At 34.5% G+C, this 72,089-nt stretch overlaps 3 protein-coding genes across 3 annotated transcripts in view; 1 reads left to right on the plus strand and 2 right to left on the minus strand.

Annotated features, from left to right (window-relative positions):
* Positions 1-461, plus strand: part of K441DRAFT_629443 (alpha/beta-hydrolase) — a 1,664-nt gene extending 1,203 nt beyond the window's left edge. The window contains exon 2 of the mRNA XM_067646232.1: positions 1-461. This exon is cut by the window's left edge and continues 875 nt beyond it. The gene's annotated coding sequence lies outside the window, so the exon portion shown is untranslated.
* A 10,974-nt stretch (positions 462-11,435) lies between these two features.
* K441DRAFT_654541 (uncharacterized protein) lies at positions 11,436-12,861 on the minus strand (the record flags this gene model as incomplete). Its single annotated transcript, XM_067647697.1, has 3 exons — positions 11,436-12,016; positions 12,242-12,405; positions 12,616-12,861. Coding segments are annotated over 2 exons (258 nt in total), but the record flags the coding sequence as incomplete, so codon positions are not given.
* Positions 12,862-45,949: 33,088 nt separating this feature from the next.
* Positions 45,950-47,314, minus strand: K441DRAFT_604335 (uncharacterized protein). Its single transcript, XM_067645337.1, has 3 exons — positions 46,674-47,314; positions 46,274-46,608; positions 45,950-46,191 (listed from the first exon to the last, which is right to left on the minus strand). The coding sequence occupies exons 1-3, from the start codon at positions 47,240-47,242 to the stop codon at positions 45,959-45,961; spliced, it is 1,137 nt and encodes a 378-aa protein (XP_067507897.1). The 5' UTR covers positions 47,243-47,314; the 3' UTR covers positions 45,950-45,958.
* Positions 47,315-72,089: the final 24,775 nt, after the last annotated feature.

Here is a 72,089-nt window from a genome sequence, read left to right on the forward strand (position 1 = left end):
TAGCGAAGCAGTTCGAGAGAATGAAAATGGCATGCTGGGAATGCTAGCCTCGAGAGGTTGGCACTCCTAGTTTGACCAGGAGAACCATTCACTCCGATCTCGGATCTCTATAGTGATTCCTTCCTACTCTGGAATGGCTTTCTCTAAGTCCACACCTCATAGAACTAGGTTGCAGAGGTGCAGAGTTTTTTGCTCCACAGTTCACCTGCGATTTCATTCGGTTCTCTTAGACTGAGGCCGCTTGTCGATGGATTACGAAGCATGTGCAAGTTTCCGCGGCAACATTTCTAAAAAGAAAAGCTGGAGATGATTCCCCGTGTATGGAGGCTGAATACAAGACGGTTCCCGCAGGTTGTCTGATGCACTCTCCTGCACTTAATCCAGACATGGCAATAATCAGTTAGTTAGTTACGGTTATGTTCGATTACATAGTAACATTACCAATCAAATCATAATCGCACCTAGTAATTTTGTTACGTAGATACAACAATATAATCACCCGTGGTAAGAACAGGTGGTAGTGGTAAGAGAGCCATGGTGTTAAGTACTAGGTTAGCGCATGCATCGCCAGTAATAATCTACATATCCGTGCATAGCTCCAAATCAATTAAAATACATACAATATACGTCTGTGCGGGCCTGCAGAAGAATAGGTGTACATAACGCGTCGTGGATACCGCGTATAGCTCCCTTACCTTTTTATCCACCACCAATCTACCTTACCTTTACTACCCACGCTTTAAGCTATGCCTCCCTTAGCTAACTCCTCTATACCACCCACCACCCAAAAGAGAGCCCACAAAGAGGAATAAGCCACTACTGGCTCAACACTCAGCGATCACGATTCGCGTAAGTTTGATGATGTTACAGCTGCTCGCAAGGATCCTAATCACTAGATTAGTCAGGGTGGTTTTGGATTATGCGAATAAGCGAGCATAAAATATCCTTTATCCAATAGAAAATGCATAAAATATCACAATTAATAAGGATAAAAGTGCCCTATGTGGGGCTTTTCTACCCTAACCAAGTAGAATTTAGTAGAATTTGGCGGATATTGTAAATATTGCAGATATTGCGAATATTGCGAATATTACGGATATTGCGGATATTATAGTAGGAACAGGTCCTATATACCTCTCCCCCTAACTATATAATAGCTGAATACTTAAAGAAAAATCCCTTATCCCTTTTATAGTTCTTCTCTAATGCTAATTCTTTAAACACTTTGTTTTCTTAAGGGTTTTAGGATCTATTTATATTCTCTCCTACAATACCATATAACGTCCTCCTAAAAAAACTCTTTCTAGCTTATCGCTTATTGCTAGAATTAAGAGAATTTTAATTGCTATAAGTAAGAGCCATAGCTAGCGCTTTCGCTGCTATTTTTAAGACCACTATTAAAGCGCGGTTATTAAAATCTTATATAGCGTCTTAAAGATAAAGTCTTTATACTTATTCTAACTTTTTAGTCAAAATATTATACTATTAAAATCCTCGGCAATCTTATTAAACTTATTAAGGTCTTAAGCTAGAGCTAGCTTTTTATATAATAATATACTTTTAGGCGTAGAACTCCTATTCCAATATCTTTCCTAAAGCTTTTTAATGCTATTAAGTGTAGGCTTATACTACTCCTTCTTTTAAATCTACTTAATATATCTTATATAACGGGCTAGATAAAGAATAAGCGCAGTGGCATAAAGGGGCAAGTTATCTGTTTTATAGTAATACCTATTAAAGATATTCTAAGCATTTCTAATACGTTTAGAGAACTCCTTATTAGATATTGTATAATTACAGCACCTGTTGTACCAAACGCGTGCTTACGCGTTCGGTACACCAGGTACGCGTTTACGCGTTCAGTGCACCAACCACTCGCTTACGCGTTTAGTGCACTTATAAAGCACTGACTAATTAGGGGGGAGGTACATCAGTATATAGACCACGTAGTCTGCTTTATACAATTAACAGTTACCATCTAAATAAGCATACGATACTACATGTATTTCGTACCCGTGGATACAACTCACTCGTGCTATTAAGTTAGTATAAACACTAATCAGTGAGCGCGCATAGATCAGCAATCACTTAATACCTCCCCCTAAGCAATACACACGACAGCAACCACCCGTTTAGACTCCTAGTACGACCTACTAGAAGGTCGGAAGTCGGGGATTACGGACTTATCTCTAACTCTATATACTTATTTAAGTCTTAGTATAGTTTACTAGAAGTTATAGATGTAAATATAGACCTATACGGAACCCCTATCCTTAACCCCCTTAAACCTTAAACCTCTTTAGACCTTTTATGGAAACCCTTTACCCTCCTATAAACTATTATGGACCCATTAATCGATTTTACGGACCGTTATAAGACCTCCCCCACCCGTTATAAGCTACTACCACCCGCTACGCACCATACTACACTATAGTATGGCAGATATTAGCAAGCAAGTTAGTAAAGGTTAAAAGAAGTAGAGATAAGGCGTTGATGTTACGTCTATAAACAATATTAACAACTATATTAGCTTTAAAATCCTTAAATATAAACACTTTAAGCTTATAAATAACGACCTATAGGAGCAATATAAGGAAGACTTTGCGGACTTTATGGAAGCTATTTTTAAGGCTTATAACCCTACTGCCATCTATAACCTATAAACCCTTTTACGTCACTAAGGCGTATAGGTTAAAAGGGACAAACAAGTCACTATTATACGGTCTCTATATAACATACTATATAAAGAGAACCAAACAGAATAGACTAAAGAGCAGATCTTAGATTACATTAAAACCAGCGACCTCTTTGCCTCCTTTAAACTTAATAGAATCTCTGGCCTTATAGCTGACCTATTTAACTAAATTCGTTCCATAAACCTAAGTAACATTAGAATTAATCTTACTAGCTAAAGTACACCTAATACTTAAGTTACGGACCATAATACCCCCGTAACCTAAATTACGGACTATAATACCCCTATAAACCAAAATACGGACTAAATTACCCCTATTATTTAAGTTATAGATCCGCAAGCCATATATCCGCAAGCCATAGATTTATAAATCATAGATCCGCAACCTACTTAAGTAAAGACCTATAGTAAGGAGCTAGCTAACCTAGCCAAGCTCTATACCGACGAATCTAAGTATAGCAGTAAAAACAATAACTTTAACTTTAAACTTACTATCTTTATGGACCTCTATTAAAAGGCTAATATTCCTAAACAGGAATTCAGCTAAGCCTACTCCACTATACTACGCGGCCTAGCACTTAACTACTACTACACTAACCTTAAGAGCAACCCCCTTAGTGTACCCTTTAATAAGCTATATAAAGCTACGCGTAACTACTTTAAAGGACCGGAATATAAGCGTGATATTCTTACCCAATGGAATGCAACCAAGCTATAGACCGTAATTAATAAGAATACTAAAAAATCGACTATAGAGTGCCTATAAATTCTCATTAAAGACCTTCGGCACCTATAGTATGGCCTTAACACCAAGCTTCGAACAGACGACTTCCTATATAATAAACTTATTACAGCCTGCTAGGAAGTAGAGCCCTATAAGTACGCCTACTACAAGCCTGTAGATACCTTAGCTGGCCTTATTAATAACCTACACTCCTCTATTATAATGTATAAAGTCTTAAACCCACTAAGCAGCACTTAAGCCTTTATTGCGGATATTTAATATCCGTAAATAGACTTAGACGTCTACTTTACGGACCGCCGCTACTACTAGCAGCACCTATACCGACCAAGTCCTACCTATAACCCCTATAGCAACCCCTGTATAAAAACATACCCCTGTAGATAAACCAGCCAGAAGTGCTTCGTGTGCGGTAAGGAAGGATGTTGGTCTATAAGGTATACCCGGGAAGAACATAATAAGTTTAGAAAGAGACTTAATAGCCGTATTAACTAGTTTATTTTGGAATATAAAGGAGAGAAAGTAGAAGAGACCCCTAATAAGTTAATAGAAGCCCTTATAATTAACTTTAACTTAGACGCTTAGAAATAAGAGACCTTAGAGATATTCCTAACTACTTTTGGACCTTTTACAGACAGCTAAGCCTTTAATATTATAACCGTATTAGCTAACCGTTCCTTTATACACTTAGTTACGCCCAAAAACCATTCCGTAAGTACCCCCGTTATAGATATTATAAATTATAAGCAGGACCTATTTGCATATATTACTATAGAACGCTATACCCCTAAGGAATTCTACGGTATTATAATCGACATAAGTGCCTCTAAGAAGTCTACCGTAGGCTATGGACAATACCTCGTATATAGGACTACTACAAATAATAATACGGACATTGATATTACGTAAACTGGGGCCGTAAATATCTAATTTAGCATCGGCTTAACCGCATTAATTGGATTAGTTAAAGTTAAGACTCTAATTAGCCTAGTTAACTTCCACGTAGTAAAAGCGGATACTTTCTTCCTACTCTATCTTGTAGATATGGATAGGTTATAGGTGTACTATAATAATGTTATGGACACCCTAATTGGCCCTATAACTACCCTAGGAAGTAAGTATATTACCCTACCAATTACACGACGATTTAGACACCCGTTCCTTATATAGGGAGAGACTTTATAGACCTATATTTAGGAATCTTTTAACTATAACCCGTGCTACCTTACTAGTACGGAGATCTACCGCCTATACCGCCGTTTCGGCCACCTATTAGCCGAAAAGCTATATAGAGTCCTTGAATGCTCTGGATATGACGACGTTAATAGGAAGGCAATTAACCACCTAACTAAATACTGCTCCTTCTACTAGAAATACGGACGTTCCCTAGGCTGATTTAAGTTTACCCTTTATAAGGACCTTAACTTTAACCACTTAGTATATATAGACATTATATATATTAACGGCAGTCTAGTATTATATATAATTAATAAGGCAACCCGCTATTAAGCCGCCCGTTAGTTGCAAAATATATCTATAAAATACACTTAGGATATTTTACGGACCTGCTAGATCGATATATACGTTGGACCTCCGCAGTATATTACCTACGACGCTAGTAGGAACTTTATTAGCAAGGAATTCTAGCAGTATGCTACGGCTATAGCTATATTAATAAAAGCTATTCTAGTTAAGGCGTACTGGTCCGTTAGGCTTGTTAAGTAAGCTCACCCAGCCTTATAAAGAGCTTACTAGATTATTATAGACGAGTGTAAGGACATCTAAAAGGAACTGGCTTTACAGATAGCTGTAAAAGCTGTTAATAATACCGCTGGCCCCAACAGACTAGTACCCACCCTCTTAGTTTATGGAGCCTACCCAAGGATAAGTAACCTAGGCCCTCCTGCCCCGTCTATTACGGAATGAGCAGCTATAATACGGAAGGTAATAACTAAAATAGTTAAGCTACGGGCCAAGCAAGCTATTAATAACGCCCTGTACTACCGCAACGGACCTAACACAACCCTAGTACACGACCTCCCGCTTAACTCTGAAGTCCTTGTATGGCGTGAAAGCGGCAGTTAGAATGGACCTTATTGTCTACTAGCCGTAGAAAATGAGACGTGCTGCGTATAGCTTTCTAGTGGGCCAACCAGCTTTAGAAGCACGTCTGTAAAACCCTACTTTCGGCCCGAAAATACCTATAACGTTAAACCAGACGAACTAGAAGCACCTATCAAACTAGACGAACCGGAAGCACCCGCCGAATTAGATGAACTGGAAGCACCCTTGCCTACCCTAGAAGTCCCCTAGAAACCCACTGAACCTACTAAACCTACTATAAAGCGTGGTTAAGGACGCCCCTAAAAGCACCCTATAACTAAGAACACTATAACAGAAAATCACCTAACCTCCGCAGGAATATCCGTAAGGTAATCTCCGCCTATAGATATATTAGTTTTAGTATAGGAAACCCCGTTTACGGACTTATGATATAAAGAGATTAACGGACTACTTAAAAAGGGTATCTTTGTGGTTATAATAGAGAAAGATATCCCGCAAGGCGTCCGTATATTTAACTTACGCTTTATTAATAAGATTAAGCACCCTAGTATTAATAAAGCCTTTAAGAAATTAAGGCTTATTATATAAGCTTATAATAATAAGGGAAAGGACTTAGTCCTTATATAATTGCCTATAATTTAATAAGTTAGCTAATAAATTATACTTGTACTTACGCTAGGACTACAGTAAACTAAATCCGTAGCCCTATACTTACGGGACATCTTATAAGCCTATATGTAGTCCAATACCTACCTAAGTAAGGACATCTTTATACAACCACCCTATGAGCTTAACCTATAACTAGGAACAATTTTATAGGTCGTAAAACCTCTTTACGGAGTACTAGAAGCTAGGAACTACTAATTTAAGACGTACTACTAGTATTACGTTAGTAAGCTTAAAATAGAACAGTTAACCTACGACCCCTACCTCCTATATAGCCTATTAAACGGCCTTAGTATTATTAGACTTTAAATAGATAATACCCTATTCCTAGTAGACTAGACCTTTACGGACGCTAAAGAAACTAAACTATAAAAGGCTAAGTTCTTAGCAAAGCTATAAAAGTAGTTAACTAAGCAGAATCCGATTAAGTTTAATAGAGGCCTAATTATATAAAAGGGCAACCTAATTAAGCTAACTTAGGAACGCTAAGCTTAAAACCTAAAGCTTATTATAGTAAAGCCTATAGACCTTACTAGTTCCCGCGAAGAAACCTATAAGACTGTAAATATAAAGGACTAATACGCTGTATAGCGTGTAAGAGGCGCCTATATTACCATAGTCTGCTAACCTAAATCTACCTACGACTTATCCTTTACGGCCTAAGTAGTAGATCCGTAAGAAGAAAATATTAAGTAGCTTAATAAGCGCATTTAGTGGCAAATTAATAATGTAGTAAGGGGACTTACTTTTATACCACTAGACCTAAATTCCCTTAGCCTACTAGTATTTACGGACGCCTTCTTTACCAATAATAAAGACCTATTATCACAAATTGGCTTTATAATTATACTTATAGACCGCAATTAGGACGCAAATATACTACACTAGTCTTTAATTAAGTGTAAATAAGTAACCCATAGTGTACTAGCTTTTAAACTATATATACTAGCTTATAGATTTAATATAGCAGCTACAATTAAATTAACGGTCTAGAAGATTTTATAACTAGAGTAGTTACCCCTAGTTTTATGCACTAATTTAAAGTCCCTTTACAACTGCCTAGTTAAACTAGGTACAATATAAGAGAAGAGGCTTATAGTTGACCTAATGTGCTTACATTAGGCCTATAAACGACGTGAGATTACGGAGGTTAAATGGATTAGCAGCGGAGATAACCTAGCGGACGCCATAACTAAGGCAAAGCTGTGTTAAGCCCTTAAAACCCTAATTAATATAAATAAGCTCAACCTAAAAGTTATAAAATAGGTAGAACGGGACTAACGGAGTACCTATAGTATGTCTACGGCCCGTTAGAAGGCCGTACGGCTCATTATACGGTATAGGTGGAAAATGGTAAAAAGCTACGGTGGAACTTAGTAGACTTACGTAACCTACCGAATTTTATAGGGTAGTTAAATTGACCAATTACAATTTTCCATCCCCGGGATGGAAAATCGCCATTGGTTCGCTTAGCACTAGCGCCTTAGCGGCCCTTAAAATCTAACTTATGGCTCGTCTACTGCCTATCGAAAGGCTGTACGGTTCATTTTACGGACCGTAAGTAGAACTTACGGCTAGCTTAGGGCACCGTTTGGAAGGCAGCCTAGACGGCACCTTAGGGAGATTTCCTATGTATTTTCCTTTATATTCTATGGTTTTATTAAAGCAATTACGGAGGCTATATATAGGTGGTTTCATTTTTCAAGTACTGCCAGTGTATAATTACAGCACCTGTTGTACCAAACGCGTGCTTACGCGTTCGGTACACTAGGTACGCGTTTACGCGTTCAGTGCACCAACCACTCGCTTACGCGTCTGGTGCACTTATAAAGCACTAACTAATTAGGGGGGAGGTGCATCAGTATATAGACCACGTAGTCTGCTTTATATAATCGACAGTCACCATCCAAACAAGCATACGATACTACATGTATTTCGTGCCCGTGGATACGACTCACTCGTGTTATTAAGTTAGTACGAACAGATATATACTCCTTTTATTATATAATATTAGCTAGATTAGAAAATAGAGTAGGGAGATAAACTAACCTAAGATTTATTAAGGTGCTTAATTATAATATCCATTATAAAGAGTATATTCTTAAGCGTTGCACTATATCCTTAGCATTTTAGGGTTACTTAGTGGAATATTTAAAGAAAACTTTTTATTATATAAAGCGCCTCCTAGTCCTTTGGACTAAGATAGTCCTTTTTAAGTATATTAAGGTTACGCTTAGTATACGTATTAAAGGCAGACTTTTTCTAAATTACTACGCTGAGTATAAGATACTAGCTATTCTATCTTATATAATTATTAAGTAGAATTCTTCTCTCTATAAGACTTTTAAACCCCCTTATACGACTAGCTAAGCTATAGGTATATACGGTAACGTCATAAAGCTTTTTAAATGCGCTAAGTTTTTAAAATGTATTACTCTTCTCTTTCTCCTCTTTTAGATCTAACTACTTTCCTTTTACCTTATCTTTTTTATATAACTTAATATTATTAAGACTAATTAAGTTTTTAAAAAGGAAAGCCTATATAGTAAGGTTTAGAATATAACCTTAGTAGTAGATTTATTAGTAGACGGGATTCTATTTAATTCCCTCTTCTTAAAAAAGCTAGCCGCTTATTATATAACAGAGCTTATTATTTATAGTATAGTTATCGGATATAACGGTACCTAGTTTTTATATAATCCCGTAGTCCTTAAGCACTAAAAGGAGAGTATTTTATTACTTGTTTTTACTATAAGAGGCTACTATATAAAGGCCGAGGAGAGCGTTTATAAGCTTTTCCTAGCTATTAATAAAATGGCCGTAAATTATAAGGAGAAGGTAATTATTTAAAGAGGTCTAGATATTGACAGAGAGATAAATACTTATTAGCGCAGACTATAGCCTTTTTTGTATAATACCCTTTTATAATAGCTATAAGTTATAGATCTTTTTACTAACTACTAAATAGGCTATAGTTATATAGCCGTCTACTTTAGGATTAATTAACTATAAAAGGATATAGAACTCCGGCTACTTAACTATCCAAAATAGTAAGTTTTGTACGATAATTAATATAATAAGGGCCTTATTAATAACTTTCTTATTTAGGACTACTCGGAGTACTTTTAAATCTAGCTCTTCTGTCTTATTTTAAGATAACGCTTTAAGGTAAAGATCTTTTAATTAATTCTATATTGCTTCTTTTATATAACTAGTTTTAGGCTTAACTATAATGCTATGCTTTAACGCTAAGTAGTTTTAGAAGTTAGAAGTTGACTATATAGCGTATAACTCTATATAGTGTTTATAATAGAATAAAAGATAAGCATTTTTGTTTTATACGGGCTTATTACTACCTAGTAAATAGGTATGCTCTTATGTTAAAAGAGTTAAGCGACCTCTTATATTTTTTTATTTAGAAGTATTGATAGAGTTAAGAGCTTCTAATTCTACTTTTAAAGCTATATTTATACAATAATAAAGAAGAAGAAGAAGACTGAAAATTTATTTAGGATATTCCAAGACTTATTGCAATAAGATGGAATGGCTATCCTTATCGCGATAAGGATATCTATTCCGTCTTATCGCGATAAGGTTTATCCAAAACCACCCTAAGATTAGTAAGCCACAACTAAAGCGATAGCGCGCCCGTAAGAATAAGGCTCTTTAGTTGTTTGCCCTTAATAAGGCTCTAGTAGGCTTACTAGTAAGAGGTAAAATTAAATAAGAGCTCTTTTACTATAAACGGTATTCTAATTATAGTGTCGCGAAATCTTCCTTAAGTATAGACTTGCTAATAAACAAACCCCGTTTGCTAGTTTGTTTGTTTATTTACTTTATAATTAAATAACCAATTAAGCCTAGAGGCCTAATTTTAGCAGTCAATCAAGCCCTATATCGTCTCGTTTAATTAAGTTGGTTTACTCGTTTAATATATAAGATATAGGTATTATTATTAGTTAAGGGGCGGTTCTTAGTAGTTGAGTTTTAGGTAGTTCTATAATATACCACAATTGTGATATAATATACGCGCCGAAAATAAACACCTAAACGCGTCTTTCTGACTTAACCCTCTAAAGTCTCCTCTTTTACCCACCAATTCCTGTTGCTATACTGCCTATATTATGTCTTCCCACCTTACTAAAGCTGGCCCTGTTGATTTAGTAGAGAATACGCCTGTAATTGTGCCTAGCAAAGCCTATAAAGGTTTCGATACCTCATTAGAATTAACCCCCCTTAAGGACGAATACGAAGGCCTTAATTGGGACTGTGTAGAGAGATATTAACGGCCTTATTAAGACCTTCTTAGAACTCCAAGCTTTATATAGGACTATAGCTGGCGGCTCTAGTAAAGATTTAGTGAGAAAATAACCGTTTTCTTATATAAATATTGCTATATATATAAAATTAAGGTGACCCTATATAAAACTAGTAGAGCTACTACTTCTGCGGTAGGATACCTTGCTAAGGATATAGATAGCTATTAGGTTAATTCTTGTGGTCCTATTAATTATATAATATTTTAAAAGCGGAAGGCTTTAACTATTTTAGAGTAGATTTAAGAAACTCACTATATATTATAAGCAGTTACTAATAAGCTTATTAAGTCCTATAACTCCAATATCTTTAAATAAGCAATTATACTATAGATCGCTACCGGAAACTACCCTCTATAAGAAGTCGAGCGACCTAAATTTTAAGCCCTAATTACGGCCGCAAATAAAGACGCTGAGCTTAATCTATACCAAAACCACAAGTTAATTTATAGTTAAGTTCTCGCTAAATATAACAGTAATAAAAGTGTGGTAATAGAAGAACTGGCCTAATTAATAACAAGATTTTATATATTATTTAATAGCTAGATAACGCGCGATAAGAAGAAGGCTCTTACTAGTATCTATATTTACTATTTAGACCATTAAGGCCAGATTTAAGACTTTATACTTACTCTACTAGAGTAGCTTAGCCTATATAGCGGCTATAACTACCATAATGTTATTAGCAATACCATTACTAAGTATAATCTTAGTAGTTAAATTAGCTAGTTTATTATAGATAATGCCTATAATAACGATACCTATATTAACTTCCTCGCGGTAGAGCTTAAATTTAATAAAGAGTAACATTAAGTACGGTGCGCTACTTATATATTTAATCTAGTGGCTTAATTAAGTCTATTTAAAACTAATAAAGATGCGTTTAAGAACAGTAATAAGAACTTAACGGTAGGTAGGCGTTCCCCTACTATTAATATTGTTCGGATCATGGGGGGGGTTTTGGTTTCAATCGATTTCTTCTCTTTTTCCTTTCTACTTCTACAGGTGGAATTTGATGGATCTCCTGAGCTCGCTTAGCTCACGTGGTTAACCCAATTGGTTATAAGCAACTGTGTCTACTATATTACAGAACCTTATTCAAATACTAGCAACAACTAGGAAATAAGAGAAAGGGGTACTAGTAAATAAGTCCGTAGTCTCTATCCCTCTCCCTTTTTAAATTCGGTCCAAAACACCTCCGCCTTAGGGTTGCCGTAATAACTAGGATAGGGTTCTATATTAAGGTAGAAGTTAGAAGCTCTAAACCTTGCTGTAAAGGTATCCCCTTAGTTATCGTCGTCGTCGTCGGTATCGCCGTTACTGCCCTCAAAATCGGAGATATATTGACGTATTTTTCGGTCCCTTTTGTCCTTTATATGGTTCGTAGACTAATATCTAGATTTACTGCATACAAAGCACTTTTTGCCCTTATTGCGATATTAACGGTTAGGGGGGTAATATCGTCGGTTAGTATAGAATAATTCAATCTCTGGTTCTTGTTTACCGTACGTCGCGATTAAGGATTTAATATCGCTAATAAGGCCAGCAAGGGTAGTAGCGGGTCGGAAATAGGCTGGTTTGCAAGCTAATACATCTTAGCACGTAGTAAGAAGCTTATTATAGAATGTCGTGTTATTCTAAAGGTCCTTTGCTAACCCGCGTTGTAGCTACCACATCTCGTTAATTAATACCTGAAATGCTTAGCCTATATTAAGTCCTTTTTAAGCAGTAACTTATTTAAGTATAATCGCATTCCACTTTAATAGGATGTCGCGTTTATATTCGTTGCCTTTAAAGTATAATTTTAGGCCTATGCATACGTTCTTAAGGTTAAGATCTTTAAGGTAGGTAAAGTAGTATTTAAGGGCAAGGCCGCGGAGTATAGTAGGAATAGCAATAATATACGCTTGCTTAGGGACGCCGGCTCGGAGGCAGTAGTTTTAGAAGATCTTAAACTTAAAATTAAAGTTGTCTTGTTTGCTAGAGTATTTAACTTTGTCCATATAGAGCTTAGCTAAGTTAGTAATCTCTCTTCCGAAGCTTCCTTATAGGGCGAGCTGGTTTATAGCTTGGGTTGTAGTTAGGGTTGGAGTTACTTAAACGGGAGTAGTTAATAGTAATGGTAGGGGTGGGGTAGGGTCGTCGGTAGGGTCGTCAGTAGGGTCGTCAGTAGGGTTGTCGGTAGGGTTGTCGGTAGGGCCGTTAGCAGGGTCGTCGGTAGGCCATTTTAAGGGAGTTAGTTCGTGAATAGCTACTAAGAGGCCGTCTACAATTAACTTCCTTGCCTCCTTCCGTACGTATACTCTATTCTTATAGAGGTAATCCCTGATCTTCTTTAATCGATCCTTGCCGAGGTTATTAAGTATGTCCTTTGTAAACAACTCAAAATCGTCAATAAAGCTCTCCTATAGGTCGAATCCCTTCTATCCATTCTCCTTGTATATTAATAATCGCCAATTAACGAATGCTTCGACTTCCTTGATATCGGTTGCGGTCACATTAATTCTGGTCTTCTATTTTTTAGTATCTATTGCGGAGGTAGATTTTTCAGTATTTATCGCGGAGGTAGCCATCTTTTAGTTCCGCAGTTGATTCGATTTAACAGTTGGACTAGAAGCGTGGAAACACCTACAAACTAATCGTTCTAAAGGCGTAATAGACGCAGGTTAGAAGCGCGAGTAACCTTATAAACTGGCCTTTAGGCTTAGTAAGCAATACCTTAATTCTTAGCCTTTAATAAGAGGTCTAGAGAACCAGACAGTGCCTCTCTTCGTTATTCCTTTGCTGATCTGCGCGGCACTGATCAGTGTTTAGATCACGGGGGGGGGTTTTAGTTTTAATCGATTTCTTCTCTTTTTCCTTTCTACTTCTACAGGTGGAATTTAATGGATCTCCTAAGCTCGCTTAGCTCACGTGGTTAACCCAATTGGTTATAAGCAACTGTGTCTACTATATTATAGAACCTTATTCAGACAAATATAATTAAAACTAAGACTTTTATAGAAAGAGCAGCAGTTCCTAAAGGAATGGCGAAAGGAAGGCCCGCTTAAAACTCTTATTAATTTTATTTATTTAATCTGTTCGCTATAAAAGTATAAATAGTTCTATACCTTCTAGCGAGAGGAAAACGCTATGCTACTGCGTACTAATTTTAAAGTCCTTAAGCTTGTTAAGCCTATTAAGACTAAGTGGAATAGTTATTTAATAATATTTAAACGGGCTGTTAAGCTTTAAGGCCCTATTTCCTTAATAATATAGTACGATATTAATAAATGGAATAGAAAGCTTATAATAATCAAGTCTAGTTAATAACGTAGAAAGAATCCGAATCCGTATTAGAAGCCTCTTAATTAACCTCTCTATATACGAGTTAGTGGCCTTCCTATAATTAGGACGTTATTAAACAATATATTTAGCTTCTTAAGCCGCTTTAGTAAGCTACACTTAAGCTTAAAGAAAGAGGTAAGGCTGGGCGCAATGGCGTAATATAGGAAGTTATCCCTTATATAGCGTTTTTAATAAGGCACTACGAAGAAGCTAAGGCTTAATTAACTAAGGTAATGACAGAGGATTATCCTAATTAAGAGGCAATTAAGGATTACTACGAAATTAATATTAATCGCAGGTGGGCGAAGCTTTAAAAATACTATATAGCGCTTAATTAGACGCCTATCTACTACGCAGCTTACCTACTATACTCTAACCTTAAGCGATTCTGCTAAAATAACTAGAAAGAGAGGCCTAATTGGATAACTAGCTGTGACGCTTCCTTCTAAAAGCTCTAGCTTAAGTATAAAGGAAAAAAGCTATAGTTGGTAGGGTAAGCCTCTAAAAAAAATTAGCCTTTATAACCTAATATTAATAACTTTATTAAAAGCTTTAGAGGTACTGCCTTTACTATAGCACCTTCCTTATTTAATAATTAAGAAGATAAGTATAAGTAGTAGAAGAAACTTAATCCACTAATAGAAGATTACCTACTAGCTTACAATCCGTTCTTATATTAGAGGATAATAGTAATAAAGTTTCCTAACCTTAGCTAAATGGCGCTTAATATACTAAGTATACTACCGTTAAGCTGCGACTGCAAACAATTGTTTAGTAAGCTCGGTAATATACTTAAGCCTTATCGCTTATAAATACGGCCTAATATTATCGTAGCCTTATAGTGTACGCGAAGCTAGAACCGTAACGGCTTTTGTTGGTGTCATAGGGTAACTCACCAATGCTACTCGAGTAGACACAGTGAATGTTGGTTGCAAAGCTTATTGTTTAGAATTAGGGGGTGGGTGAGGAACCTAAGGTTCCTCACCACGCTAGTGCCGCGGCGACACGTGACGACACGTGACGACCGCTTGCCTCATTCCCGACAGCTTTATTAAATATAGAAAATAACCTTTCCTAATAAGGAAATTGTATACTAGTTCGGACTTAACCGGAGATTGCGCTATTTAATTTAGTTTGCTAGCTTTTAAATAAAGCAATAAGTTCTACCTAAATTTTTAACCCTAGCCTCTAACTGTGGTGCTATTAAGAGGCGTATCTCTTACTTTAGGAGCTGTTTTGTATATATATAATGATATATAGGGAGGATTGGCTATATAGCCGGATTAATATTGCTGCCGTTATAGAGGCGATCGATTTTTTAAGCAATCTTTTATATAGGAAAACTCTGCATTAAAGTTGGAGTTATGTAACCTTATTTAACCCTTAAGCCTAGTATAACACCAAACGCCTATTACTAAATTGTAGTATAGAGCTTCTCCTCCTATCGCGTAAAAATGTATAATAATCTATCCAAATAGTTAAATCTATCTAAACCGTTTGCTAGTTTAATTAACCAAACGAAATAAATAAGCTTAAAGCTTTAAAATATCCAATTAACTAATCCAAAGATCTATGGTTTAAATTATTTATTTATTAGCAAGTCTGCTTAAGTATAACTACTTTTTATTAACACTTTAAAAACACGTATAAAATTCTTACTATACTAAAGCAATCTAAAGTTAATATAAATACTAAAGCTATACTATATTGTTTAATTAATAAGCTAAGAAATAAGTAACTAGGCAAGATCTAAGAACTATAAAAGTCCTATAAGAGTTAGTAAACGAGAAGACCTTTCTTAATTCCCTTATATACTTAATCGTCACTCGCAATCTTCCTTATATAATTATTAAGTAGCTAGAGTTTTAAGCCTTTTTATAAATCTATAACTATATATTAATAAAAGAGGGTAGGCCCTTATATAAATCTTACAGAAACGTGCCTATTTTAATTAGTAAGATATTTATAATCTAAAAGGATTATATAAAGTTAAGGCTCTAGAAAGCTAAGCTAAAGATCTATTTTATTACTAATTATTAGACGGCTTTAAATAAAATAGCTTATTAAGTAGTTACTACCTATTTTATAAACAAATTAAGCTAGCTATTAAAAGCTATAATCGTATTAAGAGAGCATAAAGAGGTATATAAAGGTAATTAAGGAATATAAGATTCCTAAAAGCTAGATTAGTTACCTTACTAATAGGCTTTATTTTCTGCCTTTGCTACTATTAAGTTTTATACTAAATATACCTAATTTAGGTAATAACTACGGTAGTAATAATAAGCTCTATTAAATTCTATAAAAGCGCTTCCCATTTTAGAATACTATATAGCACCAAATTCGCTATATTAGCTATATTATTAACCTTATAGTATAAGCCTTCCTTTTTTATAAAGATAAAGAAGTTATTAAAGTCGCGATTTACGTAATAAAGGAACTCTAGTAGGAGGAGTAATACTTAAATATTTATTTTAAAGGAGAGTATAACTAAGACAAAGCTACTTTTTAAAAAAAGTGGGAAGAGATTAAAGCCCTAGGTAGGATATATAATATCGCTATATAGTTAAAGCGTTTAATAAAGCAATATTAAGCCTTTCTAAAGCTAGCTAAAAAGATACTAAAACGTAATAATAATATAAGGTAGAACTTATAGCCTCTTATACTAAAGCTAGCAATAAAGCTTAAAACTATAATTTAAGTCTTTATAAATTTATACTATAAAGAGATAAGCACTAATGCTCTTAGTTACAATAAATAGAATATAATTTATAAAATAATTGCAATCCTATTACTATTTAAAGATGTAATAAAGGCCTTAAAAGGCAATTTAATAACTTTAAATAAGGTTCTTTAGAGTATAGATTTCCTTATTAAATATATAAAAGAGATATAATAGGAGTACGCTTCTAATACTTACCTCTTAACGTCTCTTTTAACGATATAGTTTGCTTTTAATAAATACTATACCTTAATTAATAAAACACTAATATACGCGGCAGCCTTATTACTTAATTAAATACTTTAATAAGCCTATTTTAATAAGAGCTAGAAGACAATTAATAAGTGTTACCCTAGTATAATTAAGTAAGCAATTAAGGTTGCGTAAAAGCTATAGTAGAAAGAATATAAGTTTAAGCTAATTAATAGTAAGCTAATTAGGTAAGTAGATCTAGATCTAATTAAAAATATATATAAGAGGTAGTAATATATAAGGGAGCTTAAAAGCCTATCTAATAACAATAAATTTAAATAATTTATTACTATATAATCTACCTCTAATATTTATAACACCACCTAACTTATCTTTTTATAGGCAAATCCTCTACAATTAATTGCCGGCTTTTCCCTTACTTAGTGGCTTAAGCCCTTTTAGTAAAAGCTCTACCTAAGGCTCTCTTAAATAGCTATTAATATCCTCTCTATACTAGTAATGTTAGCTAAAGCAAAATAAGTCTTTTTAGGTATATGGCAAGCGATCTTATAGTCGCAATATAGGCTTAGAGTTATGGTAGTTAAATAAATAGAGTGCTTAAAAAGCTAAATACGCAAAGTCGCCAAATCTAGCAGCTTTGTGTCAGCAGAGGTAGCAGCTAAGGTGTTAAATATTAAGGGAGGAGTTAGTAATACGGGCAGCAATAATATAGGCAATAGCCGGGTGTTAGATAAGGATAATTAGTACAATTAAGAGCCTTCCTAAACACTAAGAGGCTATTACCAATTTGGGGTAAATATAGGAAGATCTAGGTAAGTCCTATAGGCTATCTACTATACTAAAAATCGGATCTTAACCCCAAATATAGGTAATTAATATAACTACGCAATTAAATCGCAATCGCCTCTTATAATTATATAGTAATCGCAATCCAACGGCTGATTATAATTATATAGTTATTACCATATCTAACTTAATCTTTTTCTTCCATCTCTAGAAGCTTTCTCTCGTCTTTTATTAGTAGTATTCACCCTCACCCGCTTCTAGAAGACTTCTTAAAGGATAACTGTAAGCTTTGCAGTGCGAAGAATTAAATGAACGACTTGATTGTAAATGTAGATCTAGAGTATCTATATATACACGAACAAATGTGGGTCACTAGTACCCCTTAATCTTATCCTCAATATAGCCGTAATTGACATTTTAGGCTAATTAAGGCCGGCTGTAACCTTTACGTTCCACAGTAGGTAATACAGCAGTGTCTTTGACGTAGTACTGGTAGTCGGTTACAATAACTGACAGGGCGAGGGAGATTGATTGCGGGGACTCCATGTGATCTGATCAGAGCACTGCCATGCTTTTAGACATCTCTCCGAAGAATGACGAGGTCCAGCCTTACCCTTAAACCATTTAAGCAAGCTCCCAATCTAATGCCGCGGATGGTGTCAACCTGTTTGTCGTGGTGTTTAGACGAGAACCTGAATGCCACGACGGGGCAGCAAAAATACCGCGCTCTTTCGGCGGAGATTTTGCGAATCGGTAGGCAGGAATTTTTGCAAGTTGAATTGGATAAATGAGGAAGTGAAAAAAAAAAATTTTAAAAAAAAGGATTAATTTGTCTTTACCTTAGAATACTAGTTACAAACCACAATATAACTCGCGATGGCTCCAAAGACGCAGGCGATGACTGCAGAGAGGAAGGAAGGGAAAAGAAAGAAAAAGGAACGGACCTCTTTTACGGACGACCCGAATCCTTTCTCTCCACTATTACAGCCTCCTTTACAGCCTTCTTTCTCTTTTACGAATAACCCCAATCCACTCTCTCCGCTATTATAGCCTTCTTCTTTATACTCTCGCCCCCCTATATCACCGCTCCCGCCATACCCAGCTATATCTCCTCCACTAATACCTTCGCCTTCGCCTTCGCCCTCGCCTCCGCCATCAACACTAGCTTTATAACGATATCCTCCGTATAAGCCCGTATACCGACTAGCCCTACTAATACCTCTCTTCAATAAAACTCGCCGCCGCCTTCTACTATTAAGTCTATAGGGACTACGAAGACCTTATAAAGTGCGCTTTTTACAATAGGCGGGTATACAGCTAGAATGATAAAGAATACTCTATTAAGGAGTTAATGAAGGAGTATAAAGACAATTGCTCGTGGCCAAAACTTAAAGCCGACTTCTATAACTATCTCCTGCCCGTGCCCTAAAGTACTTCAACACTTCGCGTACTACCTACGCCTATGCCTACGCCTACTATACCTTAAATACCTTAGAAGCCGCTTCCAAGCCATATACCTCGGCCATTACTGAAACGTAAACCACCACCTTAATCGCCTTAATCACCTTACCGACTACCTACCTCCTCTCCCCCGCTATCCCCTCTATAACCACATATATACACCTTAGTACTAGCGTTGTCGCCCCTATAACCGGTTTAACCTCGACCTCGACCTTGCCGGAAGTCACTAGGTCTAGTACTTATAGTTTAAAACCTTATAGCACGATTTTATAGTAAACCGTCTCTATTCTAATAACTATAACTATAACTATAACTACTACTACTACTACTACTAGCAGCCCAGTTAGTTGTATAATTCCTATTATATATTCTACTAGCGTTTATAAATAGGATAGGAGTAGCTATTAAAGGGTAGCTAATAGTAAAAGATATATATTAATAAATAAAAGGATAGGAATAGGCGTTAAAATCTCGCTTTCCTACTACTACCTAATAGTTATAGTAATCTAGTATTTTATTAGGGAGCTATAAACCCCTAGTTTAGATATTTATAAACTATTAAAATATAGCTACTAGTATATATTAAGCTGCTTAGGAAGGATTTATATATATAAAACTATAGCGCTATAGCCTAGAGGTTATATATATAGTATTATACGTAGTATAATATAACGGATATAGGGGTAAAATTAAAATAAAAAAATACTAATTACCTTAGCAAGCTTTAACTGGAGAGTTAAATTAGCGGATATAGGTATATCCGTAAGTAGATATTACTAACCTTTTAGTTGAAAAGTTAATTTTATAATCTAAGGGACTTTAATAAGATCTATTAAATAAAGTAGTTACTATTAGGTAATAGGCCTATACGTTAGGGACCCAACTATTACCTCCCTTATAGTTAACTCTTGTTAAAACAAGACGTTCCGTATAACTTTTTTTAATCGCTATAATAAGGTTATTAATATACTGATTTATTATATGGATATTATATAAGCCATCTATCTAGGGTCCCCTAATAGTGGCTAGTAGTTAACTTTTATAGATTAAGCTTTTTAAGCTATTCTAGTTGCTGTATATTAGATATAATAATATCGCCTTAGTGTTCTTAATATTAGAGCAGTACTTATAGAGCCTTTATATCTTCTATATATGTTACGAAGTAAGTATAAGCGGCGATAATATATAGCAAGGTAGATATTATTAAGCTATATATATAAACTTTATAAGGAGGTCAAGACGTTACGTAAGGAGAGAAGGTAGGAAAACGGGAAGAAAGGGCATATATCGTTAACTTAGTTGCTTAGTTAATACGTATATAGGGCAGAATAGGGTTTAGGTTATAGTCCTAAAAGAACTTAGCAGAATTTAGTAGAACTTAGCAGAATATAGTAGAATGCCGTAGATTGCCGTTAGATTACTATTAGATTGCTATTAAATTGCCATTTTACGGTTAGTCTCTAATTGCTAAGTTAGTAGAAATAGGTAAATGTGTGTAAGGTGTTATAAGGGTATCCCGTAATAGTACCCCCCTTTAAACTTAAGCTTCTGCGAGATAGGGCTATAGTAGTTCTAAGTAGAGTTTATAAAAGTCTTCTATAGCTTATATAAGTCTTATATGTAACGGAACCTTATAGCAAGTACTACGGTAGGTCCTATTAATGGGCTAGGTATATAGGTATTGCAAGAAAGTCAACAACGTAATAACAACTAGTGGAGTGGTTGCCTAATAGATTAACTCTAATTGTATTCTAAGAATCACTACAAGGAAGGAACTATCTAGGTAGGGACCAAGGGTCCTTAAATACACAATCGTACTCCTATAAAATCCTTCTTATACGTAATGTACGTGTTATATATAAGGTACGTAAGTTCCTCTCGTTCCTCTTGTTTAATACGTAGCACATTATATAACTTACTTACCACTCTTCATTACATAGTTCCACGGGTCCCATTCTAGACCGTGCTTGTATTAACCAACTAGCTTCTTCCGACTCTTCTCCAAGTAGTTATAACATTGTACTTAAAGCGTCCGTAACATTATAGAGTTAACGGATTTCTATAAGGACTTAGTAAAGCCTCTCTATTTCGTAAGATATATATATTAGCGTTTCCGTTTATTATACTTAATATTATTAATTCTTTTAATAAAGTACTTATTCTTACTATCTACTTTAACTAGTAGGGGAGAGTCCTATATTTATTTAGGCAGGGCATCTAATACGGAGATAGTAGGGTAGAGGACTAACGTATGGAATATAGGGTGGATTTTAACCGTATTAGGGAGCTTTAGTTAATAGGCGTAAGAGGAAATAACCTTCTTAACCTTCTAAGGGCCAGCGTTCTTCTAATTAAGTTTTTTAATAGGTTGTTTTATATTTAGATTTCTTATATCTAGCTAAACAAAGTTATTAATTTAGTAGGCTAGTACTAGGGTTTATTTCTTATTTACTGCGGCTTTATAGATAGATTAGGCCTATATTATTTTATTAGTAAAGAACTATTATAGTTCCTCTATCTTCTTTATAAATTTATTTACTTTTATAACTTATAAGGCGTAATAAGCGGGGCGAGGAATATTACTAAAAGGTTTAAAACCTATTTATAGATATTAGCCGTAATTAGCTAGAAATGGGGAGACCTTTATAGTTTCTAAGACGGAATTATTTGTAGTAAACTCGGCGAATATAAGCTAGTTATTTTAGTTATTTTATAAAATATGACATATATATCCAGATATACTATTCTATTATAGCGTTTATACGTTCCGTTTAACCGTCTATTTCCGGGTAATATATAGTAGATAGTAGTACTTTAATATAGAGTTGGGTAGTTAGTTCTTTCTAAAATATAGAAATAAATTAGCTACCTTTATTAGAGGTAATTATTTCGGAAAGTCTGTAAAGTTTCTATATATAATCTAGGAACAGTTAGGCGATAATAGGTGTTAATATATTAGGGTAGGCCATTAAGTATCTTATCTTAGATAATTAGTCTATAACTACTATAATATTTATACAGCCTTTACTTACGGGGAGATTAATAATAAAGTTAATTAAGATATCCTTCTATCTTCGGTCTGGAATAGGTAGTAGCTTTAAAAAGCCGTTATACGTTTTATATAAAGCTTTAGCTTATTAGTAGATATAACAGCAAGATATTATAGTATTAGAAATCTATGGCCAACTTGAAAGATTTCTACTTTTTAACATCTATAATGAGAGACAACTAGACGAAAACTCTAGAACCCAAAGAAGTAGTATAACTACTATCTCTAGGGCCATTCTAGAACTGGAAATAGATCTCCCTTTTGTACTAATAGGAGACTATAACCTACACCATAAACGGTGGAACGCGCTAGCTAGGAACCCAACTAGGGAGGCTAAGGAACTAGTAGACTGGCTAGACAAATATAACTGCCAACTACTAAATTCAGACGAACAGGAAGGGACCTTCTATAGATCTAATATAAGGGAAAAGTCTATTATAGACCTAGCCTTCTACTCAGGAAACTTCCAAGAAAATACTTGGGATAATTGGACTATAATAGAAGAAACAGGATCTGATCACAAGACTATAGCATTCTCTTTATTTACTAGAGAGACGCAAAGATACCTAAACCCTCTTCAAGAAACTCCTTTCTCTATAAAAAAGGCAAACTGGGAGCTTTTCTCTACCTCTTTAAAAGAGCAAGTTCTAGAGCTAGAACTAGAAGCGAAACTTTTAGTACTAGAAGAACTAGTAGGAGAAAACCCCTATATAGAGATAGGAGAAAAAGGTCCCCTAGCCTCTCTAGAAGATTCCTATAGACCTAGGGATAGAAGCTTAAGTACACTAGTAGATAATCTAGTAATAGATCTTACTAGAGGTATAAAGCTAGTAGCAGAGAAAGCTATCCCTAGATCTAGAACCTGCTAATTCTCTAAACCATGGTGGAATAAAGAGCTTCTAAAGAAAAGACAAAAAATGGCAAAAACTAGGAAGACTTCAAGAGAACAACCTACTAGAAGTTCTAGACTAGAAGCCTATAAAGAAGCCAAAAATCAATACTTCCACGCAATAAGAGAAGCCAAGACTAGCTGCTGGAATATCGCTTCCTAGAAAAGCACAAGGAAAGGAAGTCTTTACTGCCCTCAAAATACACAAAGGAGAGAACATTGCGAATAATCCCTAGTCTACCAGTATTAGCAAAGACGGGAATACTAGACTAGTAGAAAGCTTCGAGGACCAGTGTAAAGCTTTTACAACTACTCTGATTCCCTAAACCCCCCCTTCTACTAGCCTATAGAGTGGAAGGACTATACATGACAATAAATGGGAATGCCAGAACTAGAGAAAATAGAAGTAAACAAGCAATTTTCTCTAGCTCTAATAAAAAGGCTCCAGGACAGATGGGATATCTTTTGCAATTCTATAAAAGGCCTACCCTACTATAGAGATCTTCTGTATAAATCTATAGGATTTTGTTTTATCCTAGGCTATCAGCCAAAGGTCTGGAGAGAAGCTCGAGGGAATTATTCTCCCTAAAGCAAAATAAGGAGGACTATTCCTTACAAAAGTCCTATAAGACTCTATCTCCTTACTAAACTGCCTTAGGAAGAGTACTTTAGAAAAGATCTTTGCTACTAGATTAGGATATCTAGCTAGTACTACTAGCTTACTTCAAGAGTTCTCAACTAGGAGGAAGAAGACAGCGGTCTGCAATAGACGCAGTTTATTACTTTCAATAAGATATCAATCTAAAAATAAGTAGAAAAAAGCTAGACATTAAGGATAGCCATCTCTACGTTATTCCTAGACGTAAGAGGGCTTTGACCATGTCTCTAAAACCAGCTTTTATCTATCTGTAAGCGAATAGACTGACCTATAGAGCGTTTCACAAAAGGGTACTAGCTATCCCTTAGCAAAATAGAAAGCTACAGCTCTTCCTTTAATGGCAAATCAAGAAAACAGTAGCAACTAGAAACAGGGATACCACAGGGATCGCCTCATATCCCCTATTTTATTTCTATACCTAAGTACGCAATATCTGCAGCATACAAACAGAAAGGAGCCTACACTCTCTTATGCATATGACGAATTCTTGCATATATACAGTTACTCAAATTCAGCCAAGTCTAATCGTAAAAACCTAGAGAGAATAGCGTGCTAGAGCTAATGTCTAGATCAAGGAAGCTGCTATTAGTTCGACGTTAGCAAACAGAGCTTTAACACTATTCCATAGTTAAAAGACGCACTCACTATGAAGAAGGGTTAAACGTCATAACGAGAAATAAAAATATCCCTAAACACCTAGCTTAGGTGGTTAGGGGTATTTTTAAACTCTAAGCTTACTTTTAAACACATATAGAAATACAAATCTCTAAAGCAAAAACAGCCTTCTATTTAATATAGAAGACTAGGTAAATACACCTAAAGCAAGGTCTATCTCAATACCCTAAGCCCTACGACATTCAGCTCCTATATAGGCGCTTGCGTTACCACTATAAGAAGACTACGGGTAACAATGCTGGTGGAAAAACCAAATCTAGAGACTACCCTACTAGATAGGTACCAATCTCTATAAAACGAGGCCTAAAACTAGTTCTAGGAGCGTTTAAAGGATCTCTTAGCCAAGGCTGGTAGAGATCCGAAGCCCTCTATTCCTCCTCCTAGAATTAGATTTAAAAAGCTTTGCAATAACTACGCATTAAGAATCCCTAAAATTCAAGGAAAACCACGTAAATTAAGAAGGTCTAATATAGAAAGATCAACAAAGATAGGGACAAATTAAGCAGCTAATTCTAGCTCTAGTTCTAGCCCTAAAAACTCTACTATTAAAGTACCTCTTACAGCTAAAATATACAGCTACTATCTTTAGCCTCGTAGAGTTCAGCAGCTAATTCAAAACTGGAAAATAGAGAGAATCTCTCTAGAATGGGGCAAAAACCCGTGGTCTCCTCCCTATCCTTCTGCATTCTTTTCTATCTTAAGGGGGTAGTAAAGAAGAAGCCGGCATAAGAACATCTAAGACTAGTAGAAAGTTTATAAGAATCCCGTAGAGTGGGACCTAGTAGATATATACCTATACAGATGGCTCTAAATGACAAAAATTAAATGCAGCAGGCTGCTATAGGTAAAATAGGGAGAGAGAATAGGATTAAATATGCAACGAACTGGAATCTAAGAGCCCTATATTGAGAAATTTATAGACGCACAGAGCTCTATGCAGTCTATAGGGCCTATGAACACCTAAAACAACAAAGACTAGAAGAGAAACAAGTCTATATCTTTATAGATAGCCAAGCGGACTATTAAGAGATTACAGCTTAATTCTCTACAGGGAGGGGCAAGAACTAGTCTTTAAAATTACGCAAGCTGTTCCTACTTTAGCTAGTAGGGGATCTCTATTAACTCTACTGGGTTCCCTAGGCTATTTATAGGAAGTATAGGAACGAAATAGCAGATAAGCTAGCAAAAAAGGGCCTTTCTAGAAGAAAACTACAATCTTCTTATACCCCTCCTTAGCCCTATATAGGGAGAGCGGCCAAGAGAAGAGATACTAGAACAGTGGAAAAATAACTGGCAGCAGAATAGGAATAAAGGAAAACACTATACTAGGATCTGTAAAAGGAAGCCATTCCTTTTCTCTTAAAGCCCCTAAGGATAAATATCCTAAAAGGCTACAATCGGCTTTCTTCCAGCTAAAGCTAGGAAAAAGGCTATTTTAAATCCTTTACTAAAGTAATAGGAGAGGATAAAGAAGGTAGATGCTTTAGGGAATGTAGAGCACTACAAACCCTAGACATCTACTACTAGACTGCAACCTATATAGGGAAGAAAGAAGAGAAATGCGAAAGAAACTAGGCTCTTCTCTCTCTCTAAAGAAGCTATTTTGTACACAAAAAGGAAGAGAGGCGCTTTTCCTATTTCTAAGTAGGACAGGGATAGCTACTAGAAAGTGGCTAATAACAGCAGGATCTATAGGAGGTAACTCCTACTAGGCTCCTAGAAAAGAGATATTAGTAAGCAAAAGGACAGAAATAAATTACAAAAGGACAGGGAAAGGCGTTAGGATTTCTTATTTCTTATAGTTTTCTACCGTTTTCTCATTCCCTAGTAGTTGCTTGTAACTTAGTATTTTACTAAGGAACTATAAACCCCTAGTTTNNGGGCTTATAAACTACTAGNANATAGTTACTAGTANATNTTAAGCTGCCCTAAGGGATTCATGTATATAGGACTATAGCGCCATAGCCTAGAGGCTGCATGCGCAGTATTGTACGTAGTATAATACAATGGATATAAAAATAAAAATAAAAAGATATAATAGCTAGAGATATACCTTTATATTATATTATATATATTCGGCTAGTAGTACTCTTATTAGAGTAGCTTTAGGGTTTTCCCTTAGCCTAGGTAGCCGGCTACTAGTAGATTATATACGTGTTTAAGGAGCTTAAGCTTAAGCTTATTATAGTTAGGTATAACTAAGCGGTTCTAGTAGTATAAGTAGTTTCTATAAGCTTTGCATTTACTTAAAGAAATCTTTTTAAAGCGTCTAATACTATTTTATATTAGCTTAAGCATCTCTTAGATAAACTCGTTATTTAAGTATTTATTAATTATAATCTATTTAATTAATTAATTAGTTATTTTTAAGGATGTATACAGTAAGGTTTTTAGTAGAAGGGTTAAATAGTTTAGGACAAAGTAGGGTCTAATTTTGGTAAAAGCGCGCTTCTTTTAATGCTGGCGCGTCTTATAAGCGTTAGGTTAGGGTATTAGGCTTCTAACCTTAGACGCCTAAGTGGTATATAATTAAGAATCTAAAGCGTAATAAATATTCTAACTAGCGGGCCTAATAATAACTTAGCTGTTTTGTAGTTATAAAGTACTATAGGTTCTTATAGTCGCCAAGGACCTTAATTAGAAATCCAGTGCCTTCTAGTTTAGGTTGCCATTACTTAAAGTATCTAATAATAGCTAGCAATTCTTTATTATAGATCTTATAATTATATTNAGCAGGGCTTAGTTGCTTTAAGAAGTATGCTATAGGGTATAATACTCCTTCTTTATTATATTAAGACAGAATGCCTCTAGTAACGTAATTAGATAAGTCGGCTTTTATAATACTTATTTATTTTAGGTTAAAATATTAGAGTATAGGTATAGTAGTAAATATAACCTTTAGATAAGTAAAGGCCTTCTTATATTCCTTATTAAAGATAAAAGCTTTATCCTTTTAGGTTAGAGTAATAAGAAGTAAAACTAAGGCGGAGAAGTTATTAATAAACTATTAGTAGAAATTAGTAAATCCTATAAAGGCTCTTATATCCTTAACGTTCTTAGGTTCTTACTAGTTTATAATTACTTTAACTTTTTAAGGTCTATTTATATGCCATTTATAAAAATAAGGAGTCTAAGGTATAGGACTTCTATTTTATAGAATATATATTTATCTATATCTAATTATAAACCAGTTCTATATAGGGCTTATAGAATAAAGTTAACGTATTTCCAATATTTGGTTAGGTTATTACTATATATTAAGATATTGTTAATATAAGTAGTATAGAAGATATCTAGGTAGGGATGTAGGGTATTATTTATATAATATTAAAATAAGCTTGGAGTATTTGTGAGGCTAAATAGCGTTACTAAGTATTTAAATAATCTATACCGAGTACGAAATGTATTAATCTATTTATCTCCTTTTATTATACGGAGGCGGTTAAATGCAGAGATAATATTAAGCTTTGTATAGTAGCGAGCCTTACTTAGTTAGTTTAGTATCTCCTATATTAATAGGATTGGATATTAGTTCTTAATAGTAACGGTATTAAGAGCTTAGTAGTCTATATAGAAGCGTAAACCACCGCTAGGTTTCTTAATAAAGATTACTAGTATAGCTATAGGCGATAAGCTTGCTCTAATAAATCCTTTATTTAGGTTCTTATCTAAATACTTTTATAGCACTTAGAGTTTATTTTAGAACATCCTATATAGGGGTTTAAATCTAGGCTGCTTTCCTTCTTTAAGTACAATCTTATAGTTGTATAATTAGTATTCTAGTAGCTTATCGGCTTCCTTCCGTAAGAATACCTTTAGGCGGTTATAGTACTTTACTAGTACCTTTATAGCAGGGTTAGTATACTTTTTTAGTGCTAAGGCCTTCTTAATATTAGCTATAGTAACAGCGAAGATGGTATATTTAGGTTTCTTAGTAAGTTGCGCTAGTAGGATAGCTCTAATTATATAGATATTTAGGGTATTAAACTTGCTTAGATTATCTATAGTTTCTTATTTAAGTTTAGGTTTAGTATTAGGTATAGAGTTAGTATTAGATTTAGGTTTGGGTTCTTCAAAAATCCTTTTTATAGTAGAATACTAGTCCTTTTAGTATTTTTGTATATTAAGCTTAAGCTTCTACTTAGCTTAGGGCGGTGCGGTACTTAGTAATAACTTATAGAATTTAGTAAAGTTTTTAGATCCTTAGTGGGTATCAGTAAAATTCCCATATTAGTAGAATTTAGTAGAATTCTTATGCTAGTGGAATCTGGTGGATTCCTTAGGCATAAAGTAGATATTAGTGGAAATCTTACGTTAGTAGAATTTAGTAAAATTCCTAGGTTAGTGGAATTTAGTAAATTCCTTAGGTATAAGGTAGACAGTTATAGAAATTTTAGACTAGTAGATCTTAGTAGATTTTTTAGATTTTAGATTTAGGTTTAAGTAATAAGTTATAAGGCACTTCTACTTATAACGGGAGGCGGTAAATAGAAGCTTAAGGTTGTTCTAATTAATAGTTACCTTATATAGCTTTATCTAGGGTTATTTAAGGATTACTAAGTAATCTAGGGTAGTAACGAAAAGTTTAATTAGTTCTTTATAGTTTAGGTATTAAAGTCTTAGGTATACTATATAGGTAATTTAGCTTAAAACTATACGTTTGCCATTAAATCCAAATATGTTAATATGCCGGTTAAGGGGGGTTAAGGTAAAACTATTATCTTACGTAAAGGTCTTGTTAATAAATCCTATATTACTAGCTCCTATATTAATTAGGACTTAAATATTAGCCTATTAATTATTCTACTATAGATAATAGTTAATAGTTATGCTACGCTTCTAAGAGTTAGGGTTTGTAATATCTAAAGCATTTAATAAGATCCTAAGGCAGAACCGTTCTAGAAAGCAACTTAACTCTAAAATATACCTTTTAGTAGTAAGTGGGAAGGGGTTTCTATAGAATATTAGTTATAGCTTTATCCTTATAAGTAGTGCTTACTAGACACGGGGCTAGAACTAGGTAAAAATTAGGGATAGTAACAGGAAGATTAATACGGTAAATGGTTACTAGTATTAGCCGTTTATAAATAGTGTTTAGGTATAAGGATAGAGTAGTAGTTAGAGAAGTAGGAGTTACTTTTATATTTAAAGGACCCTAGTAGGGCGTATTCTAGGGTCCTAGTGTTAATATCTATAGCATTAGGGTGCTTAAGCTAAGATAACTTAGTAGACGTTCGCGGGGCTATTATATTATATTAAGGAGCGTATTTCGGTGTTAGGCGTAGTATATTATTATACCGTTTATTAATAACGTTTGCGTAGGCATTAAGGGCTCCTAGTAGGTCTACGCCTATTAGGGAGGTTTTTAGTTTAGGGCTTAAAGATTTAATAAGGCTGTTAACTAGTATAGAGTCGTTCTAGCCAGTTGTCTTTACGTAATAATTAAATTCGGAGAAGTATACTGGGAAACTCTTTATTCCTTAAGCTATATAGTTTATCTTTCTCTAAGTAGTAGCTTAGCGGTTTAAATCCCTATATATAGCTTTAAGAAGTATAACTAGGCTTTATACTAAGTTTAGTTAAAGGGGTTTAATAAGGTTAGCTACCTTTCCTCCTAGTTAGCTTAGGGTGTAGTAGAGTTAGTTAGCTTTAGTTAGGTAACGGTTAGCGTTACTAGTTAGCTTATTCTTAAGCTAGCTTAATAATTAGAGCTCTTGCCGTTTACTAGTAAATACTAGGGGGTTAGGTAATTATTCGATCGTTATAGTGCAATAGCTGGTTTAGGGTAAATAGCTATTATATGTTTAGGGCTTATGTTCTATATATTTATCTCTAGGGATAGTATTTGGTCTTAAGGCCTTAATATAGATATCTTAAGCGTACGGATTTCTTCTTAGAGGTCCTTAATTAGTTACTAGTGTGGTGGTGTAGATTGGACGTCGCCTACTATCTTAGCATTTTCCTATATTTATAAAGCCTTCGGCTTCCTTCCTTCTTCCCTCTATTATATATATTACGACTCTACTAGTTACCAGAAATACACTCTTTTCTTTCTTACTAACTATTCTACTAACTAATTACAACTAACCGACTAACTGACCGACTGACTGACTGACTAACAGCACTATGACTTTCTCATCTTAGAGAGGTCGTACCCTCCTACACTAGTATTATGCTTCTTATTCGGCTTATTATTAATTTAAAGTGACTTAGTTTTATATAAGAGCGTTTATAAAAGACTTCTATATCTCTACTAGTTATTTTTAAAGTATAGATATAATGCCGGCGGCTATTATAGGGGTTTTAGAGTTGCTTTATATTTTAGTGGTGGTATATAAAGTTAACGTAATATAGTATTGCAGAGTAAGTATAAGCGGCGATAATATATAGCAAAGTAGATATTATTAAGCTATATATATATAAACTATATAAGGAGGTTAAGACGTTGCGTAAGGAGAGAAGGTAGGAAAATGGGAAAAAAGGGCATATATTATTAACTTAGTTGCTTAGTTAATATGTACATAGGGTAGAATAGGGTTTAGGTTATAATCCTAGCAGAACTTAGTAGAATTTAGTAGAACTTAGCAGAATATAGCAGAATGCCGTAGATTACCGTTAGATTGCTATTAGATTGCTATTAGATTACTATTTCGCGGTTAATTTCTAATTGCTAAGTCGGTAAAAACAGGTAGATGTGTACAAGATGTTATGGGGGTATCCTATAACAATATACTCCTAATCGTCGTTACTAAATACCTCTACACTAGTATAATAATTAATTACTGCTTAGGGCTTATCTTCCCCCTTTATTTAATGCTATTCTCCTTAGGTAGATTAAGAAATTTCTATAGGCTTCCTATATTAAGAATCTAACTATAATAGTGCTAGGGTATACTACTTGCTATATTCTACGGACCCTAACTTCTACTAACTAATTAGGATTTTCTATACCTGGTATAGAAAATTGCTATAGTTACGTAACTAGAAGACTGTATAAAAGAACCCTACTTTAACCAGCGCCACTCTTCTTCTTCTTTCCTTTTTCTAGCTCTAGATCCTCGTTTATAGACAATCTAATTATACAGGCTTACGCGTCTCTCTTAATATATCCGTGCCTTAATTAACTAAGTCGCTAATAAGGAGGATATTGTGTTAAGGTATTGGTAATAGTTACTATAACTTTCTAAGACTATTAACTAGTTTATTTAGTATTAAAGCTTCTTCTTAAACTATATAATATTCGCTTTTTAACGCGGGCGAGGATATTAGTAATTATACTAGTCTTATAGAGCTTTACGGTAAACGTTAGTAATACCCTTACGGCCTATCTTAAGAGTATACCGCAGTGTTAGTCAATTTAACATAATAAAAAATGGTGGTTTAGCAGCAATATATTAAATATTAGTAGGTAGGGTAATTTATAATGGACAAGTAAAATTTAATTAAGAATATTGCTAAATCGGGTATTGGTATAACGAGAGTTAACTATATTGTTGTAAGAGGTTAGTTTAATTAGAACGTATAATTATCTAATTAATAGTATTAAATAAGAGTTATAGGTAAGCCGAAGGTAAGTAAAAGGTAAGTAGAAGGTAGAATAAGCTTTACGTATTTAAAGGACAATTGCATTCTAACCTCTTCTATTTAGAGACTAATTGCTAATTCTTCTCTAAATGAGAACTAGCTCCCTTTATAATCCTTTTAAAACACTAATAAAATATAAAAGTATATATATTGGGTCCCGCAAGAGTCGCGATAGATTCGCGATTAGTCTCTATTATTTTAGCTATATAGCGACGTAGTGCGGGACACGTTACATAAAACCTATTACCCCTTATTTACCTAACTATATCTTCTTTAGGATATTAGTAGGACATTAGTAAAACTTTTATTTATTTAACTACTATTTTATCTAATATACTGTCACGGAGCGCGGTCAGGAGGCTCTGGGAACGTCGTAGCATTGGCTATGTACACGACAGGATATTGCACGAAGGTGCAAAGAGGTGCGAAGGCACCGTGGCTCTATATACTGTGGGTGCCAAGGCTCGCTAGGCGAGCCCTTGGCGGTGCTACGGTCGGAATCCGTGATATATACCTTTTAGAAGAGCCTGTTATAAAGTTATAGTAATTATAAAAACTATAGTAGTTATAAATTATAAAAAGGGTTTAAAAATTATAATATAAATATTTTTTAACTTTAGTAAACATAAGTAATATATTATTATATTATATTATATTATATTAACTTATTTTACTTTTCTAATATTAAAAAGTAATATTATATTGGTCTAGCTAAAGGGTATATTAATATATAGTAGGTGAAGTTTAATTTAGGGTTGTTTATATAGTTCTATAGTTCTATATTAATTAGACTAATATATATAAGTTTTTTTAGCCGTCGCTTCCCTAGCGTTATAGGCTATATGGCCCCTAAAGACATATTACTAGACGTCTAATACTAGTATATTACAATATCTACTATAACTAGTCTATAGCTATTACGCTATAGATAACCTCCACTATAACCAGTCTATAGCTATCGCGCTATAGACGACCTCTACTATAACTAGTATATAGCTGTCGTATTATAGACAACTACAACGCTATAGGCGCACGGTAGAGGTACCGTAGACGCACCGCAGACGCGCCGTAGACGCAGACAATAACTGCTACCACTATTACTAATTCCCTATCTATTTCTTAAGTAAGGAGAAGAAATAGGATATAGAATTAAAAAAGGTTATATAAAGGTAATTGGTGGCGCTTTAAAGCTAGCAAGCTATTAGGTTTCTCTTATTTTTATATATAAAACTATTTTATTAAACTTAAAGTCTATTTTTTAGAGCGCTTTTTCTGCTCTAAAAACGGTAAAATATAGTAGAAATAGATAAAAGAGCTAGGATTCCCTTAGTACGAACTAGAACTCCTCGGGTAAAAATTAGGTAAGATTGTTTACTTAGCTACTAGTATATATTAAGTTGCCTAAAAAGGATTTATATATATAGAACTATAGCGCTATAGCCTAGAGGCTGCATACGTAGTATTATATATAATAGTTATTAAAAGCCTTTTACCTATATACTAAAACTAAAACTACTAACCTTTATTACCTTAACTCTTACTTCTAGTATAGTATACCGCTCTTAGTATAAGGATTACTAGGTAGTAGGTTAAAAATATTAAAAGGGCTGCTAAGGCGCTGATAGTAAGCGAGCTAATAGCGATTTTCTATACTAGGTATAGAAAATCCTAATTAATTAGCTTATAAGTTAGCAGACATAGCAATAACTATATAATTATAATCAGCCGTTTAATTGCGATTATTATATAATCACGAGAGGCGATTGCGATTTAATTGCGTAGTTATATTAATTACCTATATTTAGGGTTAGAATCTAATTTTTAATATAGTAGATAGCTCTATAGGGCTTACCTAGATCTTCCTACATTTACTTAAAATTAGTAATAGCCTCTTAGTGTTTAGGAAGGCTCTTAATTGTGCCAATCTTCCTTATTTAATACCTAGCTATTGCCTATATTATTACTACCCATATTACTAACTCCTCCCTTAATATTTAACACCTTAGCTACTACCTCTGCCGACATAAAATTACTAGATTTAACGACTTCGCGTACCTAGCTTTTTAAGCACTTTATTTATTTAACTACCGTGGCTCTAAGCCTATATTATAACTATAATATCATTCGCTGTACACCCGAAAAGACTTGTTTTACTTTAGTAGATATTGCTAGTATAAAGAGGATATTAATAGCCATTTAAGAGAGCCTTAGATAGAGCTTTTACTAAAAGGGCTTAAGCTACTAAGTAAGGGAGAAGCCGGCAATTAATTGTAGAGGATTTGCCTATAAGAAGTTAGGTAGTATTATAAATATTAAAGGCAGATCTTACAGTAATAAATCGTTTAAATTTATCGTCATTAGATAGGCTCTTAAGCTCCCTTATATATTACCACCTCTTATATTTATTCTTAATTAGATCTAGATCTACTTGCCTAGTTAACCTACCATTAATTAGCTTAAACTTATATTCCTTCTACTATAGCTTTCGCGTAGCCTTAATCGCTTACTTAATTATACTAGGGTAACGCTTATTAATCGTCTTCTAGCTTTTATTAAGATAGGCCCATTAAAGCGTTAAATTAAGTAGTAAGGCTACCGCATATACTAGTGTTTTATTAATTAAGGTATAGTACTTATTAAAAGCAAACCAAATCGTTAAAAAAGACGCTAAGAGGTAAGCGTTAAAGATATGCTCCTGCTGTATCTCTTTTATATATTTAATAAGGAAATCTATACTCTAAAGAACCTTATTTAGAGTTATTAAATCGCCTTTTAAGGCCTTTATTATATCTTTAAACGGTAGTAAAATCGCGATTGTCTTATAGATTATGTCCTATTTATCGCAACTAAGAGCATTAGCACTTATCTCTTTATAGTATAAATCTAAAAAGGCTTAAATTATAGTCTTAAGCTTTATTGCTAACTCTAGTATAAGAAGCTATAAGTTCCACCTTATATTATTATCGCGCTTTAGTATCTTCTTAGCTAGCTTTAGGAAGGCTTAATATCGCTCTATTAAACGCCTTAACTATACGGCGATATTATATATCTTACCTAGGGCTCCAATCTCTCGCCACTTCTCTTAGGTAGCTTCGTCTTAGTTATACTCTCCTTTAAAGTAAATATTTAAGTATTACTCCTCCCGCTGGAGTTCCTCTACTGCCTAAATTACAACTTTAATAGCTTCTTTGTCTTTATAAAAAAGGAAGGCTTATACTATAAGGTTAATAATATAGCTAATATAGTGAATTCGGTGCTGTATAGTATTTTAAAAAGGGAAGCGCTTTTACAGAATTTAATAGAGCTTATTATTGCTACCGTAGTTATTACCTAAATTAGGTATATTTAGTATAGAACTTAATAGTAGCAGAGGTAGGAAATAAAGCCTACTAGTAAGGTAACTAATTTAGCTCTTAGGAATCTCGTACTCCTTAATTACCTTTATTATTACCTCCGCCTACTATTTACCTCCATATACCTTTTTATGCTCTTTTAATACAATTATAGCTTTTAATAGCTGGTTTAATTTGTTTATAAAATAAGTAGTAACTACTTAGAAAGCTGTCTTATTTAGAGCCGTCTAACAGTTAATAGTAACGTAGATCTTTAACTTAGCTCTCTAGAGCCTTAACTTTATATAATCCTTTAAAATTATAAACGTCTTGCTAATTAGAATAGGTACGCTCCTGCGAGATTTATATAAGGGCCTGCCCTCTTCTATTAACGTATAGTTACAGATTTATAAAAAGGCTTAAAACTCTAGCCACTTAATAATTATATGGGGGAGATTGCGAGTGACGATTAAGTATATAAGGGAGTTAAAAAAGGTCTTCTTATTTACCAACTCTTATAGGGCTTTTATAGTTCTTAGATCTTACCTACCCGTAGCGTTTTAATTTTTGTAAACTTTAACTAACACTACCTTACTAGCTTAGTGGCTGCTAGTACGGTATATAGGCCACTAAGGAACCCAGAAAACAACTTTGAACTTTAACCGTGATAATTATACCACAACTATAACTTCTAATTCTCTTAAAGATGAGGCTAAGGTCTAAAAGGCCTTTGCTGCCTATACAGCTAATAAGTTTCCTTCTATTGCTGCTGCTGCGCGCCATTTCTGCGCTAAATACGACCGCGTTAAGAATCGCGTCAATGGACTCCCTGCATAGCTTAGACTACTAGCTTATAATCTACTACTTACTCTACATAAGGAGAAGGGCCTTATAATATGGCTACATCGCCATGACGCGCTTAGAACGCGTGCGACAGTCTAGAAGCTTAAGTGGGAGTGTAATTATATACTTAAATCGCGTTACACCGGCCTAGAAGAACCACCACTTTGTGGCGGCTATTAGACCAACAGATTTCTTAAGCGCTACCCTAAATTTAGCCTACGTACTAAGAATCCTAAGGAGCTAGAAAGGTAGGCGGTAGAAGACCTAATAGCGCTATCGCGCTAGTACGAGGACTATAATCGCGTGGTAGGGCTTTATAAAATTATAGTGGGAGATATATATAATTATAATGAAATAGGCGTACGCCTAGGCGTAGGTAAGAAAGAGAAGGTAATTATAACTTTAAAGGCCTTTTAAATTACTGCTGTAAAGGATACCAGCCGCGAATTAGCTACGGTCGCAGAGGTAATTTCTAGTGATGGAGTTATAGGGCCTCTACTTGTTATTTTAGTAGGTAAAACTATATAGATAAGCTGCCAGGCAATTACTTGCTAGCAGTAAGCAACACTATATATATTAACAATCAGCTACTATTAAAGTGGGCTATTTACTTTGAAAAGTGGTTTAAGAAGCGCTAAATTAGCAAAAATTGACTCCTTATCCTAGATGGCCACACCAGCTATTTTACTAGGCAATTTATACAGTTCTACGACGACTATTTAATTATCTTATTTGCTACAATTCCGTATATAACGCATATTTATTAGCCTCTTAATATTATAGTTTTTTTTAGCTATATAAGCACTAGTACGAGTAAGCTGTAGCTAGGGCCTTTTGAAATAGCTATATAGATTTTAATAAGATAGAATTTCTATAAGCTCTATATAAAGTTCGCCTTAACACATTTAAAAGAAGTATAGTCCTAAGCGCCTGGGCAAAATCAGGGCTAATTCCTTTTAATCCCGCTATTATACTAAGCTAAATTCAAATGCTATTACTATGGGCAATAACGCCTGTAGATGCAGGTTTTATAGAGAATCACCTTCTAGAGATACTAGCTTGTGCGTGTACGCTTGCAGTACTAGCTAATCTACTAGATTAGGAGGAGGATGAGGATACATAGCATATTCCGTACGAAAAGTTTATATATAGTAGCCTAGCAATTGCGGTTATAGCTAAGGCTGCTAATAAGGTAATTAAGGCCTAGAAGCGTAAAGAAATAAATACGCGTAAAGTTATAAGGGCCTACAATAAGGCTAATAGAATTGTAGTACAGCGAGGGCCTTATAAAAAGAAGTAGTAAATATATCGTGATTTTCTGGGTTCTGTTACGGCACTGACCTAACGCATACTGTTTTATACTGTCTCGTACTATTCCCTACTATTGGCTGGCCCACCACTAGCGACTTAGCGGCCGGCCCTACTATTTGTATACAATACCCCCTTTCTACCTTCTTTCCCTCTTTATACTATAACGTAGTTATTTAGTCTACTTTATTGCAGCACTGTGACAGTTTATAGTATTTTTAATTTAGGCCCTGTCGCAATCACTAATTCCCTATACTTTAGCTAATTGACCTCTACCCTAGAGTAATCGCGACCTATACGCGCCTCTACTAAAACTAATACGTCCCTAGTATAGTCCTAGAACAATCCTTAGTTTTTACCTAGCGCCTAAATAGGTAATACTAATAACGCCGAAATGGCTAAAACCTAGAACCCCTGCGACGTTTTTATAGACCTATTTATAGAGACATACCCCAATATCGCGTGGATAATCCGCCGCTCCCTACTATACTTTAAGACCTTTAAGCCTAGCAAAGCTTACCTTACCCTTGTTAACTATACTAATGAGTTCCTTAATAATATTAAAGTAGGACTATAGTGTATATATAATATAAACACCGCTAATAAGAAAGCTAACGAAAACCTTAGTGCCCTTATTACTTCCTAGATAGGAACTATTAACTCCTANGNAGAGACTATTACCGTTCTAAAACAATTAACCCCTATAATAATGGTAGTAACCTAGCAGAAAAAATAGAGATCTAAAGACCCGCTAATATTTAGCGGAAAAGGCACCCCGCTAGAATAATAAGCTAATTTTAAAACCTGGCATATTAAGATTAAGGGAGTCTTTAACTAGGACTGGGACTACTTTAACATAGTTTAGTCCTAGATCCTTTATATCTCGGATATGCTAGAGGATAAGGCCTATGAGTTTATTAAGTAGGGCCTAGAGCTTATACACAAGAACCCAAATAATATATTTGCGTGGAAATGGCCTACTAAGGAAGATATGCTTAAAGACCTTACTGCCTACTATGAGGTCCTTAATATAACCTAGGTTGCAAAGAATAAGCTTAACTATTTCCCCTAAGGCGAGCGTAATTACTAGTCCTAGAAGGGAGAGCTTAATAAGCTAATAGTCCGCGCTAAGAAGATAGATAAACAGAAGGTGGACCTACTCTAAAAGTTTATCTCTCTAAAGATAGAAGAGCTAGTACTTAAACTAGCCTATAAAATTAATAATAGTGACTATATAGGTTAGAGTAAGCAGATGGATATATTTGCTAAGAACTTTGTAAACTATACATACTAAGCCAACCTTAAGAAGAACGCTAACCACCGCCTACCTGCCTAAGCCTCTACCCTTATGTTAACCCTAACCCTAGCAATAACTAGAGAACCTATGGACCTTAATAGAATCTTAGACATAGAGTATAAGCGCCGTGTTAATAATAGACTATGCCTTGCCTATAGCCTGCCCAGCTATTAAAAGGATGCCTATAACCCCGCTAAGACAGTAAACCTAGTCCTAATACTACCCTATTAAACGACGTAAATAAATAACCGCGGACGTGGCGACCGTGAAGTCTATTATAGACGCGGCGACCGTGGAGCCTATTATGGCCGCGGCGGACGACCCCCCCCCTTTAACCCTATAGCTCAGTTACTCTAAACTATGCCCTATATAGGAGCCTAACCCGTTAATAATGCCTAGTATTAGCGACTTTACGCTAGCGAATACGAACACGGCCATGTTATTGGTGAGGTATTATCTTCCTATACCCCGACTGAAATAAAGATAGACACCGCCAGCTAGATGGACACTGGACCGCCCTGCTAAGACAGCCCTATACCCTAGTTGTTAAAAGGTAGACCCTTAGACTAAGTTGCGCCTAAGGGTCTAAACCATATAAGGAGGAAGACGAGAAGATTAGGTCCCTATTACTAGATTAATTAGTCCTTTCTATTAGTAAACTGCCACTTAATCTTAGATTAATAAATAGTAACAAAAAATTAATCCTTGTTTAAACCTAACTCTCCTTATTACGTAATCTATACCCCTAAGTTTATATTAATATAGTAAGCCTAGTGGACTCCGGTAGTACTATAATAGTATTTGCTAATATAGAGTCTATTATAAGAAAGTATAACGTTATAACTAAGAAGCTGCTAGCACCTAGGCCACTACGCCTCGTAGATAGTATTCTAACTTCGCTTATTACGGACTACTTTACCGCCTAAATGTTAATCGGCCTCTATACTAAAGCCATACTCTTTTTTATTACTAAACTCTCGCCTACTACCCTAATTATCCTAGGTATGCCCTGGCTTTAGAAGCATAAGCCCCGTCCTAGCTTTAGGAAACTCAAGATCTGCTTTAACTTAAACTACTACTCTAGGCACTACCTCCTGTAGGGGATAGCCGACGTTAGTAGGGACGCCCTATATAGACACTTAGTACTACTAAGCCTAGTGCCTAGGACTATATATAAAGCCCTAATAGTAAAAGACGTTCCTAATAAAGGGGAGCCTATACAGCTGTAAAGAAATGAGATAGTGGAAAACTGGACTAACCTAGCACTTAAGACTAAAATAATGGGCTAGCTAGCCCTGCTAAGACCAAGGAAGAAGGTCCGCTTTATGCCGCTACTACTAAGAAACTAACCCTAACCCAGGTACTATTTAAACCCTAGCCGCCTAGCCTAATACCTAGAACTAAGCTATATGCTATATGCGCACACAACAGCTCGCGTTATAGTAAGGATTAGCTATAGAACTACTAAGACCCGGATAATAAAAACCGCGCCACTGTAACGCCTAACCTTATACCCGTCTCCTGCGCGTACCATATAGGGCCGCCGCCTTATTTCTGCCCCCCTGGGCTAACTAAGCTGTACTAGCCTAGCCGTAGTACTAGAGAGCCAGATATACCTTAACCTGGACAATATTAAATATACCTATACTATTAATTTTACCCAGTTCTATAAATAAAAAGATATAAAGGTAATAAGGATCTATATAGCGGAGCTAGTAGAACTGGTTAAATAAGATAAGCACTAATAGCTGCTTAAAGAGCTGCCTATAGGCCTAATAGAAGTACCGAACCTATTAAAAAGGTCTTTCTGCTAGCTAGTAGAAGGCGACTATACAATAAAGGAAGCCCGTAAAGCGCTCCCCCCCTATTTTTACAACTTCCTTAAAATAAATCTAAAAACTAAACCCAAGCTTTTACATCAGAAGATAGTTAATACCGATATTAAAAAATTCCTAAAAGGTAAACTAGGATTAACCCGCGAAGATATTTTATAACGCCTACTAAAGGAGTTTAGTAAATATATTAAGCACTTCCTCCCTAAGAATATAGATAAGCTGCCCCCTTACCAACTATGGGACTATAAAATTAAGATTACCCCTGGAAACTAGGCCCTATATTATAAAAATAGACCACTCTTACCTGCTAAACTTAGGTGTATAAAGAAGTGGATTAATAAGATGCTAGATAAGGGTTTTATCCGCAAATCGACCTTACCAGCTACTATACTACTCCTCCTCGCTACTAAGCCTAGTGGTGGTGTATAAATCTACTATAACTACTAAGGCCTAAATATAGTTACTATTAAGAATTAATACCTACTGCTACTAATCCGCAAGACACTTAACGCACTTTATGGCGCTAAGTACTTTACTAAACTTGATATAATTACTGCGTTTAACTAGATCCGGATTGCAGAGGGCTATAAGTAGCTTATAGTATTTATTACCTGGTTCGGACTCTATAAGATACTAGTTATACTATTTAGCCTCTATAACGCACCCGCTATATTTTAGAACTATATTAACTATATTCTATATAACGCCCTTAACGACTACTATACTGCCTACCTTAATAATATTCTTATCTTTTCTAAAACACGCGCCGAGTACACTAAGTATGTAAATGAAGTCATCTAAAAACTCGGCAATGTTAGACTTTAGATTAATATTAATAAGTCTAAGTTCTACTCTACTAAAACAAAATACCTCGGCTTAATTATCTTAACTAATAGTATAACTATGGACCCTAAGAAGATATAGGCCTTATAGGAATGGAAGGACCCGATATTAATTAAAGAACTATAATAATTTCTTAGCTTCGCGAACTTCTACTAACGATTTATCTAAGGCTACTCTGCTATTACTACACCTATAATAAAACTTCTAAAGAAGGATATTAGATGGCTATGGGGACCAGAATAAGCTAAATCGTTTAAGGCCCTTAAGGGAGCCTTTACTTCAGCACTAATACTAGCATACTATAACTATACGAAGAAAACAGTAGTAGAGATAGATGTATTGAATTAGGCTTCTAGCGGAGTCCTTTCCCAGTATAATAATAATAGAAAATTAAAACCGGTCGCATTCTTCTTTGTAAAGCACTCCGCGCTGGAATATAACTATAAGATCTACGATAAAGAACTCCTAGCTATTGTTAAGGCTTTAGAGAAATAGTGTCCTAAGCTATAAGGGACTAAGGAGCTGTTTAAAATTATTACCGACTATAAGAATCTATAGACGTTTATAACTACTAAGTAGCTAAACTAGTGCTAAGTCCGGTGGGCAGAGTTCCTTTTATAGTTTAACTTTGTAATTATATATAGACCTAGCAGCAAAGCCACGCTCCCTAACGCCCTAAGCCGGCTACTAGGAATAAGGCCTAAGGACGCTAATAATAAACGCCTCCGCCACTAAGCCTAAGTTATTATACCGCCCTAGAAAGTTAACCCTATAATCTTAGAAGAATTACTATATAAGTCCCGTAACTCTAATAACGCGGAGTTTATAGCCGCTCTAGACCCTAAAATAGCCGAAAAGTTACTAGATAAGTTAATCTAGCTAGAATACTAGGAGAACGAACTTATAAGAGATATAGTAATAGCCCTACGTAATTGGAAAGCTCGCCATTAGCTAAAGAAAATTAGGAAATTACTCTATTATAATAAGTTAGAATATAGTATTATTGACAGATAGATCTACTTCCACCAACGTCTCTTTATCCCTAACGCCCTAGACCTCCGCCTAGAAATTACCTATTACTCTTATAGCAGCGGCCCCGCTGGTTACCCTAGCCGGGTTAAGACTCTTAACTTCTTAAACCAAACATACTAGTGGCTAGGAATCTCCCAGTTTATAGCTACCTTTATTAAAGACTATGCCCTATACTTTCGCACTAAGACCCCCTATTCTGCCCCGCCCGGTTTCCTAAAGCTACTAGAATTACCCGCCCGCCTATAGACCGATATCTTAATTAACTATATTATAACGCTGCTAGTATATTAACGCTATGGCAAGGTATATAAATATATCCTTATTATTATAGACTGCCTAACTAAAATGTAATACCTCGTTCTAGTAACAGGACTCTTAATAAAGGAGTTAGTTAATGGCTTTATTAATAACGTATATAAGCTCCATGGTGCACTAAGCACAATTATCTCCAATCGCGGCATATAATTTATTAGCGACTTTTAGCGATAACTAAGTAAATACCTTAAGATAACCTTGCAACTAAGCTTAGCCTAGCACCTAGAAACGGACGGCTAAACCAAAATTATTAACGCCGCCGTAAATAAATACCTTTATGCTTTTGTTAGCTTTATATAGGATGACTAGGTTAACTACCTACCGCTTACTAAGTTTACCACGAATAACCAAGTCAACGAGAGCATAGGCATCTCCCCGTTTTTTGCAAATTATGGCTTTAACCCTCACCTTAGAATTAAGCCTGCTGGCCCCTACCTACCGACACTATTAGCACAAGCAAAGAAGGAGTTCTTCTACGTAAACTCTGTGGCCAACCGCTTTAAGCGGATATTAATATAGCTTAAGGCCCTAGCCTGGATTTTATAGCAACGCTATAAAGATAATACTAATACCTATAAGGACGAGAGCGCGTTATTCTATGAAGGTAATATAGTTATAGTTAGCTTAGAAAATATAAAGACAAACAGACCTAAGAAGAAATGGGACAATAAATGGGACGGCCTATACCCCGTACTCGTAGTATACTAAAGGGCAGTTATAATAGACCTCCCGGACCACATCTAAGTAAATAAATCCTTTTATACATCTAAGGTCCGCCTCTAGGCTACTAAAGAGATCCCTGGCTAAGCAAATATTAATACTATAAAGCGCTGTAATATACAAGGACGAGTAGTAGAGAGAGATAATAATAGCAATATAGAAGACAAATAGGAGTTTAAGAAAATCCTTAATATATATAACGAAGACCCCTAGGGCCTAACTTATAAGATTAAATGGAAATATTATAAGGATATAACCTAGCAGCTAGAGGAAGACCTAAAGGGTTGCGAATAAGCTATACAGCGCTTTTATAAGCAACACCCTAAGAAGCTAGGACCCCTAGACTGGGTATAAGATAAGGAAAAGTCACGCTAAGGTCGCGGCCGACCACCGCATTAAAATTTATAGTAGTTAAGATGTTATAGAACTTTAACCGGCGGTCAAAGTTGTCTAATTAGCCAAATTCTTGCTAAGAAACGCCATACGGACCGATTTAGGTGGCGGTATAGAGTTCTACCGACCTTACTCACTAAACTAACCAATTAGGATTTTCCATGCCCGGCATAGAAAATTGCTATTAGCTTAATTAAGGGCGGTAAGCGGAACTAATATCTTTACGGTAGAAAATAAACAACCCCGTACACTGCCTATTTTTAAGTTATTTATTTAGTTTAGGGACCAAACCATCTAGGGGAGAGGAGTACTGTTACGGCACTAACCTAACGCATACTATTTTATACTGTCTCGTACTATTCCCTACTATTGGCTGGCCCACCACTAGCGACTTAGCGGCCGGCCCTACTATTTGTATACAATACCCCCTTTCTACCTTCTTCCCCTCTTTATACCATAACGTAGTTATTTAGTCTACTTTATTACAGCACTGTAACAGGTTCCTTAGTAGCCTATATACTGTACTAGCAACCACCAAGCTAGCGAGGTAGTGTTAGTTAAAGTTTACGAAAATTAAAACGCCACGGGTAGTTACTTATTTCTTAGCTTATTAATTAAATAATGTAGTAAGTATAGCTTTGGTATTCATATTAACTTTAAATCGCTTTAGTATAGTAAGGATTCTATATATATTCTTAAGGTGTTAACGGAAAGCAGTTATACTTAAGGAAGATTTTATAACACCATGATTGGAACACCACTTACAGTAAGAGAGCTCTTGTTTTAATTTGCCTCTTACTAGTAAGCCTACTAAAGCCTTATTAAGGGCGAATGATTAAAGAGCCTCATCCTCACGGGCGCACCGTCGCTTTAGTAGTGGCTCACTAATCTAGTAATTAGGATCCTCGCGAGCAGCTATAACATCATTAAACTTACGCAAATCGTAATCGCTGAGTATTGAGCTAGTAGTGGCTTCTTTATGGGTTCTCTTTTGGGTAGCAGGTGGTATAGAGGAATTAGCTAAGGGAGGTATAGCTTAAAGCGTAGGTAGTAAAGGTAAGGCAGATTAGTAGTAGATAAAAAGGTAAGGGAGCTATATATAGTACCCACGACGCGTTATATACGCTTACTCTTCTACAGGCCCATATAGACGTATATTGTATATATTTTAATTAGTTTAGAGCTACGTATAGATATATAGATTACTACTAGCGATATATGCGCTAGATCTAGTACTTAACACTATAGCTCTCTTATTACTACTACCTATTCTTACCGCGGATAATTATATTATTATATCTACGTAACAAAATCACTAGGTGCAATTATAATTCGATTAGTTATGTTACTATATAATTGAATATAACTGTAATTAACTAACTAATTATTGCTATGTCTGTAAGTTAGGGTCTATAAAAAATAGTAAAATGCGATAATATAGTAGAATATAGTAGAATACGGTAATATAGCAGAATATAGCAGAATGTAGTAGTATCTTATTAGGTGTAAGAGCTTTGCTTAAGAATATTTAGTCGCTTTAGGGCAAATCCTTAGTATATTTAAGAGTTAGGTACTAGCAAAACCGCTAAAAACTAGCCCTAGAGTAGCCGTATAGCCCTATACCTCCTAATTATATAGTTAAAAAAAATTATATTCCCTTATATAACTGCGATAGATAGATACTAGCGTTTATATATTACTTAATAGTATCTATTTTAGTAATATATAATACTAAAACCTCCTATAATATTTGCGAATATTAAACGTAATTACTATATAGCTAATTTACTTTTCTTACCTACTATCCTTTATACTTAGTATATATTATATATAGATAGCGCTTTAAGGTAATTCTTTAATAGGTACTAGGAACTAGCAAAACCGCTAAAAACCTACTTTAGTGCGACTATTATAGTTAGATAGCTTTATAGCTATAGGCTTATAGTTAGGGACATTTAGTTGCTTTAAGGCAAATCCTTAGCAGATTTAAGTGCTAGGTACTAGTACAACTGCTAAGAACTGGCCCTAGAGTGACCTTATAGCCCTATACCTCCCAATTATATAGTTATAAAAAAAAATCCCCTTACGTAACTACGATAGATAGATAACACTTATTAATTTTTAGTACTACTATTTATAATATTTATATTGTGATTTACTAGCTATAAAGGCTAGAAATAATAAGCTATAATATTATCTACGCCTCTTTACCAGTCGTATAAGATATTGACTAGGGACTAATATAACAAAAGCTCCTCCCTGCTTTGTTGCATCCCAAAATTCTTGGATTTTTGTTGGCTGGTATATCCAATGAATGACCTTGGACCTAAAACTCCCAAGGAGCTGCTTTGACATATCGCAATCGTCTTCCCCTTGAGTGTACTTTAAAGCTTTGTTCCATTTAAAACGATAGGAGCATTTACTACCTATTGGTATGTTAGCTTCGCAATAAGTCCTTGCAAACCCTGCAGCAAAACAATTTGCAAAACCCCTAACAAGGGAACTTACAAAGCATCATTTTACAACCTCCGGTCTTTTGAATCGGCGCCCTGCATTGTGGACATAATCTTGTCCAAGTGATCTTCCAGTTTTCTGACTTCTTGCGCTGTTTATTTATTTTCTTGACCTCGTTCTTATGTTGGTGCTCATACTGCTCACAGGTTTCTCCAGTGTGCCAGGTCACGTTATGTACTATACAGAATTGGGAATGACAGTCCTGACATTCAAACATTGGACCATCAACTGTCGGCTTGTGAATCTGACCAGATGTGCAGCCTGCACGAAGACACCAGCGGACACTAGGATTTGCGCTGAAGGCTGCACGCTTAGCGAGTATACTATACCTGCTTACAGTCAATACTTAAATACTAGTGTGCATTAAAACCCATTCTAGATTTGTTTAACGCACCTGTCATACGTGTCTCTATCCGCGTGATTTTGCATATCATCTTGATGCAGACGGCTAGAACACTCTGGACATACAATCATGTCCCATCCTCTTTGTTGAAGCTGCGAGGCCAGCCAGGCTTGGATGCATGACTTGCAGGTGTATGTGTCGTGACTACAATGCTGGGTCACTTGCGATGGGAAGTGATCCTCTGACATGTCTTCATCGCATACAATGCACCGCCTTGTCTTTTGTGGTGCCCTTTCAGGTCCGATTTCATGAGCAGCTGCCCATATCTGATGATTCTGCCCCTTACTCTCGGGATCAGTTGCCCTACTACCCTCTTTACTTGACGGATATGGGTCCGGCGGCCTGCAATAGGTGATATTGCGCTCCGATCCGGACTCTGAAGCTGGGAGGATAGAATCAATAGTCGAAACTTGCCTATTTGACAGTGGCTCGCCCTGGAAACCTAGGCTTGTGGGTGGTACCAAAAAAACAGCTTTTGTGTCTTGCGCTGTGTTTAGGAGTGCCAGTCGTGAACTTTCAGCCGTGGGGCCAAAATGGGGCCCAGGAGCGGTTGAAGTCATCGCTGTCGTCGGTGTAAAGTCTAGTAGTTTTGACACCGGGTTGCGTGCAGAGAAAGGACTATTCAACCCGTTGCAGCCTAGGCAGAGATGAAATACTAATGCCTATCTTGTCTTGTTGGTGCTACATGTGACTCAGCTTCAGCCTACGCCAAGATCCCTAACGAATCTGATAGGTTGCTTATCTTTATCTTATAAATCAGACTTCGGTGAATCGTTGGTAGGTGCACTACGCGAACGTGCGGGACCAGACCTGCGGAGGATAGATTATCCTATCTAGTCAGGCGGATAATGATCATATCCGAGGATAGCCCGGATATCGGATAATATCCGGATAATATCTGGGTAAGGCTTGGCATCCATAAAATTTCAACTAAACTACATACGAAGGCGCGCGACGGTGAAATCCGTCCATTTTTAATTGGCTACGCACGCGAATCTAGAACACCAAAGAGACTATAGTAAATTGTATATAAAATAAAGTATTAACCATGAAATTCATTCCCTCCTTCAAACTCTGTAATAAGGTTATTGATAGCGGCCATTCTCGTAACTAAAGCACGTATCCTCTCTTGCGGAAACTTCTCCCACTCTGCTCTCCACGCGCGATTAGTCCATTCTATCATATGTGGGGCATTCCACTGCTATGTAATCTCTATTCTTAATGGCATCCATACCCCTTTAATTGCGTTCATTTCAAGAGAGTTACCAATGTGCTCAAGTAGGGGAATGCCCTCTTTTTGTAGCCTCCGTTGCGTCCTAAACGTCGGCAGCGGCATTCTTGATATCCGTAGCAGTCGATTTAGCAAGCCCTGCTCTGCGCGCAGCTTCAGCTTAATGAACATAAAGCAAGTAAGTTAAGAAGATGGCCTTATCGACGTCCGTAGCATGCTTTCCCATAGCAAAAATGCTGAAAATGTAATTAATTAAGGTTGGTGGGGCGAGGAGAGTTTAGTGGGGTTCGCTAGGAAAAATCCTCGCTTGGGCAACCGGTGAAAATGGACGGATTTCACAGTCGTGCGCCTTCGTAAAGGAGAGCCAATATATGATTTAAAGAAACAGAAATATATTTACTAAGGCCCTGCACGAAGCTCTGCGTACGGAGGCTCTGCACGACGGCTCTGCGTACGACGGCTCTACTACGGAGGCTCTATATAAAAGCTTTGTACAGAGCTTTGCGCAGAGCCTCTATATACAAAGTTTTATATAAAGCCTTTATATAATATAAATATATATAACGTATTCCACCACCGAGCCGGCAGAACCACCGAGCCGGCAAGTCCATTTCCCCACTAAAAATCGTAAAAATCACAATATAATATCTTAACAACCACTTAATAATAAATTTTAAAAATTTATATTTAGACTTTTATATACGCTTTGCAGCTTCTATTAAAGTTGTATAGTAATTAGTTGAGTGGTTTTTAAAATATTATAATTTGGGGGCCAAAATATAGCCAAATTACTATATCTTAAAAACTACTAAACTAATTATTATGCAACTTTAATAGAAGCTGCAAAGCGTATATGAAAGTCTAAATATAAATTTTTAAAATTTATTATTAAGTGGTTGTTAAGATATTATATTATGATTTTTACGATTTTTAGTAGGGAAATGGACTTGCTGGCTCGGTGGTTCTGCCAGCTTGGTGGTGGAATACGTTATAACTAATATACGTAATAGAGTTATACTATTGGTTATATAGGGTGACTCACCAATAACGACTACTCGAGTAGGGTTACAGTGATATTGGTTAATAAAGCTTATTATTTAGAATTAGGGGGTGGGTGAGGAATTTAAGGTTCCTTACCACGCTAGTGCCGCGGCGACACGTGACGACACGTGACGACCGCTTGCCTTATTCCCGACACTGGCAACTCTTCTTTTGTAGTTACCATCTATATACACTTATAGATTGCTACCATATAAAGATACAAAGCTAAGGAGAAGAAGAAGAAGAAATGAAGGGGAAGAGGTAGCGTAGGTAGATGTACGGGTTCATACGAAGATATTAGTTCCGCTTACCGCTCTTAGCTAAGCTAATGGCGATTTTCCATCCTAGGGATAGAAAATCCTAATTGGCCAGCTTAACAAATAGCGTTAGTAGAACTCTATACCACCACCTAAATTAATTAGGTGTAGCGCTCTTAGCAAGAATCTAACTAATTAAACAACTTTAACCGGCGGTTAAAGTTCTATAAGATTTTAACTTCTTTAAATTTCCCTTTTAACCTAACCTTTAACTCGCATATATAGAGTATTTATATTAACAAACGTCTCTAGTGCCTTATTTGGGTTTACCTTCGTTATTATATCTACTGGGTTATCTTAGCTATTAATCTATTAGATCTTAAAGAGTTCTTAACGCTTATAAAACTACTAAAGTACTATAATATCGATTATAAGGCGCTTCTCCTTTATAGTACTAAGCTTAACTAAACACTCGTAGAGGGAATATAAGTTGGTGTATATAATTGTAGGGATAATAGGAAGTTTGAGTTAATCTATAATTATCTTAAGGGTAGTTCCAATTGTAATTGCTATATTAACTCTACTAACTATTCTATATATCTCTAACACTAGAACACTTTAAGTAACATATTTACTCTTAGTTAAGCTCTAATAGATAAGATTGCCGTAGATTATAAAGTTATTCTCTTCAGTAGATTCGTTTGCTATAATAATTTTATATCCTAGCTAAGAGCTAAAATCTTTATTATTTATAAACGATCTATTAATAAACACAAATAGCTTAGTAGTAGGAAGATTAATAGGCATATAGAGTAGTCCCTAATTAAGATAGTTTATTTACTAGGAAAGACGCTTATTTAGGTTAAAAATATTATCCTTAGTTGGTTCCTAGTGTTAGGCGGCAATAAAGAGATTAAAGAAAGCTTTAGGTTAATAGATAGAAGCTATATAAGCTCCATAAGCGCGTTACTCTATATATCCTTACTTTAAAGAATTAACGTTAATAACGTTAATCTTTTTGCCTTAACCTTTCTGGCGTAGGGCAATGGAATCCTTGTTTAGGGAAATAATGCATCTATTAAAGAGTAATGGTATTATTAAATTAAGTCTTTCCTTTGGCTTTACTATAAGGTTTACCTTTACTAGCTCATCTTCTTTAAGAGCTGAAAATTAGTCATCTCCTAAGATAATTATATTGTTTATTTATATGCCGACGATTCCAAATGGAGTTCCTATAGCTATAATAAGGAAGCAGGGATTAAATATAGAAGTAGTTATTAAAAGCTTCTCTTTATAGTGCTTGCTATAAGTAGCCTACTACATCGGCAAAATATGGTACCCTTTCAATGGCCTCAATGGTTGGTGGTTGACGCAATTGGCGCGCAGTTGAGGGCATTTGGCAACTCGACCGACTAGCCTATGTCGTGTTTTTTTGACACGCAGCCTGCGCGCAGCCTACGCGCAACCTGCGCGCAACCTGCTAGTAATCTGCGCATTTGGCAACCATAATTATATTTACCTCTTTTATACTAATAATATATTTTAAATAAATAAAAGCTATTTTAAAGCTATTTATAAGGCTAGCAAAATAAATATTATTATTTTAGATAATTTAATATAATACAGCGATGGTTCTCTTCTACCTATCTACCTATTGACTTACCTACCTGCCTGCATCGCCTACCTATTTACATCGCCTACCTATCTACATCTACCTACCTATCTATATTTACCTACCTGTTAGCATCTACCTACCTATCTGCATCTGCTTACCTATCTGCATCTACCTACCTATCTTATATCTACTTGTCGTGCATTTACCTACCTATTTATATCTACCTACCCGTCAGACATATACCTACCTATCTATATACTCTGCTTGCCTAGTCATCGCATCTACTTACCTATCTACAGTCTGCCTGCCGCCTATCTATATCTGCTTACCTGTCTTGCATCTACCTACCTGTCTACATCTACCTACCCGTCAGCATCTACCTGTTTATGCCTACCTGTCTATGCTACCTTAATTCGATTGATCGATCGAATCGTTTATAGTATTGGCTGGCTAGTCGTTGTCGTCATAGCTCTGGCGACGGTTGTCTAGTTCTAGCGACGGTGGTCGTCTAGTTCTGGCAACGGTCGTCTAGCTCTAGCAACGGTCGTCTAGTTCTGGTAACGGTTCGTCTGGTTCTGGCGACGGTCATCTAGTTCTAGTAAACGGTCGTCTGGTTCTGGCGACGGTCGTCTTAGTTCTGGTAACGGTCGTCTGGCTGGCGACGGTCGTCTGGTTCTAGCAACAGTCGTCTGGTTCTGGTAACGGTCGTCTGGCTAGCGACGGTCGTCTAGTTCTAGTAACGGTCGTCTGGCTGGCGACGGTCGTCTGGTTCTGGCGACAATCGGTCTAGCTCTGGCAACGGTCGTCTAATTCTAGTAACGGTCGTCTGGGCTGGCGACGGTCGTCTGGTTCTAGCGACGATCGTCTGGCTCTGGCAACGGTCGTCTGGTTCTAGTAACGGTCGTCTGGCTGGCGACGGTCGTCTGGTTCTTGGCGACGGTCGTCTGGTTCTGGTGACAGTCGTCTGGTTCTAGCGGACGGTCGTCTAGCTCTAGCAACGGTCGTCTAGTTCTAGTAACGGTCGTCTAGCTGGCGACGGTCGTCTGGTTCTAGCAACAGTCGTCTAGTTCTGGTAACGGTCCGTCTAGCTAGCGACGGTCGTCTGGTTTCCTGGTAACGGTCGTCTGGCTAGCAACAGTCGTCCTGGTTTCTGGCGACGATCGTCTAGCTTCTGGCAACGGTCGTCTGGTTCTGGCCAACGGTCGTCTAGCTGGCCGATAGTCGTCTAGTTCTGGTAACGGTCATCTGGTTCTGGCGACGGTCGTCCTAGTTCTAGCAACGGTCCTCTACTTAGCTGCCGTTCTGGTGCCTCCCTAGGTAGGGAGGGATATAAAGAAGGAAGGAAGGGTAAAAAATAAGGTGGCTTACATAGGGTTAGAGGCCACGTGTAGAGGCTATCGGGAATATAGCGGGGACCCGATGCAAGAAGCTTCGTGTAGAGCCTCTGTACGCAGAGCCTTCCGCGCAGAGCCTCGTGCAAAGCCTCTGTACGCAGAGCTTCCTTCGCAGAGCCTTCGTGCCAGAGCCTCTGTACGCAGAGCTTCGCGCAGACCCTCGCGCAGACCCTTCGCGCAAGACCCTCGTGCAGAGCTTCGTGCATGAGCTTCGTGCAGAGCCTTTCTGTACGCAGAGCTTTCGTGTAGAGCCTCGTGTAGAGCGCTTAAATGCGAAGCTTCGTGCAGAGCTTTGTGCAGAGCCTCTATGCGCAGAGCTTCGTGCAGAGCCTCTGTACGCAGAGCTTCGTGTAGAGCTTCGTGTAGAGCCTTATGCAGAGCCTCCAAGTAATAAAGACTTATAAGATTGTATAAGATTGTATAAGATTGTATAAGATTATATATAATAGTTAAATTTATATAGTATATAACTTTACCTTAATCGCACGTTAAGAAATTATACAGTTAGCTTTTAAAGTTGTTAAGTAGGTTAACTGCATATTAAGTTAGTTAAATTGATATTTAAGTAGGTTTAACTATATATTAAGTAGGTTAACTGCGTGTTAAGTTAGTTAAATTATATATTAAGTAGGTTAACTACGTGTTAAGTTGGTTAAATTGTATATTAAGTAGGTTAACTGCGTATTAAGTTAGTTAAATTGTATATTAAGTAGGTTAACTGCGGTGTTGAGTTAGTTAAATTACATGTTAAATAGGTTAACTACGTGTTAAGTTGGTTAAATTGCATGTAAGTAGGTTAACTATATGTTAAGTTAGTTAAATTGCATATTAAGTAGGTTAACTGCGTGTTAAGTTAGTTAAATTGTATATTAAGTAGGTTAACTGCGTGTTAAGTTGGTTAATTGCGTGTTGAGTTAATTAAATTGCATGTTAATTACGCGAAACGCGAAAACCAAAGTCTACTTAAATCTCATCCTGCGAATATTTTCCTGATGTAATAAGTTCCTGCCTTTACGATTTTATATAGTGGCTTAAGCACAACTATAATCGTATCTTCGGGATATTGGTGGCGAATTTGCTCTGGAAAGTATGCTAGTATTAAGCGCTAAAGGCGTATCTCTGATTGGGTATAGGCCTAGGTAATATTTTATAAATAAACCGCTATTCTATTCTTTATTAAAGAGGGAGCTAGCGCAATAATAACTTGCTAACTAGCTCGTTAAATTATAGGGGATTATATAAAAATTACTTCCTTACTATTATTGTTATAACCTTAAATAACTAGCCTTAACTTCTTAAATGGGGTATTGGTAGCTTTACCTTTAATCTTATTAATCATTCTTAACCTAAATATGCGAACCCTATTAAACTTAGTAGGGTTATACTTCTTAAACTTAAAGACTTTTCTTATAATAAGACCGTTAATCTCCTACTTATTAGATGCTTAGAAAGGAGCTTCTAAAGTTATAATACGGCCTTTCTTTTAAAGCTATTTTACGAGCTTAAAGTTAGCCTTCTCTTTAGCTATTATAAAGGCCATTAATAGCTTAACTCTATTCTTGATGGTGGTAATGAGTTGCTCTTTAAAATTGATAAGGTATTAGCAGTTTTGTAATCCCTTCGGGCGACCTCTACTGCGTCATAGTTGCGGCGTATCTACTATAGTTATATTAGGGTTATAGTTGCCTTCTAGGGCACATTAATTGTGGTTCTCCTTTAGGGTATCTTCTAGGGTATCTTCTGGGGTATCCTATAAAGGCTTAGAACTATTATCTTTATAGTAAGGCTTAATGACAGTTAAATGGAATTAAGTAGGTTTATGGGGTATCTAAAAAGTATAAGTCTAACTATTAATTATAATAAGTTTATATAGGCCTAACTATCCTCCCTTTTTACGCCATACGCATACCTTAGATTAGAGTGGTAGATTAAGTATAATTAAGGTATTTGGGCTATTTCTTATTCCTAGTACGTTATTAACCTGGCGCGTAGTGTAGAGACGTTATACCTCTTTTATTACCTTATAAATCGCCTTAGCTTATTGCATAATAGAGGGAGATAGTAGAGAATTGTTAGTTATTTAAGGGTAAGCGCTAAAGACTAGTAATGTAGGTATAAGCCCATCTGGGCTAGCGGTATTATTAACAGCCTTAACAGCCATTTATAGGATAAGCTCTTTGCTAGTACCCTCTAGTTTTAAAGAAATAATCTTATATATGCGGCGTAATGGCGTATGGTATTATTCTACCTTTTTAACACCATTATATACCTTAACAGGGACTTCCTTAACCTTAATTGTTATTACCTTTACCTATTATCGAAACTCTATAGATAAGAAGTTCTTTCCTATGTTATAAACAATTTAATTAGGGGGTTCTAGGTAGACATTAATCTAGTATAATTAAAGAGTATCCTATATATTCCTAGCTAATATATCTTTTAAAAAGCGTACGGCTTAAAAGGAGGTTAAAAAGTTAATAACTTAGAGTACTGGCTTGCCGCTAAGATATATAACATCTATAATAATATAGAAGTTAAAGTTGTAGTTATTTTTAAGGGTAAACTTAAATCGGCCGGGGGACTTCTGGTTTATTTAGTAGTAATAATAGTACTTTATAAGATGTTTAATTGCCTTAACCTTAACTTTATAACCTGCTTATTAAAAAACCCTAAGTAGTTAGTAAACGGATAGGTGGCTAAAACGACGATATAGTTAATATAGCTCTAACTTGGTTAAGTGACTCTAAGCAACGCTCCTTTCTGGCTATTAAAGGAGCAACTAAGGGTGACCCTACTTGCGTACGACGGGCACCTAATTATCTCCCTAAACAAGTATATTCTTAAGGTTGTTAAGCTTAATACCTAATTTATCTATATCTTAGATATAGAATAGGAACGGGGTATTCGCGGGAATAATATAGAAAGTGATATATCCTAATGGGGTTTAGACCTTAATTGTGCCAAAAGAGATTATAGTACCCTTACTAAAGCGAATTGTATATTAGCCTACCGTTAATTAGTTAATCTAGATAGAACTATTAAGCTACTAAAGAGCTTAGACTTAAGGTTCTCCTGCTATAGATACTCCTGCGGCTCTAGTATCTGGCATAATACTATAAAAGACGTTTGCCGAGTATTTATTATTAAAAAAGAACGCGGAACTTTCCTTTAGCTTATTAAAGATATTTAACCTTATAATAGAATAGAGTATAGATTAGTCATTAAGGATAGCAATGGTTTGTGCGCCATTTACCTTACTATACTTAGTAAAGTATTAGTTAAAAGAGTAGTCCTTAATTTCTATATCCATAAGGAGCTGTTCAGCCTCATTAATTTTACCCTTAAGATCTTCTTCGCCTTTATATTAAACCAAAAAGCTTTAGAAGTAGGCTATAGTAACTTCTTAGTTTCTAACGTTTTATATACTCTAGCGAAACTTATTATATGCCTTCTTTTATCTATTAAGGGGGTATCTAGTTAACTAGCAATTTGGCTTCTTATAAACGTAGTATTTCTTCTACTAATTATTACAAAATAAACCTCTATAAGGACCTCTATAATTGCTTTATAGTTAACATTAATTATACCCTCTACTATATCCCCTACTATAACTACTATATATTTAATCAGTTTAGTTATAATCGTGTTAGTCAGCTAGGTCAATTAAAGTAGGTTAGAGTTAGGCGTTAAATTACTATACTTTTTAAGAGCGTAGGGTAGTGCTAATAGAGGATCTTAATTAAGTATACACTCCTTTATAAGTACTTATAGGGTTAAAGAGAGTAAGGTTATATTCTTTAACACCTTAATATACGCTAATAACTTAATCGCGTAAGCTAAAGTTCTCTTAATATAATTTAGATAAACCACGCTAAATTATCTAAAGTTGATTAAAGAGCTTTTAAAGATAATTAAGTTAAGAGGCACCTAGGTTTATAGCAATAATTTTTAGGAAGGTAGTCTCTCTCTACTCTAACATATACTGCTGCTTATTCTCCTCTATTTTAAAGTAGTATCTTATTTTATATATTATTCGGTTAAAATTATATCCTTTTCCTACCAAACGATTATAATAGAAGGTACTAGCTCGGCCCTTAAGCATAACTAAATAAGTAATATAGTATTAATTAGGTTCTAGTCTAACCTTCTAGCAATAGTCGTAGAAGATACGTAACTTTAAATTAAGGATATTATACAGTTCTCCGCTAAACTTCTTCTCCTATTCTAAATAGAGCTTTATAAGCTCTATAAGTATTTTTAAGGTGCCTCTAATTAGTGTTTGGCTGTATTATATTATAGGCTACAATAGTAATATAGATCTAGTTGGCGGAGTTTAAAGGTTATTAGACCGCGAAGTAAGGGGATCTTACGCTTATTAGGGGTTGTTAATTAAGGCTATAGGTTAAGCTAGTTAATATAGGGGAGTTAAAAATAGAGGTAAAGGTGATAGATATAGAATATTAGAACTTATGCCTAGAGCAATAGAGTTAGAACGTGTCTTTAGTAGTGTATTACTTAGGTTCTATTATAATTTAAGCTTCTTTATAGTATATAGTTAGTGCTTAATCTCTTATAGAGTCTATTTATACTCTTCCTTTATATTAATAACGTGTTCCTAAATATTGTCTTTAATACTACCCCCATCTATAGGGACAAATACTCTATACTCTTAAAGGAAGTTACGGAAGTCCTATATAATATCTTTATTTATAGGAACCTATGTTTCCTTTATCTATCTAATAAAGTCCTCCTTTATATAATACTATAGCGCGGTATTATTATATTTGCTGTCTTTATAGTGTTCTATACAGTATACTAAGAATCTATTTAGGTTCTATTACTTGGCGGTTATAAAGTTAGTTATAGCTCTGTCCTATATCTCCAGGTTAATATCTTTCTTATACTTCTTTAAATAGATTAACGCTATAGTAGGTAGAATCGACAAGGTGTTATATATTAAAGATAGGCAGGATTTTCGGTTTTATAGAATCTCGTAGGTTTGCTATCTAAAGGTGGGCAATTTAAGATATTGTTTAACGCGTTTCGGACGTCAACTTAGGACTTTAGGTTTAGTAACACTTCTAACCTAAAGTACTCGACCAAATCTTTATAAACGTGATTGTTCTACATAATAGACGCAACTTGGTATCTCCTAGTACTCAATAACACTTCTGTTACTAGTTTTCCGCAAGTCTAAGGTAGTATAGTATCGCTGGGATCTATACATATAAGCGCATATAGCACCCCTATATAAGATTATCTCTTCTGTTAATAACCTAGCTGCTCTATAGTTGACTGTATATTCAACCACTGATTAGTGTTGGTTATATAGGGTGACTTACTAATAACGACTACTTGAGTAGGGTTATAGTGATGTTGGTTAATAAAGCTTATTGTTTAGAATTAGGGGGTAGGTGAGGAACCTAAGGTTCCTCACCACGCTAGTGCCGCGGCGACACGTGACGATACGTGACGACCGCTTGCCTTATTCCCGATATATACAGTCCCTCGTCAAAAGTGTCCGTGCCGAGGTCACGCTAAAAATGACACTTTTTGCTAAAATACTATATAAAAGTCACATAATTAATTCTAGAGCTTAAAAAAATATCTAAAGCTACTTACAGATATATAATCTAGTAATCGCGATACTTTTTTAGCATTTAAAATCTATAGTCCTTTATTAAAAGTCTCTAGGTTTTACCGACTTCCTACTAAAACTTACTACATTAAGCATATATTTTCTATTACTAGATATTAAAAATATTGCTTAAAAATTTAATATCTTATAGGGATTTGCTTTATTAAAACTCTCTCTATTTAAATTTTTAATTAAAAAGTATAAAAAATTATTATAAGGTTATAAACTTAAAAAAGAGTAAAAAAATGCAATTTCCCATACAAATTTGAAAAATTAAGGGTACAAAGGGTTATAATAAACTTTCACACTTTTAAAATAAAATTATAAGTAAAAAAAGTTATAGTAAACCTAAATATCTATAAGATATGAAATTTTTAAAAAATAATTTTAATATTTAGTAGTAGAAAATATATATTATAGATTTTAGATTTTAGGAAAGAATTAATAGGATTTCTAAAGGAGTTATAGATTTTAAATTTTAAAAAAGGGTATAATAGCTAGATTTTATATATAATATAAACTTTAAATATTTTTTATAGCTTTAGAATTAATTATGTGGTTATTATATAGTAATTTAGCAAGGTAGGTTGTCTAAAAAATGCGCTCGCACGGAGACTTTTGACGAGGGACTGTAATAGTTTAGAATATTAAAACTGCGCATAGACGAAATTTGGTAGGAACCGTTATACTTATACCGACCGTTATAACCCTATTACCTACGTTACTTAGCTAATAAATATAATTTTTATAAAGATGAATATTTCCTTTATTATAGACATTTAGACCTCTTTAAGTTTTAAATAATTGCATACTAAAAAATATGACTAAGACTATTTAAAAACTATTAGTTAATAAGTTTATTATCTAAAAAGGCTATTTAGCCTATCCTTTATAGGTTTAAGTTCTCTTTAATTCTAAAAGCCTTGATTTTTAAGGATTTATCTCTCTTTAGTCTATTTTATTTTATAATTATACTTTAATAGCTCCCTATCTATAAAATCCCTTTATATTATAATACTGTAAAGGATATTATTGCGGTTACCTTAGGTTGCCCTTAAGACAACCCCTAGGCATCCCTTAAATAGCGTTGATTATATGCCAGAGGTATATGCCTATAGTATATAGTCTCTACAATCTTAGAGGCCTTACCCCCTTAAGGATTTATCTCCTCTATAATCTATCTATTCCTATAATTATACCTTATAGCTCCCTATCTATAAAGTCCCCTTATAAATACTACTTATAGCTAAGCTATAAATATATTTAAATATTTTACCACTTTATTAGTTAAACCGCTAATATATATATATAAAGCCGCTATAGTAGTAGAATACGTCCACTACTTACTTAATAAAGAAATAACTACTTTTAATTAAATCTACGGCATAATATACCCTAAAACTAATACACGTAACATAGCTAGAAAGTCTTCGCAATATAAAAGGGTCGTAGTAGACTTAAAGGTAGGTCGATATATAGAAAGATATAATACTATAACAAACCTAATAGGGGGTGACCTATATTAGGATTTTTTAGGCTAGTTTTTACAGTTTATAGCAAATTGCTACAAAATATAGGGTTGCGGCGGTCGTATATAGTTATTAGCGATTTGTGTAAACCGCGTGTTTTATAATAAATTTGCAGTATCTAATAGTAAATTACGGTAAAACGCTTAATGACTACTAGACTATATTAGACTAGAACCTTTTAAAATTATATAAAGAATTTTACTAGTTATATTTAAGTTAAACCTACTAGCTAAAATAAAGATCTACCCTATATAGTATATTACGATACTAGAGCTATTATATAGGAATATTAAGCCACTGGTTTATAAAGTAGATATATATAATGGGTAAGAAAAAGATAAATAGTAAGTTTTAAAGATTGTTAGTTATAAGGATATTAATAATAAAATATAGTATAAGGTTAAGTAGATAGACTATAATAAAACTACCTAGGAGCTACTATATAACTTAAAAAACGCTATAGGAAAGGTATAGGAGTATTAGAAGAAAATAGGTTATATAATATTAAGAAGGAGCTAAAACTAAAATAATTAATTAAAGATAATAGACGAGTTAGGGTATCTAGGGGATCTACTATTAATATATTAGTTATTTCTGCCTTTTCTTAATTAGAATCCTTTTTAGCCTTTTTAGCCTTAAGTTTACGGAGACCTTATTTAGTAAGACGCTACTTTTTTAAGTATACCTTTTTAAAACGGACTAACTAAGTATAAGCAGTCTATTAAGCTTTAAATACTTTCTACTCTTTAGCATAAATCCGCTCCCTATTATCTTAAAGCTTTTATATTTTAGTAAGGGCTAATACTAGTTTATTCTTAAGGCGGGACGCCTTAAATTAAATATAAAACCCTAAAATAGATTAGATAAGGAACTAGATAGTTATAAAAAATAATAAAACGTATATATTTAGCGTTAAGGACAGATTAAATATTATAGGACGATTTTATATTCGCTTTTATATACTTAGTATATAAAAAAGGCTAGTAACTAGATAGAGCCGCGATTATAATATATACTGTTGGTTACACAAGGTAATATCACGTAGCTACGGTTCGTAGATAGTATAATAATTGTTCTTCTTATATCTTAATAAGGGAGGGCAAGGAGTTTAAAGCTCCTCGCCACGCTAGTGCCGCGGCAACACGTAACGGCAACTTGCCGCACGTAACGGCAACTTACTATATATAACGGCAATATACCTTATATAGTAACTACTTGCCTTTATTCCTAACACTAGCAACTCTTCTTTTATAGTTGCTATCTATATATATATACCGCTTAACTATTAAAACAAATATTAATCCTCCTTATTTACTATTACCATTATAATATAAGTCTTACTATCCTAAAATTTGCCTCTTAGTACGTAGTGCTTTTTTACTTATAAGTTATGGGTAGGTATTTTATTCGGAGGGCCGCTAAGGCACTAGTAGTAAGCGAGCTAATAGCGATTTTCTATCCTAGGGATAGAAAATCTTAATTAACTAGGTTAAGTTAGGGTCTATAGACTATTATACTCCCCCCTTTAAAAAAGTCTTAGTAAGAGAATCTAACTAATTAAATAACTTTAACCGCCGGTTAAAGTTCCTAGATATTTTAAGACCTTACATAACTAAGAAATTTCTAGGGACTCCCTTTTAACCTAACCTTTAACTTTTACACGTAGAGTATTTATGTTAATAAACGTCTCTAGTGCCTTATTTGGGTTTGCCTTTATTATTATATCTACTAGGTTATCTTAGCTATTAATTTATTAAATTTTAAAGAGTTCTTAATACTTATAGGATTGCTAAAGTGCTATAATATCGATTATAAGGCGCTTCTCCTTTATAGTACTAAGCTTAACTAAATACTTATAAAGGGAATATAAGTCGGTGTATACGATTATAGGGATAATAGGAAGTTCGAGTTAATCTATAATTATCTTTAAGGTAGTTCTAATTGTAATTACTATATTAACTCCGCCAACTATTCTATATATCTCTAACGCTAAAACGCTTTAAATAACACGCTTATTCTTAGTTAAGCTCTAATAAATAAGGTTGCCGTAGATTGTAAAGTTATTCTCTCTAATAGATTTATTTGTAATAATAATCTTATATCCTAACTAAAAACTAAAAACTTTATTATTTATAAACGATCTATTAATAAATATAAAGAGCTTAGCGGTGGGAAGATTAATAGGCATATAGAGTAGTCCCCGATTAAGATGGTTTATTTACTAAAAAAGACGCTTATTTAGGNTAAGGATATTATCCTTAGTTAGTTCCTAGTATTAAGCCATAACAGAAAGATTAAATAAAGCCTTAGGTTAATAGATAGAAGTAATATAAGCTCCGTAAGCACGTTGCTCTATATATCCCTACTTTAGAGAATTAACGTTAATAACGTTAATCTTCTTACCTTAACCCTTTTGGCGTAAAGTAATGGAACCCTTATTTAGGGAGAGGATATATTTATTAAAGAGTAATAGTGTTATTAAATTAAGCTTTTATTTGGCTTTGCTATAAGATTTGCCTTTACTAGCTTATCTTCTTTAAGAGCTAAGAATTAGTCATCTTCTAAGATAATTATATTATTAGTCTATATACCAATAATTCTAAACAAAGTTCCTATAGTTATAATAAGGAAGTAAGGATTGAATATAGATATAGTTATTAAAAGCTTTTCTTTATGGTGCTTATTATAGGTAGCCCACTAATAAGTTCCTACCTCTGCGATTTCGTATAATGGCTTAAGCATAACTATAATCGTATCTTTAGGATATTAGTGGCGAATTTGCTCTGGAAGGTGTGCTAATATTAAGTGCTAAAGGTGCGTCTTTAATTAGGTGTAGGCCTAGGTAATATCTTATAAATAGACCGCCATTCTATTCTTTATTAAAGAGAGAGCTAATATAATAATAACTCGTTAACTAGCTTGTTAAATTATAGGAGATTATATAAGAATTATCTCCTTACTATTATTATTATAACCTTAGATAATAAGCCTTAATTTCTTAAATAGGGCGTTAATAGCCTTGCCCTTAATCTCATTAACTATCCTTAACTTAAAGATACGAACTTTATTAAACTTAGTAGGGTTATACTTCTTAAATTTAAAGACTCCTCTTATAATAAGACCGTTAATCTCCTGCTTATNANATNCTTANAAAGGAGCTCNTAGGGTTATAATANNANCTTCNTTTTANAGCTNTTTTNNNAGCTTAAAGTTAGCCTTCTCTTTGGCTATTATAAAGGCCATTAATAACTTAACTTTATTCTTAATAGCAGCAATAAATTGTTCTTTAAAATTAATAAGATATTAGTAATTTTATAATCCCTTTAGGCGACCTCTACCGCGTTATAGTTGTGGCGTATCTACTATAATTATATTAGGATTGTAGTCGCCTTCTAGAGCACGTTAATTATAGTTCTCCTCTAAAGTATCTTCTAGGGCATCCTATAAAGGCTTAGAATTATTATCTTTATAATAAGGCTTAATAACAGTTAAATGGAATTAAGTGGGTCTATAAGGCATTTAAATAGTATAAGTTTAACTATTAATTATAATGAGTTAGTATAGGCCTAACTATCCTCCCTTTTTACGCTATACGCGTACTTTAGACTAAAGTGGTAGATTAAGCGTAGTTAAGGTATTTAGGCTATTTCTTATTCCTAGTGCGTTATTAACCTAGCGTATAGCGTAAAGACGTCGCACCTCCTTTATTGCCTTATAAATAGCCTCGGCTTATTATATAATGGAGGGAGATAATAAAGAATTATTAGTTATTTAAGGGTAGGCGCTAAAGACTAGTAATATAGGTATAAGTCTATCTAGGCTAGCGGAATCGTTAATAGCTTTAATAGCTATTTATAAGGTAAGTTCTTTGCTAGCATCCTTTAGTTTTAAAGAGATAATCTTATATATATGGCGTAATAGCGCATAATATTACTCTACTTTTTTAATACTATTATATGCCTTAACGGGGACTTCCTTAACCTTAATTACTATTACCTTTATCTATTATTAGAACTCTATAGATAAGAAGTTCTTTTCTATATTATAGATAATTTAATTAGGGGGTTCTAAATAAATATTAATCTAGTATAACTAAAGGGTATCCTATGCGTTTTTAGCTAATATATCTTTTAAAAAACGTGCGTCTTAGAAGAAGGTTAAGAAGTTAATAACTTAAAGCACTAGTTTACCGCTAAAATATATAATATTAATAATAATATAGAAGTTAAAGTTATAGTTATCCTTAAGGGTAAACTTAAATCGGCTAGGGGACTTCTAGTTTATTTAGTAGTAATAGTAATACTTTATAAGATGCTTAATTACCTTAACCTTAACTTTATAGCCTACTTACTAAAGAACCCTAAGTAATTAATAAACGGATAGGTAGCTAAAACGATGGTATAATTGGCGTAACTCTAACTTAATTAAGTAGCTTTAAGTAATACTCTTTTCTAGTTAATAAAGGAGTAACTAGGGGTAACCCTATTTGCATATAACGGGTACCTAATTATCTCCTTAAATAAGTACATTCTTAAGGTTATTAAGCTTAACGCCTAATTTATCTATATCTCTAATGCAAAATAAAAATAGGGTATTTATAGGAACAACGTAAAAGGTAATATACCCTAAAGGGGTTTAAACCCTAATTATGCTAAGAGAAATTATAGTACCTTTGCTAAAACAAATTATATATTAGCCTGCCGTTAATTAGTCGATTTAAATAGAGCTATTAAGCTGCTAGAGAGCTTAAACTTAAGGTTCTCCTACTATAGATACTCCTATGGCTCCAGTATCTAGTATAATACTATAGAAGATATTCGCTAAGTATCTATTATTAAAGGAGAACGCGGAGCTCTTCTTTAGCTTATTAAAGATATCTAACTTTATAATAGAATGGAGCGTAGATTAGTTATTAAGAATAGCAACAGTTTGTATACCATCTACCTTACTATACTTAGTAAAGTATTAGTTAGGTAAATAGTCCTCAATTTCTATATCTATAAGAAGCTATTTGGTCTTATTAACCTTACCCTTAAGATCTTTTACGCCTTTATATTAAACCAGGAAGCTTTAGAAGTAGGCTATAGTAACCTTATAATTTTTAATATTTCTTATACTCTAACGGAACTTATTATATATCTCCTTTCGCTTATTAAGGGAGTGTCTAGTTAACTAGCAATTTAGCTTCTTATAAATATAGCACTTTTTTTAGCGATTATTTTGAAATAAACCTCTATAAGGACCTCTATAATTACCTTATAGTTAATATTAATTATACCCTCTTCCGTATTCCCTACTACGGCTACTATATATTTAATTAGTCTAGTTATAATCGTATTAGTTAGGAATACTTAGTTAGGTAGGGTTTTCGGTATAGAACTATTAAGATTCTTATATTTATATTATAGTACCTATAGCAAAGCGTAGCTTAGTATATACTCCTTTAAATATATCTATAGGTTTATATAGCGCNAANTTNNACTTANNAACGNTATNGNATACTAAGATAANCTAGTCCCTTAGGNTNTTNTNNTTTTNGTANGTTTTNGTAANGCTATATTAGATTTTCTAGAGTTTATTAAAGAGTAGTTAAAGGCACTCTAAATAAGTCTTTATTAGGTTAGAAGTAATAACTCTNTANAANNTAGTCTNNNNCNATTTANATATATAAAGTTNNNNATTNTTATTAGTNTTAAAGTNGGCTNTAGTAAGCTAAAGTATTATATTAAAGTTATAGTTTTTACCCGTAATATAGTTATAATAGAATATTACTACCCGTCCCTTTAATATAATGGAGAAAGCATAGTAGTACTAGTAGTATTAAATTCTAACCTTATTACAACAGTTATAAAAGACCTATAGTTTTGCTCTAAGCATATTATATAGTTCTCCTTTAAACTTCTTTTCTTCGTCTAAATATACCTTTATTAAATTTGTAACCTCTTATAATAGAGGCTTACTAGTTAGCTAGAGTAAAGGGGGTAAAGGCGAAGCAACTCTAAGTAGGAGAGCACCTCTAGGTAGGAGAGCAGCTTTAGGTAGGGGGTTAGCGTTCTAAGGGTTTTAATATAAATTAAAGTTGCCTTCTAAAGAATATAGGTTGTTTTTAGGTTTCCATAGTTAACGTATAATCTTAACTTCCGTCTATATTAGTTCTTCTATACTAGTAATAACGGCCTAAATATTACTAGCAATTAGGTTACTATTCTTAGTAATATATACCCTATTCCTATAGAGGAAGTCTTAAAAATCCTAAATAATATTAACGTTACTAAGTGCCTAGGTATTAGCAGTCCATCCTATAAAATCCTCCTTAAAATACTCCTATAGTTATAAATCGGCGTAGTATCTATTTCGGTAGAATATAATATAGTGTAAAAGAAAGCCGTTAACTTATTTTGCGGTATAAGTTGTTATATTAAAGGCGAATTCGTCCTAATCTTTATTAATAAGTTTTATGTGCTTAGCTACCCCTAGTAGTAAGGAGTCTTTCTAGTTATTTAAAGTAGGCGTAGCCATATTTTCGGAGGGAGGGAAGTATTATTAGTATAGGGATTGTCGTTTAGTATGCGTTTATAACATATATTTACGGTTATAGGGTTTAGGACTAGTTCTAGCCTTAAATTACAAAGACTTATAAAGCGTGTTATTCTACGTAATAAACGTAAAAATCTATAATCTTAGAAAGGCTTAGGACTAGTTTTAGCCTTTAGATCCTTAGATTTATAGAAGAGTTCTATTTAAGGTTTAGGACCAGTTCTAACCTTAAAAGACAGCTTCCTCTAGCATAAGTAGCACTAGTATAGTGGCTTATCTCTTCTTAGTGGAATACCTAGCTACTCTGTAGTATAATAGTAAAGTTAACTACTAATTAGTATTAGTTATATAAGGTAATATTACATAGCTACGGTTTATAGATAGTATAATAATTATTCTTCTTATATCTTAATAAGGGAGGGCGAGGAGTTTAAGGCTCCTCGCCACGCTAGTGCCGCGGCAACACGTAACGGCAACCTGCCGCATATAACGGCAACTTACCACATATAACGGCAATATGCCTTATATAGTGACCACTTGCCTTTATTCCCAATATATACTAATTTTTTCTCTATATAATAAGAATAGAATAGTATAACTTTACTAAATAAAAAAATTATAGTTACTAGCTAATTATAATAGTTAGATATAAAAGATCTAATAAAAGGCATTAAAAATAATAAAGGTTATTAAATTAAAGATGGGAATACTATACCTATAAGGAACTAGGAGTTCCTAAGGTTAATATAGTAAAAAAAGGCTTAACTCGGTACGATTAGTCAATAGAGGATACTATCTGTATTTAACATATTATAAACAGCTATCTCCTTACTAGAGCAGCTACTTATAGTTTTATCTAGCGCTATCTAGTTAGGACTTTACTAGATTAGGATAAAGCCTCTAATTAATCCAATTCTATTTATAGCTTAGACTAGATATACCTTGTTATTTTAACTTAGGTCTACTTAGGCTCTATATAAGGCGGTAAGTCCTCCTCTGCTCTAATTATTACTAGATCGTTACTGTTTATAATAAAGCCCCCCTCCTTACGGATTGCGACCCCGAAATCCTTAATATAGCTCTTTAAAAATTAAGCTTTCTTAGCTAAGAGGCTAGGGACTAGTGGCTTAGCACTATCTTATAAGATAGTTCTAGAATTTAAATCTTTAAGCTTTTTAGTTATTCTTTTATTAATCTTAGTGACTTATTCTTAGATTTTATCCTACCTTTAGTCTAATTTACTTCTCTCTAGCTCTTTATAAGCTCTTTTAGCCCTTACTAATAATTCTACTAATACTTCTAACCCTTATAGTCCCAAATATTCTAACTAACTTTAATTGGCGATGGTTTGCTTCTTTTTAGTTTTTTTTTCTCTTTTTTGTCTAGGACCTACTTGCCTAAGTCTATTATCCTTTAGCCTAATATAGTAGTAATAGAAGAAAGTTATGCCCAAATCTATAATAATAAGTTAAAATAGACCCCAACGATTAACGGTTGCTATAATTATTTCTTAAAGTTCTTAAAGTGGCTTAAATGGTTCTAGAATAAGGAGGTTTAATAGTTTAATATAGTCTGTTCTATCTTTACTGCGGCCGGTCTTAATACGGCCCAGTTTGTTTCCGGTTTTTGCTATTATAGGTACTTTAGAGACAGTTTGCTTTATTACGGCTAGGTTAGTTCCTATTAAATCTAAATTATACCTTTTTAGTTAAGTGTTGCGCTTATTAGACTAACTAGTCCTATAGATCCCTAAATACTTATTTAACTAATCTGTTAAATTTTAGAAGCTTGCTTAGGACCTAATTTTAGCTATTAACTAAAGAGATGCGGACTAGATTAAGACTCTTTAAGGCAATATAAATAGTGCTTATATAGTTTTAATAAAGGCGCTTTATACGTAAGTAATTTTTTCTAGTCCTTTTAGTTTCCTATTAACCCTAATAGCTACTATATTCTTAAAAATAATAATCTTACGGCCTATATAGGCACTTATTACTTTAATAGGTCTAATAAGAAACTTCCGCGTTATAATTACTTTGTTAGGGCCGCTTTAGCTAAACACGGCGTTACTAAGGCGTCTTTTAGCTCTATTACCTTTGGTACCTTATTTACTACTTTTATACCCTATCTACCCTTATTTAGTAGTAAACGGCGCTATAAGGCTATACCTAAATATAAGCGGGTTAAAATTAACCTTAATTTTTCTAAAAAGGACCTTTCTGGAGTTAACAAGGTGATTATAACTAAGGTGCCCCATTTTAGCACTGCTAGGATCTATTTTAGCTTTTCGGCCGGATTTAGCTCTACTACTACTAAAAAGTCTTATACTATCTTATTTAACCCTATTACTCTTACTAAGCCTAGTAAGTTGACTTTTACTCTATAAAGGGACATTTTAGCTCTTATCTTGTCCTTTCTATAAGAATTAGCTCTAACTTCTTTTAATAGGGTCTTATCTATTTAGTTAAACGGTGTATTAAATTTACTAAAATAGAACTCGGAACGTCTCTAGGAAGCTCTTACCACTATAGGTCTTATTAGTATCCTTTTAGCTATTCTTAATACTAATTAGTCTATTTTAGGTATAATATACTCTAGCTGCTCCTACTAAGGTTATTATAGAGCTTAATGGTTATACTAACCTCCTTTAGAGCCTTTTTTATAATATTAAGGACCTAGGGGCCCGGCTTAATTTTCTTAAAGGGAGTATAACTAGCATTAACACTACTTTATACCGTATTACCGACCGTTTTAATAATACGGAGCTTATTAGCAGCACTCTAACCCTTATAGCCCCTTCTATACTTTAAGCTAATCCCCTTAACTATCCTAAGCCAATTAGTGGCGATATAACTTCTCCTAATACTTTAGGGAATCCTAAGCGTAATTCTAGTGCCAATATGGCTTATTTTTCTTTAGTTAAGGACGATTTAGCGAATAGCTTTAGTTTGGCGGGATTTAGTACTAGCGCTTAGTAAGTGGTCCTTTCTTGACCCTTTTTAGCTAGGTTAATATCTTATAGGTCCCTTTAAGCGGCGGCCTTCTTTAATTTAGTTTCTTTTATTATATTTAGGTTAGTTGGCGAAAAATAGTAATAAGTTAGCCCTTTTCTTTTATACTTCTTACCTAGGTAGGTATAAACTGGCTCTTTTAGCTATATAGCACTATTAGTGCTCCCTAAACTAAATTCTACTATATTAGTTTTAATTTATTCCTAATTGCCTTATTATTCCAGTTAGACTAACTAAGTCCTTTTATAGTCTTACTAAAACCTATAAAACCCTATTTGGGGGGAAATTAAGAAAGAGTTACTATTTAGCGCCCTTCCTCTTTTTTAGGGGCCGTTTTAGTCTATTATAGTTCTTGCTTTTAAGGTCTAAGTTATAAGGTAGTCTATAGCCTATTTTATTCTAAAGTGCGCCTATAAGCTCTTATTATAGTTTTTAATAGGTTTTCGGCTAGTTCCTATATATTATCTTCTAGACTATATCCTTTTTAATATATTTAGTACTTTATAATTCTATTTTTGTCTTCTATCTAGCCTAGAATGGCCTTAATATACTATTATTTTCATTTAGGTATATCTACAAAATAAAGTATAGGTTATTGTCTCCCGCTAACTATATTTGGTATATATTTTTCTAAAAGGGACACGTAGAATATATTATAGATATTCTAATTTTTTGGCAATTTAAGCTAATACGCCTGCGTATTAATTACCCTTGTGACCTTAAAGGGTCTAAAGTTTTTATAATTTAGCTTTTTTTGGGTCTACTTGTCCATATATACTTACCCACTAGCTATATATAGTCTCCTTCCTTAAATTCTATAGGTTTATAACCTATATTATAGTATTTTGCTTAAAAGTCTTAAGCCTTAACTAAAGATTGCCTTAAATTGTTATAAATTGTCTTTAATTTATTGGCAAATTCTTTAGCGTACTTTAATATACTACCTCTATAAGCTTCTTTTAGACTCTTGCCTTTAAATAGCGTTTTAGCCTTATTTACCTAAAATGGGGTTATTCCTATAAAGGCGTGGATTAAGTTGTTATAAGTAAACTCCGCTATAGTAAGGAGACTGGCCTAGTTTGTCTGTTTAAAGTTATAAAATGTCCTAAGGTACTGCTCTATAGTTTAATTTTACCTTTTTATCTGCTTATCTATTTAAGGGTAAAATATAATAGATAAGTTTTGCTTAATTCCTAAATAGAAGTATAGTAAAAACTAGAATTTAAAGGTTAGAATTAGTCCTTAGTCTAATATAATAAACCGTAGAACTTTATATAGTCTAATTACCTCTCTTATAAGTAGGTTCGCTAGACCTTAAGCCTTTAAGTCCCCTCTTATAGAAATATAGTGGGCCATTTTTATAAATTGGTCTACTATTACTAGAACTATATTATACTAAATACCTATATACTCGCTTAGAGGTAGTTCCGTAATAAAATTAAGTGTAATATTTTCTTAGGGGCTTTTTAGGACTAGTAGGGGGTATAATACCCTATATAGTTGGTGTCTTAACGGCTTAATCTAGCTATAGGTATAGCAGCCTTAGATCTAATCTTTAACGTATTATCTTACTTCCAGCTAGTAGTACTAACATCAAACCAGTTCTAACGTTTTTATTATGCTAAAATGTCCTACTAGCTTGCCATTATAGTAACGCTATATTACCTTAAGCTGTAGTCTTTTACTTAGGATATATAGCCTTCCTTAGTGGCGGAGCATACCGTTATTATCCTTCCAATCTTTTAGCCAGATTAGGATAGTGTAATTACTCTAACTCTAGCTGCCCTATTAGCGCTTTTTCTCCTTTACTTTATCTAATTATGCCTAAATCTTTTAGGCTATTAAATTGGTGGATAAGGCTTTCTTTGCCTCTTTTAAAAGTAAGTCTTTTAGGGTATATACCGTTTCGGACTCTTCTGCTACTATCCTAGCCAGTTTAGTCTATAGCGCTTAGTATTACGCACTACCTACACTAGTACGGCCCAATCGGCCTATAATTGCTCCTATTAATAGCTAGCCGCCTATTTTATTAGATTAGCTCATATTAAGCTATAATTAAAGACTTTAAAAAATCGTATTTGGTTCTCTATTAGTAAGGGGGATAGTTTAGTCTATCTCCTTATAATTTGGTTACTATAATAGGGCGTCTACTGGGTTACTTGCGCCTTTTTAGTGCATAATACGGAAATTGAAGATAGCTAGCCATTTAGCCTATCTTATCTGTCTCTGTAATAGCTCTTTTATTATTATAAAAGGCCGTAAATTAGCGTAATTGGTTATCAATTCGACCTAATATTGCGCCCCTTCTAAATAGTGTCTCTAGTGCTTAAAACTGGCTACTATTACTAGCAACTCTGTATTATACATATTGTAGTTATATTCTGCCGCAATTAGCTTTCTTAAAAAGAATGCTACTGGGTGCTATTATAGCTTCCTATTAGGCCCTAGAGCTTGCTGGCTTAATATACCTAAGATTATAAATCTAAAAGCGTCCGTTTTAATTCTTATAGGTATCCCTAGCCTAAAATAGATCAATAGGGGGGTTAATTTAAACTGCTTCTTTAATAGTTTAAAGGCCTTTAACGCTTTTAGGTCTAGTTTAAGTTCCTTTAATTCTTCTTATCTCTGTCTCTAGCCTCCTTTAGCCGCGCCACGACTATATTTAGTTACTTTATTTAAGGGTGCTGTAATATAGGAGAAGCCCTTAATAAAACGGCGGTAATAATTGGCGAATTTAATAAAGATTCTTACTTCTTATATACTCTTAGGCATGGGCCATTCCTTAATAATTTAGACCCATTTAGGCTCTCTTATTACGCTATTTTAGGTTACTATAACCCCTAAAAAGTTTATATTATTCTTATGGAAGTTATATTTAGATAGTTTAGTATATAATTTATGTGCTTAGAGTCTCTCTAAGACCTCCTTTATATAGGCCTTATAATTTTCTACCCTCTTAGAGAAGATTAGGATGTTATTAAGGTATATAATATAGGTTATATCTAATAGGTCTAATAGGGCGCTATTAATATACCCTTAAAAGGTGCTAGGGGTATTACTTAGTCTAAATAGGACTATAGTATATTTAAAAGGCCCGTATCTGGTCCTAAACGCTATTTTTTACTTATCGCCCTCTTTAATCCTAATGTAATAA

Source organism: Cenococcum geophilum (assembly GCF_001692895.1).
Source record: "Cenococcum geophilum 1.58 unplaced genomic scaffold K441scaffold_7, whole genome shotgun sequence".
Lineage (NCBI taxonomy): Eukaryota > Fungi > Ascomycota > Dothideomycetes > Gloniales > Gloniaceae > Cenococcum > Cenococcum geophilum.

Coding starts and splice junctions, on each gene's coding strand:
- K441DRAFT_604335 (XM_067645337.1), bottom strand. CDS start 47,242: ATGACTTCAACCGCTCCTGGGCCCCATTTTGGCCCCACGGCTGAAAGT. Junction 46,609..46,673: donor GATAGAGACACGTATGACAG/GTGCGTTAAACA, acceptor GACTGTAAGCAG/GTATAGTATACTCGCTAAGC. Junction 46,192..46,273: donor AGGTTGTAAAATGATGCTTT/GTAAGTTCCCTT, acceptor ACATACCAATAG/GTAGTAAATGCTCCTATCGT.